Here is a 71,695-nt window from a genome sequence, read left to right on the forward strand (position 1 = left end):
AATAGCATTCATGGTGGAACCCGATCTGCAGTTCGAAATACCCAAAATATTGGAGAAGATGGGATCAGCCTGTGTATGATCTTCGAAATACTGCAAGCTCAACAGGTGGCGATAGCTCAGTTGCAGAGCCAAACCCAAGCACCGAGCAGGGCTGAGCACGGACCACCCCAAGAAGTCGCCCACAGAACGGGACCAACTGTGGTAAGATCAAATGAACAAGAATCGGGGACTAACCCTAAAATTATAAAAATGCTCGAGGAACTGACAAAGCGGGTAGAGTCCGGGGAAAATAAGATCGAAGCAAACGACAAGAAAGTGGAAACTTATAACTCCAGGGTTGATCAGATCTCGGGAGCACCGCCAATATTTAAGGGTTTGGATTCCAAAGAATTCGTACAAAAGCCTTTTCCCCAAGCACGACTCCCAAACCGATCCCCAAGAAGCTCCACATGCCCGAGATTCCTAAGTATAATGGAACAACCAACCCCAACGAGCATGTCACCTCTTACACATGTGCCATTAAAGAGAATGATCTAGAGGACGATGGAATCGAATCCGTGTTACTAAAGAAATTTGGGGAAACCCTGTCAAAGGGAGCAATGATATGGTATCATAATTTACCACCTAACTCTATCGATTCTTTAGTCATGCTTGCAGCTTCTTTTGTAAAGGCACACGCCGGAGCCATAAAGGTCGAGACTAGGAAGTTGGACCTTTTCAAGGTAAGGCAAAAAGATAACGAGATGCTCAGAGAGTTTGTATCTCGTTTCCAAATGGAACGAATGGATCTACCACCGGTCACCGACGATTGGGCCGTTCAAGCTTTCACCCAAGGACTAAATGAATGAAGCTCAGTGGCTTCACAATAATTGAAGCAGAACCTGATTGAGTACCCGGCTGTTACCTGGGCCGATATACATAATCGATATCAATCAAAGATTAGAATCGAAGACGACCAACTAGGGGCTCCATCTCGATCCATTATCAAAAAGGACGTCGATCGAGAACCAAGGTCGAACAAGGATCTATACCAGCCGTATAATAGAGATCATAGGGGCAACGGGCCTGGTCACAACTCCGTACGAGCTGAAAGGAGAAGTGATCGAGGCCAAGGCTCTCGAGGGCTGATGAGCAAGAATGGCTTTGACAAGCATATCGGACCTAAGGAAGCACCACGATTGTCAGAGTATAACTTCAATATTGATGTATCCGCCATCGTATCGGCTATCAGACGCATTAAAGAAACTAAATGGCCTCGACATCTACAGACCGACCCAGCCCAGAGAAATCCTAATCAAATATGTAAGTAATGGCCACAGAACGGAAGATTGCAGGCAGTTGAGAGAAAAAGTAGTCTGGTTATTCAATTAAGGGCATCTTCAGGAGTTCTTAAATGATCGGGCCAAGAATCACTTCAAAAATAGAGAGTTCAATAGGCAAAACGAACAAGAAAAACTGCAACACATTATTCACATGATCATGAGAGGAATCGATATTCCTTAGGGGCCAGTGTTAAAACGCACTAAGATGTCGATTATAAGGGAGAAGCGATCTCGGGCTCAGGATTACATACCGAAAAAAACCTTATCCTTCAATGACGAAGACGCATAAGGAATCATGCAACCATATAACGATGCACTCGAAATATCTGTACTCATGAATAAAACTCAAGTTAAGCGTGTGTTAATTGATCCGGGTAGTTCGGCCAATATCATTTGATCGAGGGTCATTGAGCAACTCGGTCTACAGGACCAAGTTGTGCCCGTGGCCCTGGTGCTAAACAGATTCAACATGGCATGTGAAACTACTAAGGGCGAGATAACTTTGCCAGTAAATGTGGCCGGGACTATCCAAGAGACGAAGTTCCATATGATCGAGAACGACATGAGGTATAACACCCTGTTCGGGAGACCATGGATCCACAACATGAGAGTAGTGCCCTCGACTCTTCACCACATCCTGAAATTCCCGACATCAAAGGGAATCAAAACGGTCTACGGGGAGCAACCTGCTACAAAATAAATGTTTGTCATTGATGAAGTAACTCTTATATCTACACCCTCCTTGATAAAGGGATCAAATTCGAAGGGAAAGCAGGATACCAAATAGCAATCACAAACGCTAGCCTCGACCCAACTAGAGAAGCAGGGGGCTGACGAAGATAATGATTATGGGGTCCCTCAAACCTTTATAGTCCCCAATGATTCTGACGCTACCAAATTAGCAGTCGAAGAGCTGGAGCAAATCATACTAGTCGAACATCTGCCCGAACGAAAGGTATACCTGGGCACGGGGTTAAATCCCGAGCTCAGGGAAAAGATTATTTAATTTCTTATAGTTAACATGGATTGTTTCGCTTGGTCCCATCTTAACATGATAGGGATCCCTTCGAAAATCACCACCCATAAACTAAGCTTGGACCCGAAGTTCCATCCGGTGAAGCAAAAAAGAAGACCCTAGTCCGAGGTTAAACATGCTTTCATCAAATACGAGGTAACCAAGCTTCTTAAAATAGGGTCCATCCGTGAGGTAAAATATCTTGAATGGTTAGCAAACGTGGTAGTAGTCCCTAAAAAGGGAAACAAACTTAGAATGTGTGTAGATTACAAGGATCTAAATAAAGCATGCCCCAAGGATTCTTTTCCTTTGCTTAATATCGATAGCATGATTAATGCCACGGCCGGCCATGAGATCCTAAATTTTCTCGATGCCTATTCCGGGTACAACCAAATACAAATGAACCCAGATGACCAGGAAAGACTTCGTTCATCACTAAATATGGTACCTACTACTACATTGTAATGCCATTTAGATTAATAAATGCTAGTGACACTTATCAACGCCTAGTAAATCGGATGTTCGAAGAACAAATAAGGAAATCTATGGACGTTTACATTGATGATATGCTAGTTAAGTCCCTGCGAACAGAGGACCATTTAAAACACTTGCAGGAAACTCTCAGTATATTGAAGAAATACAACATGAAGCTGAACTCGAAAAAATGCGCATTCGGGGTCGGGTTAGGTAAATTTCTCGGATTCATAGTATCCAACCGAGGAATCGAGATTAGTCCCGACAAGATCAAAACTATCGATGGCATCACGGTGGTAGACAGCGTAAAGGTCATGCAGAGGTTAACCGGGCACATGGCCGCCTTGGGGCGATTCATCTCGAGGTCCTCCAATAATTTCCATCGATTTTTCTCGTTGCTAAAAAAGAAAAATAATTTCACATGAACCTCAGAATGCCATCAAGCCTTGGAAGAGCTTAAATGGTACTTATCGAGCCCGCCGCTGCTTCACATGCCAAGGGAAAATGAACAACTTTACTTATATTTGGCAGTATCAGAGGTAGCGGTAAGTGAAGTCCTAGTCCGAGAAGAACGAGGTACGCAATTTTAATTTATTATGTCATCCGGACCTTAGGTGAGGCCGAAACTAGATATCCCCATCTAGAAAAATTGTTGTTCGCTTTAATAAGCGCCTCTAGGAAACTAAAACCATACTTTCAAGGTCACCCCATATGTGTTGTGACAACTTATCCACTTCGAAATATTTTACATAAACCCGAGCTTTCGGGACGGTTGGCCTAATGGGCCATAGAAATCAGCGGGTATGATATCGAATATCGACCCCGAACAATAATTAAGTCTCAAATTTTGGCAGACTTCATAGCTGACTTCACGCCGGCCCTAGTACCCGAGGTCGAAAGAGAACTGTTGATAAATTCGGGTACTTCCTCAGGAATCTGGACCCTCTTCACGGACGGTGCTTCGAACGCGAAAGTGTCCGGGCTCGGCATCGTACTAAAACCACCCAGCGGCAACGTGGTTAGACAATCTATTAAAAATATAAAATTGACTAACAATGAGGCCGAATATGAGGCCATGATTGCAGGTCTCGAACTAGCCGAAGTCTTGGGAGCGCAGGTGATCGAAGCCAAATGTGACTCCCTCCTCATAGTGAATCAGGTTAACGGAACCTTCGAAGTTAGGGAAGACCGAATGCAAAGATACCAAGATAAGTTACAAGTACCTTTGCACCGGGTTAAGGAGTGGACTCTGCAACATATACCTCGAGATTAGAATAACGAAGTTGATGCCCTCGCAAACTTAGGATCATCGATCGAAGACAACGAGCTCGATTCGGGGGCCGTCGTGCAACACATGAGATCAGTAGTCGGAGAAGGCCACGCCGAATTAAATTCCACAAGCTTGACCTGGATTGGAGAAATAAGTTCATAGAATATTTGAAAACCGAAAAGCTTCCATCAGATTCGAAAGAATCGAGGGCCCTGCGCACAAAAGCAGCACGATTCACCTTGTTCGAAGATGCGACCTTGTTCAGAAGAATGTTTGATGGTCCATTAGCAATATGTCTAGGACCAAGAGACACCGAGTATGTTCTGAGGGAAGTTCACGAGGGCACTTGCAAGAATCACTCCGGTGCCGAATCATTGATTCAGAAGGTAATCAGAGCCGGCTATTACTGGATCGACATGGAAAAAGATGCAGAAGAGTTTGTTCGAAAATGTGACAAATGCCAAAGGCATGCACCAATGATTCACCAACTCGGGGAACCTCTCCATTTGGTCTTATCACCATGGCCATTTATGAAGTGGGGAATGGACATCGTTGGCCCTCTTCCACGGGCACCAGGTAAAGCTCAATTTATTTTATTATGATTGACTATTTTTCCAAATGGGTTGAAGTACAGGCCTTCGAGAAAGTTAGGGAGAAGGAAGTCATCGACTTCATTTGGGATCATATCATATGTCGATTCGGGTTGTCTTTCAAAATTGTGTGTGATAACGGAAAACAGTTTATCAGCAGCAAAGTAACAGAATTTCTCAAAGATCACAAGATTAAAAGAATCCTATCAACACCTTATCATCCCAGCGGGAACGGGCAAGCCGAATTAACCAACAAAACCATTATCTGAAATCTTAAGAAGAGGCTAACCGACGCCAAAGTAAAGTGGAAGGAAATTCTACCCGAAATTCTCTGGGCATACCGCACAACCTCGAAGTCCAGTACTGGGGATACCCCGTTTTCATTAGTTTATGGCACCGAAGCTCTAATACTGGTTGAAGTCGGAGAGCCTAGTATCCGGTCTCGATACGCAACTAAGGAATCAAATGACAAGGCCATGAACACAAGCCTAGAACTATGGGATGAAAGGTGCGAAACAACCCCCATCCAACTAGCCGCCCAAAAGCAACGGATCAAGAGATACTATAATTGAAGAGCCAACCTTCGGTATTTCAATGTCGGCGACTTAGTACTGAGAAAAGTCACCCTCAACACCCGAAATCCCAATGAAGGGAAATTAAGTCCGAATTGGGAAGGACCATACCAAATTCTCGAGGTCACTAGGAAAGGTTCCTACAAGCTCGGCACGATGAATGGGGAGAAGCTTCCTAGAAATTAAAACATATCTCACCTAAAGCGGTACTATTGCTGAGGTACGCCTATTTTTCCTTTCCTTTTTTTCTTTTTTCAGATTAACGCTTGCACGTGGTCGACAAGAAACGAGGATGGATTTTTTAGCAAACCTCACGAAGCCTTTAGGTCTGAAAGCACATGTTGCACTCTTTTTCCCTCAGATCGAATTTTGTCCCAAATGGGTTTTCTCGGCAAGGTTTTAAATGAGGCAACGACGAATCGTGCTAACTTAGAATCAAGCCCGATTATGAATCGACATCTGAGATCCATTCGACATTATTCGAGGTTCCTTTGCAATCAACCTCGAATAATAGGGGGCTACCCTCGGATATGCGTTATCTTCGAATATCAACTCTATAAAAGAAACTACTTCATAAAGGGAGGATCTCAATAGATAGGAATTATTGTAAGGGTCAAACGGTTAAATCGAACCATGCCCATATAGATTGCTCGTACCCTGTTTCAATCGAGAATAATGAGAAGTATGTTCCTTACAAACATCTTATGCTTAAAAACTTTTTTGTCTTCTCTCTTTACAAAAGGCTTCGTACTTCCACAAGCCCAAGGGCAGTACTTAACCGGACCACGAACAATCCCGTCATCGGGCCTCAGGAGCAAAAGACCTAATAGGCAACACCAAGATTTCTAAAAGTCACGGCCACTTCACTCGAGAACTATTATCTCCGACAAACCCAGATAAAACGGGAAAACAAACCCAATGGGTAACTCTCGAACTAAAAGGCTACGGCCAATTGAACACGGCTCGGAGACGTCCGAAAACCGTAACAAAAGTAAGCCTTCAAAAAATAAAAAATTCTTTCACAACCAGTTCTAAGGGCTACCCTCGGCAAAATCTCAAACTTAAGATGTTTTCCAGGAAAAACTTTGGTAACATCGAACCACAATAATGCCTTAACCCAAAAAGGAAATAAAGGCAAGGTTTGTATGAACCCTCGAACACAACCTTATTGTTTCATTCTAAGGCATTTCCAACCTTTATAAATACAAATAAGGCAAAGAAAAAATATGAAAGCCGAAAGAGAAAGAAAAGCCTTATATTTATACACAATCATTTTTTACAAAGGCCAAATCGGCCTAAATTTACAACGGCCAAAACACGACATCGGGAAAAATACACAAGGAAAAACAAAAAGTCCTAAGAGGCTTGGTTTTCATCGGAGGTCGCACTCCCATCCTCAGGATCTTCTCCGTCTTCGGATTCACTCGAACTCTCGGAGTCTTCCTCAGGGAAGGTCAGCTTCCTCTGCTCTAGCCTTTTCGATCTTAGACATGATATCGAAGCCCCGAGCCTGAGCCCCCTCGAGGGCTTCCCTTTGAGCATGCCACTTTATATGTTCAACCATACCCTTGGCCTTGGCTTGGTTGATTTCGACATCAACCCTAAACTGGGCCACTTTAGCATCAGCTCTTTTGTTGGACACGGCCATCTCAGACCTGGCTACGACTGCCTCGGATCTGGCCACCTCGAGTTCGTCGGTCAAGCTTGCCTTAGCAGAAATGGCCAAATCCAACCGATATTGAAGCTCCTTGATCTACTCGACCTGCACCGAGGCCTTCTCTTTTGCAGCATGAAGTTGGGCCTTAGATGACACCAATTGAGCTTGGACGATCTTCTTTTTCGAGGCTAGAATGTCCATGTTCTTTTTGAATTCTTCTGCCTCAGCCACTATTGCATTCACCTGCATTTGGGGACGTCCGATTTGTTCGAGCCTCTGTCGGACCTGCAGAATCGGATCATTAGTAGTTATCTCCAATTCATCTTCACTATCGTAAAATACTCGAAATACCTACTCAACCATCTCGGTATGCTCATCCCGATCCATTACCAAATCTGCCTGAAGCTTCTCACTAAGAAGCTTGTAGGTATCACTCTTCTCGGTGAGGTTCCTAACCTCAGCCTTATGCTCCTCCCGGATTCGGAGGAAAGCCTCATGATGCAACACCGAAGCCTGCAAACCAGGAAGAAGATGTTAAAATTATCTACAACTCTAAATATAAAAGAAACAATAGAGGCACCCTCGAAATTACCCGGTTCAGAGCATGTTGGACCTCATTGAAAAGGCATGCGGCTCCTACCGCATTTATGACAGCTTGATCCTCTTCGGTCACCAAGTATCTCAGATAACTAGTAATCCCCATGGGGAAAGAGAAAACTCGGGCATCCTACGGGACGGGAAGCACTATTTTCTGCCTACGATCGGGATTAACGCTCGGGGCCGGGAATCGGTTCACTAGTTTCGGGCTCGATGAAGACCCAACAACGCCCGACCATGATACTTTCCTCGGTACCAGTAATCCACTGTAAAGACGCATAAGGTGATCGAGGGTAAAAGGACATCCCTCGATTTTGCTCGAGAAGAATCAGAGGAGAATAACTATTCTCCAAAAAGAAGGGTGGATCTAGCCAAGGGTCACATCGTATCTCTTGTAGAAGGTGACGATGACAGGGTCTAAGGGACCCAATGTGAAAGGGTAAGTGTAAACACTTAAGAATCTTTCCACGTAGGTAGTAATTGATTCTTCAGGCGCTAGGACTACCACATGCTTTTCGCCCCAGTTGCATCCCTTTTTCACTTGTCGAGGATTTTCTCGGTGATTGAACACATGTACCTCGAGATCGGCTCACATCGACCCGGTACTGAGGAGGCTTTTTCGACTTTAAAGTCGATGATGGTAGAGCACCTTACCGGAACGAATTCCTCAGGTGGGGCTCTGTCGTATCCTCACCGCCGGCAGGTCACGATGAAGAAGCGGTTTCATTTTGCGGCACTATTTTAGAGGTTTTCGCCATTGGTAAACAAGAAAAAAGAGAATTAGGATGATATACGGCTTAAATGGAGTTCTAGAAATTTGGGTCTAAAAATTATGAAGCAAAGGGATTCTTCTGAGGAAGATGCAAGAATAGAGAAGAAGCTTTGAAGGTAAAGTTTGAATGAAGATTGGGCTCTTATATGTGGCTGGCAACGGTTCAGAATCGATAATAGCCGACCAACAGCTGACAGGTAATTAATGCCTTGGTAACTGGGCCGACATGACATTTCGTCGCATACGTCATAATCGGGCTCGTCGCTGACGTCATTACCCATCAGGTCGGAGTTCGTAAGTTCATATTGTTTCTCGCCATCTTCTTTCCGAGAAACGAGGGGACTATCTGTATACAGTCAAAACTGAGCTTGCCCTTCATATGATGAATCGAGACTGGAACATGATAGATCAAGGTTCAACTTCGTGTAATATCGGGCTATGATGTGAAGTTAGGTTGCCGAGCTCGTGACCTAGAGACCGACCAAGATCAAGATCGACCAAGATTGAGACCGAGCAAAATAAAAACCGATCAAGTGCATGATTGGTCAAGATCGAAACTGAACCAGAAAACAATAAAGCTGATATATCCGTAATTTGGGCGAGAATCCCGACGCATATCAAGGAAAGGCCAATTAATTAATCTATCATGAAATTCCTTCTGTATTAAGAATTATAAACAAAGTAGGACTTTTTCACTATATAAAGGATTTCTTTTGATTATTTGTAGGACATTCTGGAAGCAATAAAAACAACACATTACTTTATTTGAAAGCTTGATTATCTGGTTACTCTGTTCTTACATTAGCTTAATCCTTACTTGTTTGGAAGGTGACCGAATTCAAGGGCAAAAGCTAATTGATTTATTTGGTTTGCATTTATCTCTTTTGTAGCTAATTATAGTGCTGATATATATATATATATATATATATATATATATATATATATATATATATATACATTTTTTCGGTTTGTATCAAGTTATATATTACGTATTCTTAGAGCCGCGTATAAATTCAATTGTTATCCATTTTTTTTTTGGGTTAAACAACTGCCCAATTCAGAATTGTGTATATGTCTATCTTTAGTGTAAAATCAAACTGAAACACTTTACTTGGAAAATATTAAATTTCCACTCTTTCAAAGAAAGAAACAAAGCTATTTATTCTTTCAAAACGTGGTAATCGATCAGAAACAATTATTCTACCTCTATGAATGTAGACAAGGTTTTAGTATGGTTTATTTTTCTAGAATAATTGTTTCGGATGATCACGTTTTGAAAGAATTAAAGAAGGATGTCTGTTATAGATCTGACTGTATAACTATATATAATCAATCTGCTATTTAATAAGCAGCATTGTAACTAGAAAAACGTTAAGGTTTTTATTTTTCAATTATTGTAATCATTGATCAACGACTAAACGATATATTCCTTATTTAAAGAATAACTCCAAGAAAGAGACCCCCACTAAACCCGTAATAATTAAGTTGGTACACATTTGATGATAACTTTCGTTGGTTTTAAGAAGACAAAACTATTCTTTGGCTTCTTTCACACTCTCTAGAGAATATCACAAAATAGCGTATAAAATTTTGTATACACGGTATAATTTTTCGATAAATGGCGTTTAACTGATTATCCTTTATTATATGTGGTTACGCTTCTAATGGCATATACTATTAATTTTCAGAGGCGGATCCAGGATTTTGACAGGATGAGTGCACTATTAATAAGAAGTGGATCCAGAATATAAATTTTACGGGTTTAACCTTTAGTTCTTACTATTGTGCACCCATTACACTTTTCTTACATCTATTTATATTTTCCATGTTAAAAATACTGGGATCAGTTGAACCTATTGACTATATGCTACATTATACACTGTTGCTAGTTTTAAAATACACATTTTATTTAATCATATAAGATTTTACAATGACAAAAGAAGAATATGAATTTTAATGTTTGAAAATTTTGAAAGAATAAACCAAAGAATTGAAGATATAAAAAGAAAAAGTATTTAATTACTATGCAAAAAGAGACACAAGACACGTCCATCCCCGTGGGTGTCTAATTCTAGAGAAAACAAAATAACAAAATTAACATAAGATTTGAAATCACAACCCCACCTAAAGATGTACGCCTAATAACTATCATATCATATAATACTTTGAGCATGAGTGCACATATATATATTTAAATATTTTTTTAAAAATATAATATTACTATACATGATTTAGGGAGGGGAACAGCGTTCACGTGCCCCATGGAACCCCAAGATACGCTTAAGATCATGGATTGTATATCTGGGTTACAGTGTACTCAGCTAAAATGAAAATCCTTAGGGACCGTTTGGTTACGGAATTAGCGTATTCATTATTTCAATATAAATTTTGGATTAAATTTATTTATTGCAGTTGTAGGTATTAGCCAAAATCAGAATAAAGTTTATACTAAAATCATAGAATTATCTATCTCATATAAAAAGTGAATTATCTATCGTTGATATTAACCTAGTTTTGAACCAAACAACCCATAATTGTTAAGTAGAAGGAAAAAATATCTTGTAATATATGCCATACAAAGGTGGTTCTGCTCATCAATACTTTGCAAAGGTGTTCGTTTGCAATTTGCATAATCTTCTTATATGTCATCACGTTTCAATTGGGTGGGACAATGTGAAATGAAAGGAAATCAATTATTTAAACCAAAAGATATGTGTACTTATTGATTTTAAATCAATGAAAAGGAGAAGTGATAGGTTTAAAAAATCTTGTAAAAATATGTACCGTCGAAGTTTCATAATTAATTTACAGTGGAAATGAGAATGATTCATATAACTGTATTTGTTTGGTCAAGTTTTGGGAAAAAAGGCAGTACATTTTTTATAAAAGCATATCAGACGATTTGAAGAGAAAAGTTACAAAGAGATATGATATAAAATTTCAGCAGGTGTCCTTTTATTAGTAAAATAATGGTACAATCATTTTCCTTTAAGAATGTACAATTGTACATCTTTTTCACTGATAAAATGATTAAGAAAAGACATGTGCTAGCTCCAATCACTATAAATTAAAGTTTAGTGACGACATTATGTGACGATCGTACTTCTATACGGTCGCCACCAAAAGTTAATGCCTATATATTGCTATATTGTGAATCAATTTACCAAAAAAAATATTTTGTGGCCCATTTATTTACTTTTGTGACACATTTGTTTACTTTTTGTGATGGACGTAGATGACACAAAAGCTAATAATAAAACAAGTCAGCTTTTATGTTGACTTATTAGCTCGAGACAAATAGTAAATAAATAAGTCATAAAATAAATTTAAAGTAGATCGCCTTTGAAAAGACAACTTATTGGCACTTACTTTTGGTGGCGACAAAAGAGGTCGTCACATAATATCGTCGCTGAAAACCTTATTTTTTCGTAGTGAATTCATCTAATTTTGTCTAGAATCTTTGATATTATGCTACATAATTAATTAAGCATTAAAAGGTTTGGCATCGTATCAATTATATGGTGCCTCTTTGTTCATTAATTTTTCATTAAGTAACGTTCCGTGTAATCCAAAAAAAAAGATTCCTTTTGGGGAAAAAATCATACAAGTGAACGTTGTATTTAATCATAATTTTACTCATGTTGACCTTTTTATAGGCAAGTGATAGAGCAATTGTGCAACATATATTTTAAAAACCGGCTTGTATAATTAACTCAAACAAATATTAGTCAAAGAAATAACTATAAGACAATTTTTACTTATAAGTTATATTTTTTATTCTAATCTATTTGTATCTAGTTAAAGTTGAAGAGCAATTTAACTAAAAATAATTCTATATTACCTTGAGCTTTTATCTCGATTATTATTAAGGAAGATGTTACCTAAAAGAAATTTTAAAAATTGGTCTATGACGTGAAGAAGGAAAAATGAAATTGCCGAGCACGCTATTGGGAAATAATTTAAATGCTATGAGAAATTCAAAGCTGGAATAATGTCTAAAATCAACCTATAATCAGTAATTAAGAATGTAATTAAGTCGCAAAACACAACTTAAATACAATATCTAATCGCAATTCTTAATACTATAAAAGGAAGTAAGCATAATTGGTTAGGACGTTTGCAAAAATCATTTGTACTCTCCAAAACCAGAATAAAGACAGATTAGATATTCCACCAGAACTAATCATATTATACAACTAATCTTAATTTCTTCTTGCATGTGTATTGCCGTCTTCGTACAAGCTGTCATTCATCATTTAATTATTCGCTTAATTTTAGCTTAATTAAGAAGAAGTTTGGCAGGTCAATGAGGACAAATTATCTTAATCTCTTTATATACCTGCGCCAACTTTAATCAGCGGTCCTCCTCTTTCAAATGAACAAATTATGTCACATTTAAATGGAATGAAGTGAGTAACATCCAATTTTTACAGCAAACTAAATTAATAGATAAATAATTTGTATTTTCACATAAATTTTTACTTAATCATATATACAACAATGTCTGGAAAGCGTAGAGAATACGCAGTCTTACCCCTACATAGTCTTCCTTTTTCTTTCCTTGAGCTCTATGCCGCATCGAATTATATTACATAAATTGAAACGGATAGTGAAGGTGAAAATATACATATTAAATTTTTGTTTAATCACATTTATTTAATATAATATATATTTTCAACTTCACTATCCGTTTTAATTTATTGTAGTTTGACTCGGCATAAAATTAAAGAAAAAAAGGAAGACTTTTGAAACTTATGGTCTTTAAAACTTAAAGAGTTTTTTTTTTTGGGACTATAAGTATGTGACTATAAAAACTTTCCATTAAGATAAAATAGATCAAATAAAAGATTTAAAGTTAAATTATTTTTTAATATAATTATTTTTATTCTTTTTAAAATAAATTAAAAAAGAGTGTCACATCAATTAAAACGAAAAAAGTAATATATTTTCTTATCGTAATAAATATTAAGTGTAGTAAGTATTTCAAATACAAAGTGTTGTACATTTGCAAAATATGTTAGTTAAACTTGTTCTCTTTTATTCAATTACTAGTGGGGTAGAAGTATGTTGTTTCACCCTACATTGTATAACCTAATTCTACCCGTAACATTAGTGAAGAGTGGTCTTATTGAAGTTTTGAGACCTATTTGGACCCTCCATTAACTCTCAAATGCAGCCTTTTAACAACCTTTTAACAGTAAATTGCTTTTACTATTTCTTCAAATTTGTAACTAGATTTGAATTTGATACAGACCTTTAAAACAGAAAATAAAGCAAGACAACATATATGTGAAAGATTGTTATTTTAGTACACTTCGTAATAAATAAAGTAATACTAATATAATTTCATCGACAAAAAACCTGCATGAACTCCTGCTTTAAATAAACTATCTTTTCAGAAAATTAGTAGGTAAAACTGCTAGTTAATATATACTGAAATTTCCATTAATGGATGCCATAATTCTCAATTTCGTGATTTTTCCTTCAGCTAAACTTCATGAGACATTGTCCTTTCCGCTAACGGTAAACTCATTGGTGAATTCATAAGCGCAAGATGTGCATTTCCTATCTTTTTGTCGTTTTACATTATTTATCTTGTTAAAATTTTTCGGATAAGAAACGATGTTAATTTTGAAATTCTACAATTAAGAAATAACAAGTTATATACGAACTTGGTCGGGTTAATATGGGGACTAAAATTTGATGTATTTCATATTTAGTTTCTCCTACTAATTAATTTAATTATATTGAACTTTCTATACCCAAATAAATTATCTAATACGTACTCATTTTGAAAGTATTATTTCACCAAAATATTAAGAATTTGTTGTCTTCATTCGGCGGCCGGTATCTATTGCATCTTTCTTTTTTCTTGTTCTGATTTGAGATAAACAAACCTGCCATGTATGGGTCTTAGTAGAGAAAGTGAGAAACCAAAATAAGTCACCATGAGATTTCATAGTCATAGTTTTATATCAACAACTCGCTGTAACAATACTTTTTAAATAAGAATTAAATATTAATACCGTGACTGAGGCTTTTAGAATTAGAATCAATTTTGATATAATACCCTCATATATATATATATATATATATATATATATATATATATATATATATATATATATATATATATATATATAAAGAATGCAACAATTCATATACATGTGTTCTCACTAAGAAAAAATTATTTAATGTCAAAATCAGTCGTCTAGCACATGGGTCAAATATATTATAAGATATTGAGATAAAGAATCCAACTTGTTGCGTTTTATTTAACTTTTAAACCTTTAACTATCATTTACAAATGAAGTACTTATGTGCATCTACATCACTTAAATGATAATTTTCGCTTGAGAAAAAAGTGATGCGAATCTTGAATTGTTTCTAACCTGAATATAATGTCTTTATCCTCTCTTTTTTTGACTATTTTTATATGCTATTTATTTTCTATTTTTGTTGAGATTATATAAACCAAAATACAAACATCTCTTGCGCAATTAAGTTTAAACAGTAATTAACAATTTTTTAACCGTTCATTTCAAAATTATCTAACTAAAAAAAAAGATTTTTTATGCTGAAGAAACCAAAAGAAAAAAGAGTTGAACAATCTCTAACCTTTTTATATACTTAAAGAGTAATGATGAAAGTATTAATAAGCTCTCCATCATTCTCCCTTATAAGAAAAACAAATAAAGATTTGAGCAATTTTTTTAAACAAAAAAAATTTAAAGCATATTAAATTTAAATCCATGAACAACCGTCAAATATATATATATATATATATATATATATATATATATATATATATATATTTGACGGTTGTTCATGGATTTAAATTTAATAAGGAATGGTTTTCTCTTTGTTAGTACAATTTAAAACTTCTATAAATAACTAAATAGAGCCATCTTAATAGAAAAAATACACTAGTGTAGAAGTACAAAGGCTACAACTTGCAAGGACGAAGGGACCGCAAGATCAGGAAAGCCAACTATCTCACCAAGGGCATGCGGGTAATTAGACAAACATAAGTTGGAGGAATAGTACAAAAGTCTGGTACAACAGGCTCAAAGCTAATAATTTGAGAAATTCCAGAACTATCCCTAGGTCGGCAAGCAGGCATATTGAACTGCTGCAATCTTATTCCCCTTCTAATAAGTAAACTAAAGTAAAATGATCATTTTCTCTAGTCATAATTGTACACTCCTAAAATAGCTGTTGAAAATTGAAAGAATTTGGTAAAAATGACAGATTAGATCCAGCCATATACCCCACTCAATACTAATCTCCCTATAAAACCAACATTCATCCCCTCTTCTTTCTTGCCCTGCCACTTACTAATCTTCCTCCTCCCTTTGCTCCGCCTCCACCCACCATCCGCCGCCTTAGGCATGGATGTAAAATACCCCCAACCACCACCTTCCACCGTCAAAATCAAAAGAACCACCAGCTCCGACGGTAGCGGAACCGGTACAATAATTCTCAACAAATACCAACTTGGTCGTCTTTTAGGCCGTGGTAGCTTTGCTAAAGTCTACCTCGGCCGTTGTTTAGACGACAACAATACAGAAGTCGCCATTAAAGTTATAAACAAAACCACTACAACGACAACTACTTTCGATGCTTCTATGGAACCGCGTATAATCCGAGAAGTCTCCGCCATGCGCCGCCTTAATCACCACCCAAACATTCTTAAACTCCACGAAGTCATGGCTACAAAAACCAAAATCTACCTCGTAATGGAACTCGCACACGGCGGAGAACTTTTCACGAAGCTCAACCGCCGTGGCGGCCGGTTTTCTGAATCAACCGCCCGGTTTTACTTCCACCAGCTTGCTTCCGCTTTACACTTCTGCCATCAAAACGGCGTCGCACACCGCGATATTAAACCTCAAAATCTCCTCCTAGATGAAGACGGTCACCTTAAAATCTCTGACTTCGGACTCTCCGCCTTGCCGGAGCAATTACGTAACGGTCTCCTTCACACCGCTTGCGGAACTCCGGCGTATACTGCACCTGAAGTAGTTTACAGAAAAGGGTACGACGGAGCTAAAGCGGATGCATGGTCATGTGGGGTTATTCTCTATGTATTTCTCGCCGGTAGTTTACCTTTTGATGATTCAAATTTACCTAACATGTATAAAGCTATACATCGCCGTGAATTTAAGTTTCCCGATTGGGTTTCAAAGCCGGCTCGGAGAGTAATAAACCGGTTGCTTGACCCGAACCCGGATACGAGATACAGTATTGAGGAGTTGATGAAAACTCCCTGGTTTAAAAGGTCGTCGTCGATGAAACAAGAAGAGATTAAGCAATTTGGTGAGGGGATTTTGGAGAAGGAAAGTAGTAAACATATGGGGAGAATGAATGCGTTTGATATTATATCGATGAATTCGGGGTTGGATTTGTCGGGGTTATTTGAAATGGGGTTGAATAAGAAGGAAATGAGGTTTACGACGAATGTGGGGGTGATTGAGGTTGAGGAGAAGGTGATGAAGATTGGGAAAGATGGAGGGTATAGAGTGGAAAGAAGGAAGAGTGGGGGAGTTGGGTTGGTGAAAAGGAGAGTGGTTTTGTTGGTGGAAATATTGGAAGTGGCAAAGGAGTTATGGTTGGTGGAGTTTAAGGTTGTGAATGGTGGAACAGAATTTGAGGATTGTCAATGGGAAGAGTTGAAATTTGGGTTGAAAGATATTGTTGTTTCATGGTATAATGATGGATCTTGAAGAGGATAGGTGGTGGTGGAATATGGCAGTGGCCAGCGGCCGGCGGCGGAGTTTGAGCCTTTGTGGTGGCGGACGGCGGGGGATGGAGGCGGCATTACATAGTGGTAGGTGTCTTTGATACTTGATCTTCCAGGGCGTATAGGCATTAGGCAGTAATTAGTGAGCTAAAATGTAGTTCTTGTTAGTCTTTTTTGGACTCTGTAAATTGAAATGGAAAACATTTTTTTTTTTGGTTTAGTTATGCATCTGTTTTTAATTGTTTATTTTTAATATTTCAATTTGATTTGAATCTAATGCTAGACCCATGGATCATGAAATAATCTCTATAATTTTTCAAAGGTTAGGATAGTTCGATGCACAAAATATTTAGTAATTTATGCAAGAGTTTGAGGAAATGCCACACCTCTTCCTCTTAGCTTATAGCTTATCCATGCTTGTAGCTGGTTCGGCGGTTTGATAATCAAGTTTGGTTTGTAAATCTTTCAGAAAATAGTTTTAAATGGGTGGGCGGCTATGGAAGCCCATTCTTTTAGAAGAAACTGAAAATGACAAATTAGATAATGTTTATCAATCTCGGTGGAAGGCTGAAGCTAAGCAAGTTCTATTAAACGGTTCATAGAATCAAAATTTTCAACGTCTTCATGAGTTTCTCAGTGTTTTCCCTGCTTCAGTTTCTTTCAATTAAGTCTGAAACATGACAGTGGCAAAAATAAGGCTAAAGTCAGCAGTTTGACAGCACAAATGACAGCAGACAAAAACGATACAAAATTTGAAGTTCATGAATTCTTACCACCTCAAATTAATATATATATATATATATATATATATATATATATATATATATATATATAATAATAATAATAATAATTACGTTCACATATTTAGAAAATTTCTTAACATGCATATAAAGATGGTACAAAATTTACTTAGATTCACGTGAACCCGTAATTATTACTATAGATCGGCTCATGGCTGCCATTACAAGTTGATTCCCCCCCAAAAAAAAAGTAGTCTCAATCAGTGTTTTAAAAGGCGTGGGCGTAAGGCGAGACGTTTTACATATGTCTCAACGGGGCGTAAGCCCCATAGGTATTTAGTTTTTAATATTTTATAAAATAATATAATGACAGTAAATATTTATAAATAGGTAAAATTGCATAAAAATTGAAGAAAACTATATATATGTGTGCTACATCCCCACAAAAAACTAATCAAAACAATCTATTATACGTTACTTACAAGCACAAGTAATTTGAGTCAAAGAATAAAGTTTTCTATATGGAGGAACAAAAAGGATGATTAACCTGCAATTTGAACTTTGAATTTGCTGCTAAGAAGAAGGAGGTAGGAGGTAGTTCTCTTTATATTTGTAAAAAAATTAAATATTCGTTGCTTTTGGGAAATATTAGCAGACTAGCGGACAAGATAAAAAATTGGAAAAACCATGAATTATGGCTTAAATCAATAAAAAAAGGTTTTTACTTTTAAATTTAATACTTTTGAGTTCCTTTTTAAACCTTTTGAGTAATTACCAAACTGACTTTTGAGAATTTGGGTATTATATGAAAGACTAATTCAACAAATTTTGTTTTAATTTGAAAAAATCTCTAGGGCTTATCCTTACTAAAAAAACGCGCCCCGAACGCCCGGGCGTACGCCTCTTGAGACTTTCGCCCCACGCCATCGCCCCGGGACGTTTTCGGTACACCTCGCCCCGGGGCTCGCCCCAAAAACGCCTTTTAAAGCAGAGGTCCCAATAAGGTAGACTCAATGAAAAACCAAGAACCAAATATCTGACATACATAAATATAATATAATAGTGGTAAGTTTTCGTCAACTAAAGTTTCAACCAAGCCTAATTTGCTGAAAACATAATAAACAAGTTCTCGGGATTATACTGAGTATAAAATCTTGTACAGTGCAGAAAAGCATAGATCTCCATTTCACCACACAACAAATACTAGCAGCTGTTGAGCTAGTTGTTGGATCCAGCAGCTTAATCAACAAGGTGCTATTTCAAAGACATTATACTACTGCAGTAAAGAACAATATAGAAAGATGCACTCAATAAATAAACGTATAGATCTGGCAAAGAAAATATCTACACATGCTAGACAGGCTAAAACCACTTACAAAATAGCATCTAAAAGTATCTCCACTAGCACATAATGTAATGTAGTTTTCCTGTTAGTGAAAAAAAGTAATGACCTGAAAAAGGGATTTGGATATACTCTGATATGCTCATCTTATGATGATAATCCTATCCCAATTTAATAATGCCATGTCAATATGTCAAAAGGAAATGCTTAACCTGTTGATCATTGTTTAGTGGATTTTTTGAAGGCCAGGCGACAACAAAGTTATAGTAAACACTCTGTTCCAAATTATGTGAACCTGCTTGACTGGGCACGGAGTTTAAGAAAAAAATGAGAACTTTTGGAATTTGTGGTCCTAAACAAGTCAAAAAAGGCCGAGAGTATTTGTGTGGTTATAAAAACTTTCTCAGTAAAGGTAGAATTGTAAGTTTAAGCTAAATTGTTTTCAAATTTAGAAAAGGATCATCCTTTTTGGAACGGACCAAAAAGGAAATAGGTTCACATAAACTGGAACGGAGGGAGTAGTAAATTTTAGAAGGACTAGGCAACAATAGAGTTATGGTAAATCTTTTGCTGAAAAAGAGTTAGACGTTGATTAACACTAGTCGTAATTTTGCACAATCTTTTGTTTCTCAGGCAGTAGCACTCCAAACCAGTCAAAGTTTTGGCACAAACTGCTGAAGAACTGAGTATTAATTACCTAACAGACTTCAGCAACTAACAATTCTCAACTAAAGTCCTGTAAGCTTCCATTAAGTTCACATCACTCAAAGGCAGCTCCCTATTCTCAAAGCAGGTTCAAATTAGTGTCAAGAATTGAACCACTAACATAACATCAGATAGTGTTTGTTAAGTTTTTGATGCATACCATTAGTATTAATAAGTTTGACAAGCAACAGTCTTTGACGCATCAGTGACATAGTTAATAACAATATTTGTCTTTACCACTTGTATTCACAGTTCTTCAAGCTAACTCTCTCTCGCGAACTGCTTCTTGCTTCCTGTAGACAATATGCAATAATATGCATACCATCAGACAATGTTTTGTTAAGCAGAAATATGAAAGGGGAGAAAACACTACAAATTGTACCTGCTTAATAAATGGGCTTCAAATGATAGTCCCTCTCCAAGAGAAGCAACCTGTAAAATTGCAAAAACTTCATATAACTGTTAAATCTAGAAAACTAAATGAAGACAGATGATGACCCCAAGAACTAGAATCCCATTCTATAAAGCCATATGTCTCATTGAGTAAAGACCAGTTAGAGTTATTATCATTAGTTGACTAACACTGCTTTCGCAGAGTAATCAGCTGCACCCCTTTTATTGGTGTTTATAATTAACATAACATTTTAAAAATGTTCCTGGGAACAGATTTTGTTGTAGTTATAGTAGGTAAAAATGGGATCACCCTCAAGAAATTACTACAATTGCTCCTTTATGTCACAGGAAGAAGGATTTCTTATGTAGTTCAAGGGGACATAGGGGATTGAGGTGCAGTCAACTGATAGTTGATTGATTGCTCTTGAAAAATACCAGGAAATAGTCCTTAGTTCTATGTAGTCTGACATGAATTCAATAAATAAATTATGTTTACTTCCAGTCTTTTACAAATTAAACATCAAAAGCAATGACAATCGAGAAAAGATGATTTAAAACGCCAAAGTTAAATAAGATGAGAACTAGACAGAAACTCAACCTCAGGTCACTGATTCACAATTTCAGTGTAAGTCGAACTGTAATCTGTTTCTAAGTTGAGTTTCAAAATGGACAAGACAGAAGTAGCAATCCATCTTTTCAATGCAACTATTAAATAAGCATTGAAAATTGAAGTTACATGGTATACTAGTATCTATAGGAAGAGCTAGGCATCTTCTCTATCAGGACTGTCAGTATCAAGCACACCGATAACAGAAGATAACGTTGAACTCCACTTTTGCATGCCACTCTGAGGATCCTTTTTCCTAATAAATTCCAGCTTTCCAACAGCCTCCTTTGGAACACCACATTTAAGAAGAATAATTCCAAGTGACTTGAATGTTGAATCATCAGGTTGGATGGCAGAAGAAAGCATATCGTTGTAAGTCGCCAAAGCTTCTTTAAACCTCCCATCAGTTGCATACAATCCAAGCACATTGTTGCAACTCAACAAGTCAGTCAGAAGTCCGAGTTCTCTCATTTTCCGGGCAATTTGAATGGCTTCCTTAAACATTCCGTTTCTCTTGTACATACACAGCATCATCGCATAAGAAAACTCATTTGCATTTCCCTTTCTCTTTAGGTGCTCAAAAATCTCTTCTGCTTGTCTAACCATAGAGCGCTCGCTGTACAAGTCAATCATGCAATTCGAAGAATATACATCAGCCCCTGCCTCAAACGACTGAAGCATTTTGTATGTTTCTTCGGCTTCTCTCAAATACCCGACTTTGGTGTATAGCTTAATCAAAGAAGTATATATAACAACATTTGTCTCTAAACCAGAGTTTCTCATTTCAATCAAGTATTTTGTAGCTTCTTTAACACCTCCTATGTCAGCAAAGGCATTTATCAGTACACCATAAACAACAACATCAGGCTTGACATCAAATGCAATCATTTCGTCGAATAATCTTACTGCCATTTCCAGCTGACCTACTTTAGTAAAACTAGATATCACAGCACAATAAGGGATGCAATCATCAACTAATCCCGCCTCCTGCATTTTCCTCACGTAAAATGCTGCTCTCAGTGGCAAATCTGCAGCAGCAAGCATTTGAATGAGCGAACTAAAGCTGCATCTATCAGGAAATAAGCCATGTTTCTCCATGCTATCAAACAAATAACACGCCTCATCGTATTTCTTGCTAATTCCATATGCTTTGATCATTACATTTAACTCAAGGACAGTAAGTCTTTTTCCCTCCTTACAGCAGTTAAAAACTCTCTCAGCTTCCAAAATATGGCCACGTTCGCCAAAGGCATCAATGTTGGCGGAGTAGCATTCAGAAGCCATTTTTCCAGCAAGATGAAACCTTTGGAACCAGGACCAAGACTTCTCTACCATCCCAGCTTCTAGATACATCCTAGTCAAAGCTGACTGAGTGAATTCGTCAATCTCTAGATCTTTCTTATCCATCTCCAAAATGAGCTTCTCTGCATCATTTACCATATTCCTTATAGAAAATGCATATAAAAGAGTGCGATAAGTCACGGAATCGGGCTCTAGAGAAGCACCATTCATAAGTTTAAAGTAGGTGGCAGCCATTCCTATGTTGTCGTGCTTGGCATGAAGGGAAATAAGAATATTATATGTTCTTGTATCAGGATGGCATTGAAGCTCCTCCATCTTCCTCATCAAGGAAGCAACTTCTTCCATTCGGCCATTATTACCACACATGTGTATCATTGTATTGAAAGTAACTGTCGTTGGCAGGATTCCTTCCCTCAACATCTCATGAAAAGTCTCATATGCTTCTTTCACTTGCCCTGCCTTCCCATAAGTGTCAATTAAATTGTTATAGGTATGCGAGCTCAAACAAACACTTGAACCAGAAGAACCATTGACCCTATTACCACTTCTTGTGGCACCATTTACGCGTTCCTCCACCAGACATTTGCATAAAGACCACTTTTTTAAAAATTCTTCTGCCATCTTAAACTCCCCCGCCATTTTATACATCTGAACGACAATTCCCATTGTCACCTCATCCGGTACCATACCTCGTTCATTCATCAACTTCAACCACTTCATTGCCTGCTCCCTACGCCCACCCTTGCTGTAGACATCGATCAGAGTCCCATAAGTTGAATTTATTGGCTCAACTCTCTTTGCCCTCATTTCACTCCACAACCTCTCGATCTCGCCCCACCTCCGTGCTTTCCCGAGAATCCTAAGCATAATATTGTAATGTATAACATTCAATTCATGGCATCCTCTTCTCTTAAACCACTCAAAAATCTCCATTGCTCGTTGCCACTCCACCTGTTCCTTCAATATAATAGTCCTTTCTTTTTTAGTCAAACTCTTTTCCCATGGCTTCAATGCCTCATCCAAATCACTAACTGTCTCCAAAGCTTCCAGCATAACAGGAATGCATCCTCCATATCTTGCCCATTTTGTCGAACACTTAATCTGCACTTTCTCCACCATATTCCCCGAGCTCAACTGACCACCCAATTTTTTCTCATTCTCAATGCTTTCAACTGGTTTCCTCAAAAAATCATTTTGGGTCTTCAAAACACTATCTTTCACAACATGGGTAGGTGAGTCTTGGCCACTTTTCACGTCATTGCCGCATTTCGTCGACCGCTCGGTCTGCACTTGACCCCCAATTTTCTCCTCACTCTCAGTTTTATCAACTGGTTTCCTCACGAAACCATTTTGGGTCTTCAAAACGCCATTTTTCCAAACATGAGTACGCGAGTTTTTGGCAATTTGATAGTCCAGCTTCTCTTTTACATCACTGTCATAGCCAACTCCAGGCCTGAATTTGACCCCAAGATTCTTGCTTTTCTCAAGTCTACCATTTGGGTCATGCAATTGGTTCTGCTCCTTGTATTTCTTGGTGGTTGGGATTGAAATTCCTATATTTGGAGTGGATTTAGTTGAGTTTAGTATGTGGAAGCAATTGCTGGTATCAACATACTGTAACTTCACGAACATTTCTTCAACCTGTCAGTTGATTACATGTAAAATTTCAGTAAAAGTTTTAAGATATGCAGCACATTAGGAACTTCAGAATGAATTGGTGTTAAGAAAGTGAACGAAAGAAGATGAACATAATGGCTAAGCAAGAAAAAAATTGAGACTGGAGAATTATTATTATATAGATTTAAAAATGTAAGTGTGTACTACCACAAAGCCGTCTTAGCTCAGTGGTAGAGCGCGTGGCTTTTAACCACGTGGTCGTGGGTTCGATCCCCACAGACGGCGGGTTTTAATTGGTTTTGGTAGTCAAACTTTGTCTTGGGTTTATGTGGATTTTCTTTGAATTTGACTTATATATTACTCAATTCTTTTGAAAAATACTAAAATGAATAAAATAGTCTGAAGAACGTTAAATTTTTAAGATAAAGAATGGGTATAAAGCACAAATTTTAAAATTCATTTTTTTTCTTGAAAATCGAGTCAAAGGAAAAATTTGTTAACCCTTCAAATTATAAAAGTGTCTAAAATAAAATAGAGAGAATGTATCTGTAGTTTTGAAAGAAAAAAATATCAGATATTTAAGGAATTAATTTGATAGAAATATATTACATTTATATGATGGTGCGTCACGCCACATTTTAGGGAAGATGTTGCGGTGCATGTTATTCACATATGACATTGTTGTAGTTGATGAAATGCGAGGTGGTGTTAACGCAAGACTAGAGGTTTGGAGGCAGACTCTAGAGTCTAAAGATTTCAAGTTGAGCAGGACCAAGACAAAATACTTTGAGTGCAAGTTCAGTGGTGTGGATCAGGAAGTGGACGGGGATGTGAGGTTGGATTCACAAGTTATTCCTAGGAGAGACAATTGCAAGTACCTTGGGTCAGTTATACAGGAGAATCGGGAGATTAACGAGGAATTCACACATCGTATCGCGGGGAGGATTGGATAAAATGGAGGCTCGCTTCTCGTGTTTTGTGTGATATGAATGTGCCACCAAAACTTAAAGGTAAGTTTTACAGAGCGGTGATCAGACCGATTATGTTGTATGGGGCTGAGTGATGGCCAATCAAGAACTCCCATGTCCAGAAGATGAAGGTGACAGAAATGAGAATGTTGAAATAGACGTGCGGACATACTAGGCTGGATAAGATTAGGAATGAAGTTATTTGAGACAAGATGGGAGTGACTTCGGTGGAGGACAAGATGCGAAAAACGATACTTAGATGGTTAAGACATATGAAGAGAAGAGGCGATGATGCCTCAGTAAGGATGTGTGGGAGGTTGATCGTGGAGGGCCTAAGGAGAGGTAGGGATAGACCGAAGAAGTACTGGGGAAAGGTGATTAGGCAAGACATGGCGATGCTCCAGCTCACCGAGGACATGACCCTTGATAGAAAGATGTTGAGGTCGAGAATTAGGGCAGGAGATTAGGTAGCCGATCGTCTTCTTTGTACCAGTAGTTGTAGTGCACTATTTAGTAATAGTCTCGTATTTCTTGTTCTCAAATTTTTGTTATTACAATTCTTATACTTTGGTTTTCCGATTGTTTTGCTGGTATTACTGCTTATTGTTATTTTTTGCTTTTACCTTTCCTGAGCTTTTTTATCCGCTTTACTTTTGTATCTTTTTTGAGCCTAAGTTCTACCGGAAACATGCCTCTCTGATTACACACTAGATTCTTTTTATTCCTTATAGGAAGTATATTCTTTTAGTAGTATTCGAAGAAAAAGAATCACAACAATGCTTAAATTTTGAATAGTTAAATGAATTTGAACTCTCAAAATAATTAAAAGTCGTGGAAAAATATTATCTGTAAAGTAGTTTCAACAATTTGATTACGTTCCAACATAGATACAACAACAAACCTAGCTTAATCCCATACGCGGGGTCTAGGAGGGTAGTGAGTACGCATCCTTAGATGTGTCGTACGAATTACAATAAAGGAAATATTTATTCAATCGCTCTTTTCTTTTTCCGAAGAAGACCCTTTCGATATCTATCTACTACTCCATCCGTCTCAAATTATTTGTCGTGTTTCTCTTTTACACGCCCCTTAAAAAAATATTAATTAGGAGTTTTGGACTATTTCACCCTTGTTTATGTCTTAAAATATAATTTCTCCTCGTTGAATATTTATTCTATTTATGTGCTATCTCCGTCTTCAAGAACAATTACTATTAAGGGTAATGAAAAAAAATAATTAAGACAACTATTTTTTAAAAATTATGACCGATAATTTGAGACGGAGGAAGGAGTATATAATTTCAGTCTCCAATTTTTGTTACTGCTGGAATTTCGGGAAAAATTTAATGGCCATAAGCAAAAAGGGGAAAAAAGGAATTTTAAATACTTCATGGTTTGTGCAAAAAGGAGCACTTATCCCTGAAAAAGTGCACTATGCATTTGATTAATAAGAGACATATTTTCAAGTGCTATATAGAGAATTACAAGCAATTTATTAGTATAGTAGTATGATCATGATGAATTTGAGTCAATTATGACCTTCATTTTCTTGGAAGAGCAGGCCGTGAATCTCTAAACATTTTTGTTGCAGAAAGGAAGGAGAGCGGGGAGCAACGGTAAAGTTATCTCCGCGTGACCTATAGGTCATGCGTTCGAGCCATATAAGCAACAATTAATGCTTGCATTAGGGTAGTCTGTCTACATTACGGTAAAGGGCATCTTGCGTTCACTAGGGTAGTCTGTCTACATTACGGTAAAGGGCATCCTGCGTGAACGCAATATGCCGTGTGCACTAGGCTGTCCTTTATTCTTGTTGCAGAAACACTGATTAATGTGGCAATCTATGAGCAGTACTTCTCAAACCACACTCCAATGTTAAGAAAACTTTCAAAGTCTGTTCTTGGTCTGCCAAAAAAGTAAACACATGGCATTAGATCTCACTACATAGCATAACATGAAATTTAATTACACTGATGGATAAGTGGAAAACGGTTATTGATCATCTCAGGTGAGGGAAGAAAACTAGTGCTCAAATTTAGGGGGAAGGAACACAATTACCTATCGAGCTCGTGTATGTCATCAGGAAACATCATCACCTTAACTTCTGCTCCGTTCTCCTTTAATGCTCGCGCATACTGCATCAGACACAGAAGAACAAAACATGTTTACTGAGACACAATGTTTTATCAAACACCAAACTTGCAGGCAAGACGGACTAAAGTTTCTCCATCAGAATGGAAGAGAGCGCGATAGCACTGTAGGAAGTGTTCATATTTGTACGAAAACTTAACTTCATTGTCACAAGATGGTCAAATGAGCTGAATGATTTTTTTATTCAGAGTCCCAATTAATAGGAGAATGGATTCTTTCTTGTTAGACTCGGATAAAATTGGAGAACTCAAGCGACAAAAAGGAGCCAAGGAAGCGATGATTTCCATTGTTATTACGATTTTATGTCCCAAAAAAAAAGAAATGTACATACTTGTAATCCATCAGTAATGGGGACGCGAAGGTCCTGAGCACCTAATAGCATGAGCGTGGGAGCTTTGACCTGCAAGATTACCTCCATGTTAGTATAGGAGCATCGATAAAACAATCTAGTGCCATGTAAATTCCAATATGCACCAGCAAATTGTATGTCTAAAAGGAATTAACTGTAATTTTTTCCCCACCCATTTCCAGTTTCTTTTTGTTTGGATGTCAATGAGAAGTAGAAAGAACAGATGTGAAATGATGACTATAATCTTTGCGTTTCAGTTGCCAAGTTCTACGCTCCTGTCCAATAAAACCTGGTAGCCTTTCTTCAATAAGAATTTAACTTCTTTATCTTGACGGTCACTATCAGATCACCTAAAATTGCCTAACAGATTAACTATAGTTAACCGTCCATCAAAAGAGAGATCATTAGTAACCTAAAAGCAACGCAGGTTACCCTACTACGACATGTTAAAATACATTGATAGTATGAGAAAAATTATACTAGGTTATAAAAGTTTTATTTCTTTTCAACAAAAAACAACCAGCTGATGAAGCATATATACCTTGGATACATGTGAAATGGGGGACTTGTCGTAGAATAGAGCAAGATGTTCAGCTGAAGGTGCTGCTGTAAAGGTTGATTTTGCTTCACTTCCAAATGCCTCAAAATAACACCAATCAGGTATATCAGTTGTACCAACCATTAGCCCAAGGTTGCACACTGGGTTCCTAGCAGCTGCAGCAGCAAACTTGTCCGGTGCCTGCATACGAATGCATGAGTAAGAATAGAATAGTTTTAACTTTTCATATCACCGTATAAACGAAGTATCAGAACGTTTGGTCTAATGGCCACGCGCAAACATTTAGTAGAAGTGGATTTAGGTGTAGTAAAAACAGGTAATTTGTGGAACTATTCAACCTGTCCTATCAAGTGTGTCGTCAAAAATCCTCCATGGGAAATGCCAACAGCAGCAATTTTGGATGGATCGGCAAGTCCCATATCAATGACATGGTCTACGGCTGCAAGTACATCATTAACATCCTGTGGATGTGAAACAATTGAAAGGAACTTAAAAGAATGATTATCATTATGGATAAAAATATGATTGGAGAGAACAGCAATGGGCTGTCGTAAAGAACTTTGGACGAAAAGCACCTGCGTACCCACTCTCCCTGGAAGAGATTGCAATGCTTCCTCACCAAATCCCAGAGAACCTCTGGAAATACCTCAATAAGAAATTGGTTTTGTAATGTAATCAAGATATTGCTTAATTTATAAGATGGCAGTTTGAGCATAAAATATATAGCAAATACTGTTTTGGTAACTCATTTTCCCACGTACAAATCTTATGGTGAATCATGAATGTCAAGATAAAAAAGATAAACTTATATGGAATCTGTCTTTACAAGTTTACAGTTTATCTTAATGTGAGATTTGGACCAAGTGATTTATAACGTAACACACATCTTCTGCTAGTTCAGCACAAGTTATAGTACACTCAAAAGTAAATCTCAATTGTCGACTACTCAAAGACGCCATTTCCTGGCAAGAATCACAGATGCCAAAAAGTAATTAGGCTACTCTTTAACTTACCTGTAACTTACAAGAAGCAAGCTAAATCCAAGCGAGCAAAGGAAAGCTGAAGATTTTGAGAAGCTTGACAACGAAACACAATGAGGACCCCCGTGAAGGACTACGATTAGCGGGTCACATGCATCATGCTTCTTTGATTTGGACGACGCAAAAATAGCTTCATAAGGTTTGCATGCACCTACCATGAATTAGATTCACGCGATAAATTAGAAGCAATGAAACATAAAATTGAGCTAAAAATTAATGTTACATCTGTTGGTTAAAAAAGAGAGATTACACCCACCAAACATTCTTGACATGCTATAATATCACATACCTTTTGTAAGGTTCTCAGAGAAATCTCTAACAGGTACCGGCATTATACAGAACTCCTTGGATGACAGCAAAGACCTCACCTTTGAAGAATCGCAAGAAAATAATTAGGACTGGGCTAGTCTTTATTCGTTGTAGCCTAGCCCAAAAGGGTTTAAACAATGTGGACATTATATTCACCTTTTCGGAACATTTGGTTATGGGGCTTGAGATATCTAGCCAATTCCATCTGGTGTAATCAGAGGCATTCGTGACAAGACAACCATACTTGATTTCAGGAACATCAACTGGACTGCTACATACTTCAAAGATATAAACAACATCAGAAGACTCTCTTGGTTTTTGATTAGGCAATACATTTTCAAGCATATCAAACAGAAGATTTCAGGTGTCAACCCCGACTCTTTTTTTGACAAGTTAAAATGTCAGCTTAAATGAGCAACATGGTTAGTAAAGAGAGTCATATAGCCGACCCACAACTTGCTTGGGATTGAGGCAAAGTTGTTTTTGTCAGTTAAAAAGTCTTTTTATTACATAGGGGGTAGGGGAAGGGGAAATGGGGGAGGGGATTACAAGGTGGGGAATCGAACTCTCACCAACAGAGGCGGACCTATGCTATACCAAGAGGGGTCACCACCACCCGTAAAGTTCGGCAAAAATTTCAGGTATATATATATATGTCTTTAGAAAATAGTGATATATTAGTAGTGGACACCTTCTATACAAAGCATATTTTGGTTGAATCCAAAAGTGCACCCCTAACCTTCAATCCTGGGTCCACCTCTGCTCTCTAGTAAGATAAAAATTCAGGTTTCCAACCAACTGAGCTACTAATTAGATTCCCCAGTCGACATTGACTCTTACCTGCAATTATATTGTCACCATCTAGAGTAAGGACATCCCATGAAAACTCTGATGTGCTAGGGCTGATTCGTGATACGTCTCCACTGAAAGTAATGAGCATGTGGTTGAACACAGAGGAAGATATACAACATTTGAGTACGATGGAGATAGAATGGTCTCCCCGCTTTACCTCAAGACATCCACGGTCAGTATAACTAGGGTGCTGCCCCAGGCAGATGATAAAACCATAGTGCGTCCATTAGAAATCCACGGGTTACTAAGAATATTTGAACAGTATAACCCAGGGAAGCTTCCATCTTCAGCACACATCACAACAGGAACCTATACATGTCATTGAACACCAATAAGCACATGGTTTATCTAATAAGCTTGATTAAGTGAAACAACAAATTTAAGAACTCAGAAAATGGAAAAGGTGAAATAATTATGCCGTCAGTGTGTTCAATTCAACAAGAGTAGTAAGTGACAAGGTTCAACCACATACAACATGTGCGCAAAGCAGAAAAACATACAACATCAACAATTTTGTTATGTGGACGTGGCTCTGCATCAATGGACCAATCAATTCTATGGAGTGAATCTGTTGCATTATGTGCTCCGGAATCTACAGCACTTCTTGAAGCTAAAAACACCAGGAACTTTCCATCTGGGCTGAGAATTTAGAAACCAAAAATGGGGTTGTCAGATTTTATGTTATAGTTCGAAAAAGTTATTTAATTAGACTTTACAATTGATGTTTTCCACTAGGCTATGCAACCATATCACCTTTTTATCTATTAAAGAAAAAGTAAGCCAGGGAAATAAAATGCATGGGCCTCTCAAAGTGAACTTCTGAATTGTTTTCTTTTTATTTCTCACCTATTTCTTATTTCCTTTATTTCTCGTTACTCCTCCATTTTTGCTTTCTTCTTTTGTTGGTAGGAGTTGTTGAGAGCCAACAATTCAAAAAGTAGACATACCTAAAACGAGGGAAGAATGTACTACTTATGCTTTCTGTCAGCAGAACTGCCGATAGGTTTGCATCCGTTCTGAAGACGGAAAAAAATGAAATTACAAGAACATCAAAGAAATTTTATCAATAAATACTTGGTCGGTTCAGTGGAAATAGAAATGAATGTTTTAGCGTAAGCAAGATGTCGAAATCTTTGAAAAAAGAAGGCTTCTTTAGAGCAAGCAACCTACCCAGATTGTTCTGGTTCTGATCTAAAAGAAGGAGCTCTAACAGCATACAAAGAACAAGGCCTATTAGTGCAGTATTTGATACCAAACTTTCTCGTCCCTGATCGCCACCCGACAAAAACTAGATATTGTAGTGAGTCCTTTGCTGATGGAGACCAAATAACTTGTCCAACACTCACTGACTTCTCTATTCCATCTACAGCGCGTACCTCGCCACTGCAGAATGTTGCATTAAAGGGTTCCCTCATCAAGTTTAAATGATAAAGTTTTCCAAAACTACTTTAACAGATATCAGCTATATTAACCTGTTAATGTTGATTACGAAAAGCTTAGGTAGTCTTTTCCCTGCATATGCTTCGCCCCAACCCTCTTCCCAATCCCCTTGACCTTTCCAGTTATTACAATCTTTATCTGGACAATTCCCTTTCTTGTCACCAACACATGTAAATGCCGGTTTTGCAGAAACAGGCTCCTCAGCAACATAAGCAATCAAAGTTTCGTCAGAATTCCAGGAAATCCCCTCGAACCTGAGACAGGCAACCGATAGAAATAACAACTAATGACTGCTAATGCTATTACCACAGGATACAGTACTTTTTTGGATAGCAAATAAAGTTACCATCCATCTGAATATACAGATCCGTGTATAGATGAAGGAACATGAAACTCCTTTTCCACCTGAGATGAACTCCAAATCTCGAAGCGAGTAGGAGAATCACTTTCAGCATTTCGAACAATAAGAAGTTTTGAACCTGATGGAGAGGGAACCATCAAAGATGCTGTCCACATCTCAATAGGGAAAGCAGCCCAATGAAATTGTACAGAATCATCTCTTTCTTTGGCAATGTGACTATATGATACATATCTCCTTTTCTTGTTTTCCAAGAGATTAGGTTGGCTAATTGAGAACATAACCTGTGAGCCTCCTGAACCGCGAAACAACAAAGAACATAACGAGTCATCTTTTGTACATATTTATTCCTTAGAAGAACTAGAGAGAACCAAAGTAGCAATACCAGTGTTAGATTTTAAAGTCCACGCCTTCTCAATTGTTGGGATTTCAGTAAACTCTTTGAGTAATGTAGACTGAGAATAGTATTCTTCTTCTGAAAATGCATCTAAACCAACAGGAATATCTTTGAGAGGGCTTGCTCCTGAATTTTCCATTTGCAAGCAAACTGACAAAATTCAATTATGGTTAGGCAGAACTAAAATAACAAGAACTACAATTATGTGATAATTTGCTTTAGAGAACTACAAGAGACGGATATCCATTATTGGTTTCAATGTCTATCGTTCACCAAGATATCAGCAACAACAACCCAGTATAATCTCAAGAGTGAGGTCTGGGGAAGGTAGTGTGTACGCAGACCTTACCCCTACCCTGCGGGGTAGAGAGAGGTTGTTTCCGATAAAACAATCTGATCACGCCTCACTTTCATTACTCTTGATACCTACTTTTAACAAAGAAAAAGAATCAATTCCTTCAACCTTCTTTCTTTTGCAGCATTCTAACTGTAATATTTTAGGACTGTTCAGCTCATTCTGAATATAAAAAGATAATTCTTGGCTAGCAGACACAAAGAAAGAGGAGAAAAACTTAATGACAAAATTATGCATATACAGACACACAGTATATATGATACTCATAGTCACACATGCAGATAAAGATAAACCAAGAAAGCTTACATGGAGAATGAAAAATGATCTAGCTGATAATAAGTTGAGGAGAATTGGAATGAAAATGGAGGAAAGGAGAAGAGTAGAGTAGCAGCAGAAGTGATCAGTTTGTCACTAAATTCCAATGTTTTTGTTTTGTCCATTTATTATGTCCCACTTGCCAAAGAGCATCTATAATTGACTTTCTTTATTCATTTCCTCTGAGTGTCTCATCATTCTTACTGTGTCAGTACTCGGGCAATAATTTTAACTCAAAATTGGAAATATATATTCCTTATATCTGGATAAGTCTTATTAATTTAAGCTGCATTTGATGTTTAAGGATAAAAATAATTGATCTCTATTCAATAAATTATGCATCGGAATATTATTTTGATACTTTAGTATAAAGTATCCCTCCACTCATTTGAATAATGTAATATGTTTCATTCTAAACTACTTCCTCTATCCTAATCTCTTTGATACCAATATCATGAATTTTTAGCTAAATCAGGTTAGATTAATTCTTTAGAGAACTTAAATGTCAGTATTTTGCTTCAACTAAGATTTAGCAAACAAGTACACCTATTTTGTGAGCAAAACTAGCAAGAAACTATACATGAATCAAATAGTATATTACAATTTTCATTTTTCACTTGATAAGACTAAAAACGAAATCATATTAAGCTAATAATACCTTTTATTATGTTGTTAAAAAGTTGAAAGATCATATCTTTCTTTAAATTGATGTTATTTAACTTTGTACATATACCAAATAGAAATTGGAGATAATATCATCAAATATTAGTATTTAAAAAATCTTACAACTCCTGTCTATCTGCAGTTCACAATACAGTTGGAAAATTTTACAATCTGTTCTTGCGTATGAGAAATACTATATAAGAAACTGTTAACAAATCTTGCTCCCATAAATGAAGAAAAAGTCCTTTTGATGATTTATTGAACTGTACAACGAAAGCAACTGTCAGTTTATTTTACATACATTTTGAGTTTGACAATGAGTGCTGAATGGCCAGTCACTGCAGAGGTCAAATATATATATATGACAACTTTCCTTAGGTAAAACATGTTATTAGAGTGTTCATATCTTCAACTCAGATGCGAGCTTGAACGTCAACGAGAGGAGTATAATCGTCGTTCTTCTTGAGTGGAAGATCTGAAATTTGACCTGCAAATCACTTCATCTTCTTCTTGCAAGTGAGAGTGGAGGAATGTATGAAATCTCTGCCAAGATATGAATAATATATGTCTATTTGCAATGCTTCTTAAACCACACTCCAATATTAAGAAAGCTTTCGAAGTCAGACTGTGGTCTGCAAAAAGACAGAAACAGGTTAAGTTTCGAAGGGAAAACAATATCAAACTCAGCACTACCAAGGATGCACATAAATTGGTTCAGGACTATCCTACCTATCAATTGCGTGATTGTCCTCGGGAAATACCAGCACTTTGACCTCAGTTCCTTTCTCCTTCAATGCACGTGCATACTGCGTGCAACGAAAGGAAAAGCATTTACTTTCTGAAATTATACATCTTATAACATGGACTAACCACAATTCACTTATTCATGTTTCTAAATTGATATTCATTACATAGTTGATTGAGACTGACTTGTTCAAGAAAAGTCCTTTCTAAAAAAGATTACTGATAAATAGAAAAAGAATAGCATTACTTGCCTTAATGTAGAGCCAGTCACTGGATATTCTTCTAAACAATATAATCATACTAGGAATTAATGGTGAAAAATGAAAAATATATCATCATTGTGGGAATCTATGTTACATGGACTCAACTATCTGGTATGGGTCTGTGTAAGTATCTAATATGGCGTGTTCAGGTTTTCGCTAATATTTTGTGTATCTTCAAGAATCTGCATAAAACCCACACTCATGACACACCCGCTCAATGCAGGTACATTAAAGCAAATGAATGATCCTTGCAATGTACAACAACAAACCCAGTATAATTCCACAAGTGGGGTCTGGGGAGGGTAGTGTGTACGTTGACCTTACCCCTACCTAGTGAAGGTAGAGAAGTTGTTTCCAATAGACCCTCGACAAGGGGCGAAGCCACCTTTTTCAAAGGGTTGTCAACTGACCACCCTTCACCGAAATATTACGAAAAATTACACTGTGTATATAAGTAAAATATTGCTTTTAGATGTATAAAATATATATTGAACGCCCTTTGTTGAGAATTTTTTTTAGTTCTTTCAAGTCTGAACACCCTTGGAAACATTTCTGGCTTCGCCATTGCCCTCGACTATACATGATAATACAAACCTGTCAATATCATGTTGAGAATGAAATGTAAACATGTATTAATATAAGAAGTAAGACGAAGACGATAATAAATCTTACTTGCAATCCTGTACATATTGGTACACGGAGGTCCTTGGCACCTAACAGGAAGAGTATAGGAGTTTTGACCTGCAACATTAGAATAACAAAGATGTAAGGAATGATTTCAGAAATATAGGATCCAGAAAATTGCATCCATAGGTACATGATTTACTTCTTATACAACTATTACCAGTTATCCCTGAAATCTAGAAAACATAATATTTCAAGTTTTACTCTATAATGGGAAACACGGTTGTGTAAAATGGAAAGCTTTTTCAAATCAACATTTTGTTGGTTACAGCAGACCTTGGAGATGTGTGATATCGGTGATTTGCTGTGAAAGACAGCAAGGTGTTCAGATGAAGGAGCTTCAGCATACATCAATTTTCCCTGTTTTCCAAACGTCTCCGCATAGCACCAATCAGGGATATCAGCTGTACCAACCATCAAAGGAAGGCTGCAAACAGGATTCCTTGTAGCTGCTGCAGCAAACTTGTCTGGCGCCTGAATAAACAGTAGCAAATGAATAGATTGTAGAAACCATAATTAAGCCAATATTTGTAGAACTAGTAGACCTGGCCGATCAAGTGTGTCGTCAAGAATCCACCATGGGAGCCGCCAAGCACGGCTATTTTAGCTGGATCTGCGAGTCCCATATTAACAGCATGATCTATAGCAGCTAGCACATCATTAACATCCTGCTCACATTTATATATCAAAAATTACAAATGAGGAAGAACATTTTTCAGTTTCAAATCCTTAATAAGAAAGAAACTTTTATGCGAAAGAAAAAGAAGAGGACCGCAGAAAAGTACCTGTGATCCAATTTTCCCTGGAAGAGATTGCAGTGCTTCCTCACCAAATCCCAAGGAGCCTCTAAGATAAGGTAATAAAAAGAAAGGGAACTTAATCGCGGTGATAACTGTCGCTTAGCCTAACACAAAGTACCTCAATTAAATGTTTCTAGAACAGTAGCAAATCTATATATGCACTTTGTCTGGCTTGGATTGCCTCAAACAAGAGAGTAGCAATTACTTTAGTATTTGTCTGGTCTGGATTGCCTACAAGGAAAAGGTCTCATTCTCGAAAGTCAAACCAAATAGGAATAGGTATTACAAGTTGATAATTAGATTGAACAGCAATTTCCCTCAATATCTTGAGGAAATTCTGAAACTTTAGGAGTTTTTATTTTTGATGAGCTTTGCTTTTCAATTTATGGGGTTGAACATTCATCAAGCTATTTCATATGCATTACTAGTATTTCATCATACTCAAATAAATTTCAGCATCCTTCAGAAGTCAGGAGGCATGAAAGTTTCTCACCTATAATTAACAATCAACAAGCTATAACCAATTGAGGAAAGGAAAGCTAAGGACTTAGAGAAGCTTGATAATGAAATGAAGTGAGGACCCCCATGAAGGACAACGATTAGCGGATCACACAGATTATGGCTCTTAGACTTGGAGGATACGAAGATAGCCTCATATGGGTTGCCGGCACCTGAAAAGAATTAAACTTGGTCGTGATTACAGTTATAGAAAATTATTATAGATCACTAATTTGGAAATTGACTTGGCAAATCGCACAAAAGCTCATAAGCATGCAGAGTTTCATATGATAAACCTCCCGCTCAAGCTCCAAGGGAATTACTAACCCTCATCAAACATTTGCAATGAGTGACCAAGAAAAATAGACAGAGCCATCAACAGTTCATTCGCTCATCCTAACACATAGTTAAATAACACTATTGACTAATATTCAATATTGCTGTAAAAACATTCTTTCTTTGTAGTTCTCTGACACTAATATGTCAGTTAATCAAGATGTATATGCTATATGTCAGTTAAAAGTGTAGGATAGTACAATGTCTTTTCATCTGGACATAAGTGCATAAGGTTAAAGCAAGAAGTTGATACAACAACAACAACAAACCCAGTATAATCCCACAGGTGGGGTCTGGGGAGGGTAGTGTGTACAAAGCAAGAAGTTGATCTCCCCAACATAAAAGGATCTCTCCTCAAAACTTAAAACGCCCATGTGCACATCTATAAGCAAGTTTTTAGTCGGATCATGACGAATTAGTACCTTTTGTAAGGTTCCCGGAGTCATCTCTGACTGGAATTTTAATAATACTAAATTGGCAGGATGACAGCAGAGAAATAACCTGTGAGCATCATAGATGGATATGGATATCAGAAATGTTATTCTCACAAGTAAACACCGAGCAGAACAATCAGCATGATACGTTAGTTAATGAACAAACAAAAAAAAGAACCTTTTCAGAGCATCTATATATGGGACTTGAAATATCTAGCCAACTCCATGAGGCCTCCGCAGATGATTTTACGACAAGGCTACCGTACTTGATTTCAGGAACATCAGCGGGACTGCTACAGACTTTGAAACAGATAAATATCAGCTTTATTCAAATTGGATTGATCAGAATAAACAAGTATATGAATAATACAAAGATAAACACTTTGTGCAAAATAGATGCGAGTCTTACCAGCAACAATGTTATTGCCATCTAGTGCAAGCAAGCTCCAAGAAAAGTTCGAATTTTCTGGGCTAATGCGTGACACCTTTCCACTATAGATTAACAAGAAATCATTAGTCCAGAGAAAATTCAAAGAAATCCGTGACACCATAATGTTAGTGAAAAATAGTCACATTAGCCTTAGTTACCTCAACACATTCACTGAAAGTATTACTTCAGTGCTTCCCCAGACAGAAGATAAAATCATGGTATATCCATCAGAAAGCCAAGGTTTTCTTAGCAAATTAAAACAGTAAAGGCCGGGGAAACAGCCATCTTCGGGGCACATCACAACAGGAACCTGCAGTTGCCACATAAGAACGAAAAAATGAAAAATAGTAACAATGAACTAATTAGTCTATGGGAGATTTTTCCAATATTAATAAGAGTATTAACTTTATAATGAAAGTAACAATGAACGATCATTGACTAGCCTCAAAGTGCTGATATAAGTTAGTAAAACAGAGACAGAGCATACCACATCAACAATATCAGCATCTGGACTTGGCTTCACATCTGGGGACCAATCAATTCTATGAAGTGATTGAGTTGCAGAATGTACCCAAGAGTCTACGGAACTTTTTGCAGACAGAAACACAAGGGCCTTTCCATCTGGGCTGGAAAATTCAGTAAAACTAATAGCTAGTTTAACTTTTTCAAACAAACTTAACTTTAGAAACTATACAAGATAGTGACAGATCCTTTATGAAGCTATTGTTGATTCCCGATAATAATCAAATAAGAGCGATATGAGACTAAGTAGCAACATGCTTTCACTAATTCCATAGTTACTTATTCATCTACATGTCTCGTCTTTCTAGCATCTGTATAAGCAGACATACCTGAAACGAGGAAAGAATGCACTACTTATTCTTTGTGTCAGCTTAACAGGAGATGCTTCTTCACTTGCATTAGTTCTGAAATTGTAAAAATTCCATCAAACATGTAGGAGAATAAATGAAAAATAAAGAAATTCTCCCTAGCTCGGCCGGCTGTGCACTATATTCACACAGGAAGAGTTGCAGCTGATCCAAAACATTTTCATCTGTAAAAAGTAGCAAGTTACATACCCAGATTGGTGATCTTCTGATTTTGAAAATGGAGCTCTAACAGCGTACAACGCACACGGCCTATTATAGCAATACTTAATGCCCAACTTTCTAGTATCTGATGGCCACCCAACAAAAACCAGATATTGTTGCAAGCTTCCCGAAGCTGGAGCCCACACAACTTGTCCAACACTAAGTTTCCTTGTTCCTTCAACAGGATGTACTTCTCCACTGCACAAATTTATATTTGTCCAGAGAAATCAAATATTTACCCTTTAGACTGATATAAGCACTTATTTTGGTAATAATGATGATATGAGTTGAGCTTAATGAAAGGAATGCGGATTCATATCGCCAACCCCAACTTATTTGGGACTGAAGTGTAGTTGTTGTTGTAGACTGATATAAGCAGACAATATAAGTTATGATACCTGTTAACATCGATAACAAAAATAGCAGGTTCTGTTTTTCCAGGGTAAGTTTCCCCCCAGTCCTCTTCCCAATCACCTTGACCTTTCCAGCTACCACATTCCTTATCTGTAGAATTCCCTTTCTTGTACCCTAAATGATTAAACACGGGCTTAGAGGGAGTCGGCCCCTCAGCGACGTACGCAATAAAGTTTTCATCATTATTCCAAGAAATTCCCTCAAACCTGCATTGACAAATTCTAACTAACACCATATGATGGTGAAGTGAAAAATCAGAGACCTCAAGCAGGTAAGATATTTTACCATCCATCCGAATATACAGAGCCATGGACAGAGAGCGGGACATGAAACTCCTTCTCGACTTGAGATGGACTCCAAATCTCGAATTTGGTTGGAGAATCATTTTCAGGATTTCTAACAACAAGAAGCTTTGAACCTGAAGGTGATGGAACCATTATCGACCCGCTAGGCATCTCAATAGGGAAGGCAGCCCATTGAAAGCTTACACCATTTGTACTTCCCTTCGAAATATGACTAGATAATATGTATCTCCTGTTTTTGTTGGCAAGGAGATTTGACTGGCTGATTGAGAACATACACTGAGAACCTTTTTATGCAGCAAAAAACAAAAAAGGGTCATTCAGCAGCTTTGAAGAACAACAATTCTTCTCTCTTAAAAGTAGAAAAACAATAATTCACGAATAGATATTCTTTATCCTCAGAGTCTATATTGTCATTTTTATCATCAAAAGTTAGTATATTAAAAATGATGGGAAAAACGGATTCATACCACTGGTAGATGTGAAAGTCCATGCCTTGTCAATGGTAGGGATACTAGCAAAATCTTGGAGCAAAGTAGACTGAGAAGAGTATTCTTCCTCTGAGGTTTCATCCAAACCTAGAGGGTATCTTTTGAGAGGGCTGGCTTCAGCACTTTCCATTTCTGAGCAAACTTACAAACGTCATCTAGAAATTGGCACACAACAAAGGACCAATCAATATAGAAAAAATAATAGCATCAAGTCGTTTTTTTAGCTTATAATCATGAAAAAAAAAGAGAAACACCACAATGTATAGGCATGCAATCAACGTGAAGACCAATAACTGAAACAATAATGGAAAAAATCCTGATAAGGAGCGTTTCCCCCTTTAATAGACCTCACGCAGCGCGAATTCAAATTAGCCGAGGCCCCAAAGGGGATATTGGACACCAGGGAAAACAAAAAAAAAACGCGAAAACAATACTTGAAACAAAGAAACTGTACTTAATTTTCCTGATTACAGCACCTTTTCATGACCCTCAATATCATAGGTGCTCATGACAACCCAAAAACACTCTTCTTGATCGTAATAGTAACAAATAAGCTTAATTGTAAATGTACACAGTAGAATTAACCATTTAAACATGATTCTTAATAACTTGTCAAGCATAAATCCTTGGTGCACCAAATGGATACTATGCAGAAACTCTCACCAAATGTGCACCAATTTGGTACGCAGACTAAATTATCCCGGGATTATAGATCCCTAGACTAATTTATCCCACATGGGATAAAATAATACCAAGTTTGATGGGATAAAGTGGGATTAGCTGGGATATTCACGATTAAGTCTGGGACTAAGTTTATACTATGGTTGACGGTATAAATTTATCCCGACTAAACATAGTCTAAATTTAGTACCGCACTTTATCGTACCTTATCCTTATCCCGCGTATCAAATGACCCCTAAACAAAACCTAAGAGAGAGACAGTACAGATAATTGAGCAAACAGTAAACTTGCAGACTTAATCAACATCATGAATACACAAAAACGAATGCAATCTACTGTCTAATATAACAATATACATGCATAAGGTAACATATTGAGAACCACAGAGATAAAGAGAGAGAATTTACAAGAAGGGCCAAAAGGGGTCTGAAGGATAGCTGCTTGAAATGGACAATTCCAGAGAGAGATGAACAGGGCAATGAGAACTGTCAACTGAGTAGGAAATGAATAGTCGGAATTAGTTGAGGAGCGCGCATATAACAAAAGGGTGGCAGAGTAATAGTGTTAGCAGCTCCAGTGGTGAATCTTGGTACTCTAAATTGGTGTACTAACATATTCCTCATGTTCCAAGATTCTTTATTTTTCAATCTGAATAAGACTCATGTCAAATAATTTGCCAATCATTTGCTTTGTGAATTTCTGTTAAAGATAAGAGGAAGATAATATATTCCTCATGGTCCAAGATTCTTTTTCTTCCCCATGATTTTCTCATTTTCCTTTTTTTTTTTTTTAAATATAAACTTGAAAATCACTTTTGTCCTTATATCGTCCTTATAGTATTATTTTTCAATTGTAATTGAAAAGATTAATGGATTATTACGGGCATGTATGGATATGGATTCCCATATATTTTTTGAAAAAAATATTTTGGTGAAGTTTGATTTGAAATTAAAAATTTGTTTGGACATGAATTTTGGCAAGTTTTGACATGTTAAAAAGTCTTTTTTTCCAGCTAATAAGTCCCAAATTGTCATGATTTGGCCCAAAAAGAGATCTTAAGCTATATTGGGGGATTTGCAGTCGTACCCTATATTTGTGTCACCTTTTAACATGTACCCTATTTTTTAAAATTATTGATTTGATAGTCATCTCACAAAAAATCCGTAATAATATGACAATTACACCCCTGACGAAAGATATAAAACGATTTCCTCCTCTCCTCTCAGTAACTTAATTAGAAACTCGTCCAGATTCATCTTCAGAATCACACTTGTATGAAGTTGTTTCACCTTGAAGCTAAAACTTCATGCTAATATAGCATGGGGTTGTTTCATATTGAAACTAAAACTTCATGCTAATATAGCATGAAGTTATTTCACATTAAAGCTAAAACTTCATGCTAATGCATGCTGAAGTTATTTATCCTGCAGTCTATAGTTTTGTCATGAATTTTATCCGAAACTTCAGTCTAAGCATGCTGAAGTTATTTAGTTCATTTGCTAAAACTTCAGACTAAACATGCTTAAGTTATTTAGTTCATTTGCTAAAATTCAGACTAAACATGCTTAAGTTATTTAGTTCATTTGCTAAAACTTCAGACTAAACATGCTTAAGTTTTTTAGTTCATTTGCTAAAACTTCAAACTAAACATGCTTAAGTTTTTATCTTGTAGTATGTAATTTTCTAATGAGTTTTTGCTAATGCATGCTGAAGTTATTTAGTTCATTTGCTAAAATTTCAGACAAAATATGCTGAAGTTATTTAGTTCATTTGCTAAAATTTCAGACTAAATATGCTGAAGATTTTTAGTTAATTTCTATAACTTTAAGCTAAACATGCTTAAGTTTTTGTCTTGCAACATGTAATTTTCTAAAGAGTTTTTGCTAATGCATGCTAAAGTTATTTAGTTCATTTGCTAAAACTTCATACCAAAACATGCTGGAGTTTTGCAACGCAGTCTACAATTTTGTCATGAATTTTATCCGAAATTTCAGTCTAAACAAACTGAATTTTTTTAGTTTATTTGCTAAAACTTTAGCCTAAACATGCTTAAATTTTTGTCCTGCAGTTTGTCAATAGTCTTTTATTAAAGAAGGGCAAAATCATCTTTTTAAAACGCTTTTAACATAAAAATGGGTATGGATGCAAACGAAAAAATAAAACGGGTATAAGTTACAAAGGAGAGACCAAATAGGGTGCCCCATGCAATTTTTACGCTATATTTGGTATTTGAAGTTTTGGTTTTCAAAATCTCCCAAAAACTAGATTAATTCTATAAATAAACACATATTTCAAAATTTCTTTAGAAAAAAGCTTCCAAAACTTATGGCCAAATGCAATAGTGTAACATTTTAATAATATAATATATGTATCATGCAATAGTGTAACATTTTAATAATATAATATATGTATCATATCAGAGACCTCCCGTCACGTTTCGCTCCATCACACTGACATCCCTCGTGGTTTATGGTATTACGACTACCTTCCTTATTTTGATTTCTTTATAACAATTTTTTTTAATTTATTTATTATAAATATAAAAATTAAGATATGACAAGTTTGCCATATTAAAAATAATTTCTTTTTTCTTTCAAAAATTTCGATCTTACTCAAACTTTCTCATCCATTTTTTGAGTAAATATATACTCATAATAAAAGGATGGGAATTGTTTTTCTTTTTTTCTTTTTTTTTTCCCTCGAAATTTTCCATTTCCCTCAAACTTTATCATCTATATAAATTGAGTGGTAAGGAAGAAAGTAGACATCTTAGTCAAGACAAGAGTATTGGAAGGCTGTTGCTCATAGCTAAAAAGATAGTAGTCTTGTACTCTTGTTCCATTTCTATGGTCCATTTTCTCATTAGTGGTTGTTGTAGCTACTCCCACAAACATGGCAACTGCTGCCTCAACTCTCTCCTATGCCTTCAGCAGCAGCAGCAGGTTCTTGATCAAGAATAATGGCTATTCTCGCCACCGTCCAAATGTCACATTATCCACTGAGGAACAACCATGTTCCTCTTCAGGTCATTCCCCTGAACCTCGTCTTCGATACACTTCTGTTATAGTATACATTGTTCTATTATGCTCGAGGTTGTAGACGAGGCCCAGGGGCGAAGCTATGTGTGGCTAAGGGTGGTCAACTGAATCCCCTTAGCTGACAAATTATACTGTGCGTAGGTTAAAGTATTACTTGTTAGTAATCAAAAAATAGACTTCGAACACCTTGCATAGCCTACTGGCAAAAGGTATTCAAATTTTGAACACAATTTTTTGGTTCGCTACTAGACGAGGGTTTATCGGAAATAACTTTTCTACTTCACACAAGTATGAGTAAGGTCTCTGTTAATTCCACCCTCCCCGGACCCCACTTGTAAGATCATATTGGGTATGTTGTTGTTGTTGTCCGCTCGTGATCGTAGACATAATCGGCCTAACAATGTAAATTTACAATGTCTAGTTATTGTTTTCATCAGCATTATTGTATTTTATTGTCCTGTCTCAATCAATAGACACACAGTCAACCCACAGACCACAGTTACAATGGAGTACCGGTTACCGTATTTTTTTTTTTTTTTATAATCGAGAAATTTCTAGCGCGTGTGGCTTATGGTTCGAAATTCAGTAGATAATGGGTCCGCCCCTCTATTCTTTTCCACTTAAATACTAGACTTTTTGTCTGCAGCAGGGTTCGTACTGGTGATGTGCACCTAAATTCTACACTTTTGTTTTCACCACTAGACCTACTGATGCCATTGCTTCAATTGTGGTTTAGTCTTTTTAACTCTTTAAACTTACCATGACTCACTTCCAAAAAAATTATGTAGGCAGGGAACAAGAGATGGTTGTAAATATACATGTCAATCATTTATTTATGACAAATAAACCAAAGCCTTATTTTTTACAAAGTCATAAGTAAATATGGTGGTTTTCATTATGGTGCCTTTGTTCTTCCCCCCTTGTACTATGAAAATTTGAACTAAAATGACATTTGCAGCCTGCTATCAAGGGGCACTACTGTCTTACGGTCTGCAAAAGCAACGAGTACAGATAAATTGCACGTCAAAGACTATGACAATGAGAAGACTGAGATCAGTGGGAAGACAAAAGAAAACAGTAGTTAGATGTAGCATTGAACTTGAGGACTTCATAGGTGGAGATCTCATTAAGTTGGATTTAGGCCAATGGTTATCAGATGTTGAAGAACACAAAGCCTTAGCAATTTATTCTCCACACGAAGGCGGTTATGAAGGGCGCTACCTTACACGTCTTAAATACCAAGGATATCATTTCTTGGATCTTTCTGCTCGTGGCCTCGGTGATCCTGAAACCACTCTTACTAAGTTTCACCCTGTCTGCCCTGTAAGTTATAGTAATTTGCGCGCAATATGCTTATTCTCAAATACAATCTGATTGACTTGCACTTGCAATAATGATGTTGCAGGCGCATGTTGGGAAGCAACCAATAGCTAGATGGTATTTTCCTCCAGAAGTTGATTATAGGCTTTCTTTACTTCCTCCAAATGCCAAAGGACTAGTGGTTTGGATAATAGAAGCCAAGGTTAAATCAACCTCTTAAAATGTGCATAGTCTTATTATTTTGTTAGCTGTATTTTGGCTAGATCTGTTAACTTCTTGACTTAAAACTGTTCAGGTATTATCCAAGGCAGAGCTGCAGTTTCTTGCTTTACTTCCAACGCTTCGTCCTAAAGTAAAGGTCATCGCAGAGTGTGGTAACTGGTAAGGCTTCCCTTTTCATATACTTCGTCGTTGAACAACATTATATGCAACAGCTACCTGGAATTAGGACAAGTATTTTACTATAGAAAGTTCATGTTTATATTTGAATATATAGGAGCCTTTTATATTTTGATTCATTACATGACAATTCTATTTATGGAATGTACAGGAGAAAGTTCATGTGGAAGCCACTCAAGGAAATTGCAGGTTTATCTCAATCATAGGAATAATAAGTCCACCATATTGGAACTTGACTATGCTTTTTCTGGGCCGAGGGTCTCTCAAAAACAGTCTCTATACCTTCATAAGGTAGGGGTAAGGTCTGCGTATATACTATCCTCCTCAGACCTCACTTGTGGGATTCAATGGGATCGTCGTTGTTGTTGTTGTTGTTGTATATTGGAACTTGAAACTATAACATAGACATTTGCTTAAGGTGTTGCAAATGTATACATCAATGTATATGAAGTTCAGCAAAAATTTCAGATGCTACCTTATATATAATCATGCATTTTCCCTCCCATTTTCTTTCTGATTAATTAACTAAACCACTATGTTATGGCACCCTTGCATCATCCCATAGTCAACTTTCCAACTGTGCTAACTACATATGTTTGAAAGATTCTATCAATGAACCAAATTTGCTAAGTAATCTAAATTCAAGTTCATTTGTAGTATATAAACTCATTTGTTGTTGAAATATGCAATCAGAAACCTCCTTTAGTAAGTATTAAACAATTTACTTGACTTATCCCTATGCCCATGTCTATCTGTAAAAAGAAGAATAATGTTCAGCCAACCAGATTAACAATTAAAACTTCTAACTAGTATTACAGCTCGAGCAATTGGCGATTAATATTAAAGAAAATTAATTATAAAAGATTGTTATCTTATTTGTTTGAGCACATTAAGTTGTTATTATTAGTACACAACTTCCTTTGTTCTAATATTAAAGACATTCTTCCTATTTTAGCTGCGACAACCTACAGCATTAGTTTTAAAAAAGAATTCTATTACAACTTTTATTAAAACAATTCTTATTTTCTTATTAATGTACATTGAACAAAAATCAAATAACAAATTATTATAAAATAAAAACTTGAACATGTAGAGCCCATCATGATTAATCTTTTTTCTTTTGGGACTTTTTCTTATATATACGAGATTTTACACTTATTTACCTGGTTTATCTAAGTTTTTATATTTACAGAAAGTAACTAAAGTTTTTTACAAAATATATACAAATCCGGTCATAATCTATAATTTATCTACAATTTCTCTACAACTTAAATACAAATATTTTGTACAGAATCCGGTCAAAAACTATAATTTAAATATAATTTATATACAACTTGTATACAATTATGTAAGTTGTAGATATTTTGTATACTGTTTGTACACCCGACATACAAAATATATATATACAATTTGTTTATGTCTTCTTTTTCGAGTTTCAATATGAAATTCCAATCAAAACCATCTCGAATGTTCACCAAATTCTCTGAAAATTGAGATATAAACTCGAAAGGATATTCTCAATCACTTGCAACAACACTCAATCCAAACAAACATAATTTTGCAAATTTTGATTTTCGAATTCAAAGTTTCTAAGCTTTCTAATTGCTATCAATGGAGTTTAAGCTCATGTATACACGACCAAATTCAGTTTAGTTTCAATTACACCATCAATTAGTTTCAGTTTTGTTCCAAACGCTACTTTTGTTGACAATTTCTTTTTTATTCATCTAAAAAAAGTTCTTGTAACCCATTTATATTGGTGCTTCATGTATGTTCTATGGCTTTTAACTTGTTGAATTATTTTTCTTCACCATTCTTCAAAGCTCTGAGCATATCATCTGCAAAAGCTGAATCGAATAGGAACAGAGAGAGAAATGTCTATAGGGAGAAGAAAAATAGAGAAGAATGTAGCCTAAAATGGATAAGATTGGAGTCTAATATATTATTTTGTATATAAATAGTAAATTGTACATGCTAATGTAATTAAGTAATAACCTCTCCTCTATGAAGGGTAAATAAGTTTACAATATAGTATAGATTGGTAAAGATCCCTTTTTTGTTTCCATCCCATCATGATTAATCTAAGCGTATACTATTAATCATTGTATAACGTTTATATCATTGATTCAATTATAGAACAATAAAAAAACAAATAAATATTAAAAGTTAAACTTTTTGATATTTGGTGAAAAGATATTTGATTCTTTCTCCCTACCTGAAGACTTAGATGGATAGTATTTGCTGTTACGAGCAACTGCTGTCGGGGCCATACACCGGAGCTCTCGGGGCGACTTGCCATATTGTTAGTTGAACTTAGTGAGTACGATATCATATATCAACCCCATGCTGCTAGGACATTCTCATAACTTGGACCCTCTATAGAGACGGGGACGGGTCATCTAATATTAAAGGTTCTGAACGCGATATAGTACTTTCCGTACCATCCGGAGAAGTGGAGAAATGTCACTCTATCACTAGTGATGAAGCTAGGAACTATTCCAAGAGTGTTCAAATTTGGAAGAAGTAAAAAAAATTCCCGACAAAAGGTGTTGAATATGTGTTATATACCTATAATGAAGCCGAGTATGAAACTCAGGTTTGAAGCTTGAAATAGACAAGGGACTCGGCATTGAACACATCGAGTTGAAAAGAGACGTTCAACTCGTGATTAATTAAATTCAAGGAATCTACGTGGTGCAGGAAACCCGAATGCAGCAATACTTAGAGAAAGTCAAAGCTATCCTTTTCGCTATTTGAATCATCCGTAATCATTCGATTAATTGAATCCTGTTTAATTTTAGAGGCAAGTGCACATATAGCCATTCTCATGGATGTTATTTCAAGATTAGCCTGTACTTATTTTGTCTTGAATTTTAATACTAAAAATCTTAACTTCAGGACAATTCAGAACATTTTTGTCCTCAAAATTTGAACCGAAAAACTGAAATTCAAGACGCACTGACTATTTCTTAAATAGTAACCCTTTAGAGTGGCTACCTGATGTCATTTCTACTTAATGTTGTCCTCAAATAGGAATCTTTAAAAATTAAGTTCCTTAAATCCCTTAAACAAAATTGGCTCGAAGAAATTTATAGATGGAAAAATGCATTATGCAAGTAATAAATTCAAATGGAAAATATCCTTTTCCAACATATATAAAGATGGATATAAGCTAGGGAATTTTATTGATCCTTATTACCAATGAAAAATTCAATCATAAATCACTTTTGGTCAGTCTTCTGAACTCTTTTTGCTCCATTATTAGCTGTCGGAGGTTTTGGACAGAAGCACGCTTTTGTAGTTAAGTCGCATTTGGGATCTGCGGCGTCTATGCATTTCATAATTCCAGCGCAATCGGCATCGTTAGAGCATAAAAATATCCCATTGCTTGAATGTCCTAGCAACAATGAGACATTGTTGAATATTAAGTTATTAAAAACAAAAAATTAACTAGACTTATCATATTTAAACATATAAAAAGACACAAATTGCTATACTTACAATTTGCTAGAAAAGAAAATATATAGTACAATATATAGAATAAATATGAAAATAAATTATTTGTAGAAGAAAGGATAATTTAATATCTATATATTTATAACATTTTGGCTAATATAATGCAAAAATAAAAGTAGACACTCGATCTTTGAAGTATGAGCGATATCTTTTAGATACTAATAGCATGTTGCGTAAATTTTTTGGGAAGTTAAAAGTGCTTATTTTTCAGAAAAATTGTTTATATTAGAAAGTCTGACAACATATACTTTTCAAAATAAGCAGATTTTGGAAGTTTGATCAAAATAAGTACTTGTTAGAAAGAGCTTCTGACAAAAAAATGCATTGCCTCAAATTTATAAACAAAGTGTGACTATAACCTGGTTGAATATGAACTTCTACTTAATATATAATATAGGTAAGTTGATCTAAATTGTTTACCTAATAAAATAAGCAAAAAAGAGACTAAAAATATCTTAAGGAATGTTGCCTTCTCCATTCTCTTCCAAGTATTTTGGTAGCACTGCAGTAACTATATGATTGTTATGGTTGATGTCTTAACTGTTGCTTTAACAATATATTTATAGCCTATAGGAAAGAAAAAGACATGCACCAAACTTTCAATTAATGGAGATATAGTAACAAAATAAATTCTAATATGAAAAGGTCAAACAACTTAACTTCCTATAATACTGTAGCAGATTAAAGAAATTAAATCTAAGAGACTAAGGTAACAGCATATTTTCCTGCAAGAACTACTTTGGAAAGTGAGTCACTAAAATTTCCTTGATATTTGACAAGTAATCTAAATTCAAATTTATTTCTAATAAACTCATTAAGATGGTCAAATATATCGTGGTTATTTTTCAATTACGTAGATGAAAAGTGGCTATTTTTTAATTTTAACCAGGGAAGTGCACAAATAGCCATTTCTCCATTCCTATTTAAATGATAGCCAACTTCGTAAAGTTTGTAAAATTTAGCTCCATAGAATGAAACTCATATCTGTGGAACTGGAATTGAAAATCCCGGTTATGAAGTTTCAAACTTCAGCCCATCAGGTCTGAAGTTGGAATTGCCAAAGGATCTAATGTAGGTTCTCAATTAGAATAAAACTTCAGACCTTTAGGCTGAAGTTTTCAGGGATTAAAGTTAAAAATCCCGAGTATGAAGTTTGAAAGTTGGAATTGTTAAAGTCTAGTTTCTGTTAGTTTACAACTCCGTACCTTTGGGCTGAAATTTGAAAACTTCACCTCAAAGGTCTGAAGTTGGGAACTAGCTAAGCCTAAATTCACACTTTCGAGTTTGAAGTTAGCATGAGCTACAAAAGCTTCCTCCATTCATATTTCACGTACCAAATTATGAGGAGCTTACGGAATATACAAAAATATATAGTAGCTAATTTCTCAAAATTTTCAAGTGATTGTGATGGTTCTGTTCTGTCATATATTAGGTATTTCCTCGTATTAAAAGCATCAACGGATTTATGATGGTACGACAAACATGCGAAATTGAGGGTTTATTTATTTATTCCCTTCCGGTTTGATTCCTCTTTGTTGGAACTATTGCTCTTTGGTGACTCGAACCCACAATCCTGGGGTTGTAGATGGGGTGCTGACCATCCGAGTAACCCTCTTGTCCGTAAATTGAGGATTAATTTTTTGCATAAAAGCATGGTTTCTTAACTCATAATGGTAGGTGGGAGGGACATCCTTTCTGATTGAAGCAATATTGTCACGATCCCAAATCTCTTCCGTAGGATGTCGTGACGGAACCTAATCTCTAAGACTAGGTAAGCCTAACAAACATGCGGTATAACTGAATAATAATTTAAATTTCAAAAAATATCAACAACTATATGAATAAAATGTACAACTCAACATGTACATCTCCTAAAATCCGGTGTAAATACAAGTCACAATCTAGTACTAAACATTCCTATACATCTTTGTCTATAAAAATGTACAGAAATAAGAAAAGAACAGGATAGAAGGGGACTCTGAGGCCTGCAGACGCAGGCAGGTGTACCTTGAAGTCTCAAAAGAAAACCACTCACGTGCTAATACTGAGGCTGATAGGATGTACCTGGATTTGCACAAAACATGTACAGAACCGTAGTATGAGTACACTACAACGGTACCCAGTAAGTACCAAGCCTAACCTCGATAGATTAGTGACGAAGTCAGGTCAAGGCCCTACTAGAGATAATAAGAAAAAAGACAAAAGATACAATGATATATGAAAATGACAGGGAAGTAAAATAATAAAGGATTCGTGAAAAGTAACAATCATGGAATCAAGGAAGCTAATACAACACGAAAGGAAATCAAGAATTTTACATGTTAAGGAAACAATAACCAAACAATACAGCAAATAGAGAAGGTCAACAGGGGTACTCCCGAGGTACCGCCTCGTAGTCTCAAATCATAAAAATAACTTACTTTTCTTATATCACCGCTGGAGCCTTTACATTTAGTTTTGAAAATTATTTTTCCGAAATAGCACCCCGCGTTTTAGCCCACCTTATCACACCACATGGCTTCTAGTAGTTCCCCTACTAGCCACGCGTATCAAGCCCACCTTATCTTACTGCATGCGTATCAACACCCATGTCTTATACTACCGCATGCGTATCAATAATCACAACGGCACGACATAAACCTCGTGCAAATAGTAACAACCACACAACAGAAAACTCATGCAAACAATAACAACAGCACGACAGAAATCTCGTGTAACAACAAAACAATAACCTCAACAATAACACGAAACCAAAACATAACAACTAATTTCACAACTTACACCTTGCCTCAAAAGAAACCACGACCTTTGCAACTCAACACCAAACTCAACAACAAGATATTTCAAGGATAGCAATTTTAAGTAGAGAATCCCACAGTTAAGTAATGAATACGGAATTAAGAAAGCAAGTAATTCAATTAAATATATAGTACAAGATGCAATTAAGAGATAAGACAGGTAGACATGTGAAATTAGGCTAAACATGATGACTATAGCACGCTAAAGTAACTCAATTAAGGCATAAAAAGGAAACTACATAGCTAAATCCAGAATTTTAACATTTAGCCCGTGTACGCACTCGTCACCTTACGTACACGGCCTTCACATATCACAAATTATCACCACAATACCAAATCCTAAGGAGAATTTTTCCCACACAAGGTTAGACAAGTCACTTACCTCAAACCACGCTAAATCGATCAACTAGAAGGCCTTTTCCTCAATATTTCAACTCCGAACGTCTCGAATCTAGCCAAAATAATTTCATACTATAAATATAACTATAAGAAACTAATTTAAATAATAAAATTAGGACTTTAACAAAGAATTAAAAAATCGCTCCAAAACGTCGACCCGGGCCCACGTCTCGGAACCCGACAAAAACTGTAAAATCCTAACACTCATTCGATATCGAGTCCAACCATACAAAAATTACACAAATCCGATACCAAAATCTCGCTCAAATCCCCAAAATTCGGCCTAAGAAGTCTCCTCCATTTTTCCCTACTTTCCAACTCAAATCCCTAATTAAATGATGAAATCAAAGATAGATTAAGGGAATTTAATCAAAAACGAGTTAAGAACTCTTACCCCAACAATCCCCTAAAAATTCCTCGAAAATTTGCCTTAAATCCCTCCTAAGACCAAAAGTACCATACGAAGATATTGGAACTGTCAAAACTCCATTCCGGAGTCATTTTCAAACAAGTCAAACTACGCTCAGCTCCTCTGACGTAAACTTCCAATTTAGTAACTATGTGTCCCATTTCACTCCGAAACCAAAACCAAACATACCGGCGAGTTACATAACCACAGTATAATATAGAGAAAGGAATAATTAGGGGATCGGGGCTAATACACTCAAAATGACCGGCCGAGTCATTACATCCTCCCCCTCTTAAGACAAACGTTCGTCCTCGAACGAGTATAGAGACATACCTGAAGTGGTGAAAAGATGAGGATAACAGCTATGCATATCATGCTCGATCTCCCAAGTCGCTTCCTCGACTGGCTGACCCCTCCACTGAAGCAATGTTCTTCGACCTCAACTTTTAAACCTGCCTGTCCAAAATGGCTATCGGCTCCTCAACATAAGACAAATCCTTGTCCAACTGGACTGAGCTGAAGTCTAACACATGAGACGGATCGCCGTGATACTTATGGAGCATAAAAACATAGAATACTGGATGAACTACAGCTAGACTAGGTGGTAGCGCAAGTTTGTAGGCCACCTATCCAACCCTCTCAAGAATCTCAAAAGGTCTGATATACCTAAGGCTCAGTTTGCCCTTCTTCCCTAACCTCATATCATCCTTCATGGGCGAAACCCGTAGCAAAACCCGCTCCCCAACCATGAATGCAATGTCGTGAACCTTACTATCTACATAACTCTTATGTATTAATTGGGATGTACGAATTCAATCCTGAATCAATTTAACCTTTTCCAATGCATCCTGAACCAAGTCTGTACCCAATAGCGTAGCCTCGCCCGGCTCAAACCAACCCACCAGAAACCGACACCGTATACCATACAAAGCCTAATATGGGGCCATCTGAATGCTCGATTGGTAGTTGCTGTTGTAGGCAAACTCCACAAGTGGAAAGAACTGATCTTAAGAACCCCTAAACTTTATCACACATGCACGGAGAATATTCTCCAATATCTGAATAGTGCTCTCGGACTGTCTGTCCGTCTGAGGGTGAAATGATATACTTAACTCCATCCGCGTGCCCAACTCATGATGTACGACCCTCCAAAACCGCGATGTAAATTGCGTACCTCGGTCAGAGATGATAGATACCAGCACGCCATGAAGCCTAACAATCTCGCGAATATACACCTGAGCCAGCTGCTCTGAAGAGTAAATAGTCACTACTGGAATGAAATGAGCTGACTTGGTCAATCTATCCATAATCACCCAAAATTCATTGAACTTCCCCTGAGTCCGTGGGAGCCCAACAACAAAATCCATAGTGATCCGCTCCCATTTCTACTCTGGGATCTCTAACCTCTGAAAACTTCCACCTGGCCGCTGATTCTCATACTTCATCTGCTGACAGTTTAGGCACCGAGCTACATATTCCACTATGTCATTCTTCATTCTTCTCTACCAGTAATGTTGCCTCAAGTCCTGATACATCTTCACGGCATCTGGATGAATGGAGTACCGCAAACTGTGAGCCTTCTGGAGAATCAACTCACGCAAACCATCTATATTGGGCACACATAGCCTGCCCTGCATCCGCAATACACTGTCATCTCCGATAGTGACCTCCTTAGCATCGCCGTGCTAAACTGTGTCCTTGAGGACAAGCAGATGGGGGTCGTCATACTGACGCTCTCTAATACGATCATAAAGAGAAGACCGAGAAATCACACAAGCCAAAACTCGGCTCAGAAACATCCAATCTAACAAACTGGTTGGCCAAGGCCTGAACATCCAAGGTTAATGGCCTCTCTGCTACCGGTAGATATGCTAAGCTGCCCAAACTCTCCGCCTTGCGACTCAAGGCATCGACACCACATTGGCCTTCCTAGGATGATATAGATTGGTGATATCATAGTCCTTAAGCAACTCTAACCACTTCCGCTACCGCAAGTTAAGATCCTTTTGTTTGAACAGATGCTGTAGAGTCCGGTGATTGGTATAGACTTCACAAGGGACACCGTACAAATAGTGCGGCCAGATCTTCAAGGCATGAACAATAGCTGCTAACTCGAGGTCGTGGACATAATAGTTCTTCTCATGCACCTTCAGTTGTCTAGCCGCGTAGGCAATCACCCTATTGTCCTACATTAACACTGTACCGAGACCAATACGCGATGCATCACAATATATAGTATAAGACCCCGAACCCGAAGGCAACACTAACACTGGGGCTGTAATCAAAGTTGTCTTGAGCGTTTGAAAGCTCTCCTTACACTCCTCAGTCCACCTGAACGGATCACCCTTCTGGGTCAATCTGGTCATAGGTGCTGCAACAAACGAGAAACCCTCTACAAATCGAACAAAGAAAACTCTGGATCTCCATAGCTGAAGACGGTTTGGGCTAACTCTATACTGCTTCAATCTTCTTCAGATCTACCTTGATCCCCTCACTCGATACTACATGACCCAAAAATGCCGCTGAATCTAGCTAGAACTCACATTTTGAAAATTTTGCATATAACTTCTTTTCTCTCAAGGTCTGGAGCACGGTCCTCAAGTGCTACTCATGATCCTCCCAGCTCCGGGAGTATACCAGAATGAACATGGCGACTCACATAGCCCCTACTATGACGAGTTACAATGGGGTACGGGTACCACTATACGTGCCAGACTCTCGAGACCTCTTGGCCTCTCTCTCCTCTCTCTCCCAAGTCAACATACTCTCCAATCTCCTAGCGATCCCCACTACATGCTAGTATGCGATGTCCATATCCAACTCTCAGACCATGCTAAATATGATACTAGGGTTGAGCCCCTCGATAAATCGACGGACTCGCTCTCTAACAGTAGCAACCAAGGTTGGTGCATGCGTAGCCAAATCACTTAACTAGACCGCATACTCCGACTGTCACGACCCAAAATCTCACCTGTCGTGATGGCGCCTATTTGAATACTAGGCAAGCCGACAACCTCAATAAACCACAAATTCCTTTAAGTTTGAAAACATAATAAGTAAATATAAGAGTAAAGTCCCACAATTTCTGATATAAAATACTGTCTTTATACAATACACTCCCAAAACTCGGTGTCACTAAGTACATGAGCATCTAAATAACAACACAGTCTGGCTGATAAAAATACTATCTGAAAATATTGAATAATACAAATAACTGAAAGGGAAAGAGAGTCAAGGTCTGCGGATGCGAAGCAGCTACCTCGATAGTCTCCAACAAATAAATCTCCAAATCTAGCAACCATTGTATCCGGAAGTACCTAGATCTGCACACGAAGTGCAAAGTGTAGTATGAGTGCAACCGACCCAATGTACTCAATAAGTAACAAGACTAACCTTTGGGTTGAAAGTAGTGACGAGCTCAATAATTACAGTCCAGTCATAGAAAATAATAGTACAGAAATATAGGCATGCTTTCAAGTTCCATAATTAAACTCAATACAAGAAAATAGATTAAATCCGAATGATATGAGAAATATGACATCTCTACATGCCAATGTACATGTCATTTGTGATGCAACATAATGAAAACCTCTCGTACTTAACATAATATCAACTGCGCTCACTGTAGGGGGTGCAGATTCCGGAGGGGCTCCTTCATCCCAAGCGCTATAATAAGCCATTTAGTCCTGCTGCGGCGTGTAGCTAGATCCCATAACAATAAATCTTATAAGGCATGCTACGGCGTGCAACCCCGATCCATATAATAATAAAGTCTATAAGGCCTGTTGCGGCGTGCAACCCGATCCATATAATAATAAATATATATAACGTCAATATGGCCTACTGCGACGTGTAACTCGATCCCATAAATATCCTCATAACTGGATGAACATGACAGAGTATGAAATTCACATATTTAAAACAACAAATTCAATAGCAAGACGACCCATGTGGGTCCCAAAAGATCGGCATGTAGCCTAAACATGATCTTTAACATGAGTCTCAGTTCAATTTCTCTAACACGTAGAGGATATAGGGATAATAAGATCATTATTTGATTATGCAACTCCACATAAACAATTAAGTCGTAATTTCTATGGTGCACGCCCACACGCCCGTCACCTAGTATGTGCGTCACCTCCAAATAATTCATATAACATGTAATTCAGGGATTCATACCCTCATAACCAAGTTTAGAATTGTTACTTACCTCAAACCGTGCAGTTTCTCTATTCCAATATGCCCTTGCCTCGCGAATCGACCTCTGAACGCCTCGAATCTAATCACAATTAATTCGATATAGTCAACACAAATTATAGGAATCAATTTCATATGGAAATACTAAATTTCCCAATTAAATCTGAATATCTACCCAAAAATCAATAGTGGGACCCACATCTCGGAACCTGACCAAAGTTACAAAATATGAACGTCCATTCAACCACGAGTCCAACTATACCAAATTTATCAAATTCCAACATCAACTCGACCCTCGAATCCTCAATTTAACCTTAAGGGTTTTTCACAATATTTTCAACTTAAAACACCAATTAAATGCTAAAAATAACAATAGATTCGGGTAATTTGACTAAAATTGAGTTAAGAACTCTTACCTCAATGTTTTCCTTGAAAATCTCTCGAAAAGTGCCTCTCCCCGAGCTTCAAATCATCAAAAATGGAAATTCGTCTCATTTTCAGAACTGAAGTTCTGCTGCCCAGTCATTTACTCTATGCGATCGTGGACCAATTCCTACGATCGCGAAGCACAATTTCCACTGCTTAAAATTAACCTTATGCGATCGCGGATAACTTCACGTAATCGTAAAGAAAAAAAATGAACTGCCCAAAAATAGCTGGCCTTCGCGATCGCAAAAAGGCCCAACCGAACGCGAAGCATTGGTTCCACAGATCTACGCTATCGTGACCTTCTTCACGCGATCACGATGAACAAAGCGCGTGACCCCAGCTTCTACCTCCTATACTTTACGCGGACATGACCTTAGCCACGCGTTCGTGAATTACAGCATCCCACAACTACGCGATCGCAACCCCCTTCTCGTGAATGCGTAGAAGAAAGTCCTCCCCCACCCAGCTAAGCCTACGCAATTGCGGACCTTCTCACGCGATCGCGTAGAAGGAAACCAGACAGTGCACCGAAAAATCTGCAACTATAACACCAAGTCCAAAATTAATCCGTTAACCTTCCGAAACTAACCCCGAGCCCTCCGGAACCTCAACCAAATACACCAACAAGTCTTAAAATATCATACAAACTTATTCGAGGCCTCAAATCACATCAAACAATGCCTAAACCAGGAATCATACCCCAATTCAAGCCTAATGAAAACTAACTTCTACATTTAATGCCGAAACCTATCAAATCAAGTCCGATTGAGTTCAAATTATGCACACAAGTAATAAATGATATTACGGACCTATGAAAATTTCCAGAACTGAATTCCGACCCCGATAGCAATAAAGTCAACTCCAGGTCAAACTTCCAAACCTTCAATTTCCTAATTTCGCCATTTCAAGCCAAAATCAACTACAGACATCCAAATAATTATCCTGACACACTCCAAAAGTCTAAAATCACCATATAGAGCTATTGAAATCATTAAAATTCTATTATGGAGTCGTTTACATATAAGTCAACATCCGGTCAACTTTTCAACTTAAGTTTTCATCCTTGAGACTAAGTATCTCAATTCATTCTGAAACCTCACCGGAATCAAACCAACTACTCCGGCAAGTCACATAACAATTGTAAATCAAAATGAGTAGTGAATGGGGTAACGAGGTTGTAATACTCAAAACGACTGGCCGGGTCGTTACACCGACATAGTCATAGAACCCTGGCGCAACTGCTTAAACTCTGTACGCCATGCATCTCTGAGACTCTTGGAAACATACTCCCTCAAGAACATATCTGAGAACTGAGTCCAAGTGAGTAAAGCTGCCTCGACCAGATTAGCCAACTCATATGCTCGCCACCACTGATAGGTCTAGTGAAAGCAACCCCACTAGACTACGCAATACCCATAGTACGGAGGATATGGTGTAACTTCTCAAGAAAACCCTCGACATCCTCTGACACCAAGGCACTAAAAGTAGGAGGGTGGTACTTCATGTACCTCTCGAGCCTGAGTTGTTGTAATGACCCGACATGTCATTTTGAATATTTATGCTCCTTTCAACTATTTGAAGTCTTAAATAGATTTATACGATGTGCTATGACTTGTGTGAATTGTCGGTTTGCATTTTCAGGTGTTTCAGAATTAGTTCGGAAGAATGAATTTTCATGTTTGAAGCTTTGAGTTGGAAAAGTTGACCAAGTTTGAGTTTTAGTATTTGACCTCGGATTAGAGTTTTGATGATTTCAATAGCTCTGTATGGTGATTTTGGACTTAGGAGCATATCCGAAAAAGTATTTGGAAGTATGTAGTTGAATTTGGCTTGAAATGACTAAAATAGAAAGTTAAAATTGGAACTTTGACCGGAGAGTTGACTTTTTGATATTGTGGTCGGAATCCAATATTGGAAATTGGAATAGGTCCGTTATGTCATTTATGACTTGTGTACAAAATTTGAGGTCAATCGGACTTGATTTGATAAGTTTTGGCATTGAATGTAGAAGATGGAAATTGTTAGTTTTCATTAGGCTTGAATTGGAGTACGATTTGTGTTTTTGATGTTGTTTAATGCGATTTGAGGGCTAGACTAAGTTTGTATGATGTTTTAGGACTTGTTGGTATATTCGGACGGGGTCTTGAGTGGCTCGGGTGTGTTTCGGGGTGAGTTTAGAACTAGACTGGCCATTTCGACACTCTGATGTTGTTCTGGAAGTTTGGAAGTGCCGGGGGCACATTTTGGAGTGTTGAGGCTTAGGAAAAGTGCGGACCGCAAAGAAAAAGTGCGGACCACATAGGAAAAGTGCGGACAGCAGAGGAAAAGTGCGAACCGCAAAGGAATTGTGCGGACCGCAGAATTTCTCTCGCAGCCGCAGAATTGAGAATTCTGCAGATTCGGTGGTCCGACTTCGGAAGCTTATATCTTTTAATATACAAGGAATTTGGAGATGATTCAAAAACTAAAGTTGTATCCCTTTGAGTCTAGTTTTCAGAAAAGTATACCATGAATCATTTATACATTTGTAGAGAAAGTTATGGTCAATTTACTGAAATCTGGTAGTGTAGAGCTACTGAAGTGCGGCCGCACAATTTGGATTGCGGCCGCAGAACCTGAGATGTGGGGCCGCACAAACGAATGTGCGGTCAATACAATGAGGATCAGATTTTGTACTATATGAATGAGGGTTTCATCTCATTTTTTATTTTTGGACTTTGGGAGCTCAGTTTATGGCAATTTTTCATGGGATTTTCAAGAAATTCATCGGGGTAAGTGATTCTAACTCGGATTTGGTTAATATACATGAATATATCATTGTTTTCATAATTTAATAAGTATTTTGAGATGAATATTTGGGAGGAATTGTATAAATTTCATAAAATGAATTTTTGAGATTTGAAACCGATTCGGAGTCGGATTTGAGTAAAATTAGTATGGTTGAACTCGTAATTGAATGGGTTATCATATTTTGTGAGTTTTGCCAGATTCCGTGACGTGGGCCCCACTGTCAATTTTTCGAGCGGAGTTAGAAATTTTTATAAATTGTTAATTTGTAAGCATTGGAGTAAATTGTGATTTATTTGTACGTTATTTGAATAGATACAGATCGTTTGGCTTGAATTAAGGAGACAGGAAGGTGTATGGAGGTTGATACGCGCGAAATGAAATTTTTGGAGTATTGTTTATCTTGCTCGGCATTGGATTCGGCTTGTTTGAGGCAAGTAACACTTCTAAGCTTGGTTCTGATGGTATGAATCCCTGAATTACGTGTTGTATGAATTGTTTGGAGATGACGCACATGCTAGGTGAAGGGCGTGTGGGCGTGCATCATAGGAATTGTGACATAATTGATTCTGTGGAGTTGCATAATTAAATAAATGTCATTATCCGCTTATCCTCCACGTGTTAGAGAAATTGAGCTGAGACTCATATTAAAGATCATGTTTAGGCTACACGCCGATATATTTTGGGACCCACATGGGTCGTATTGCTGTTGAACTATTTGTTTAAAATATAATTTTGTACTTAGTCACATCTGTCACTTGCATATTATATCTCAGTCTCTGTTGTCATTTATTGATACATTATATCATCATCTCGGGTTGATTTTTATGTCATTCAGAACCTGAGAGACTAAAGATTTTGAGTGATATTTAGGTTTATTTATTTATACCTGGATCTGGCTATTATAGCACTTGGGCTGAAGGAGCCCCTCCGGAGTCTGCACCCCCCACAGTGAGCGCAGTTGATATATATATATATATATCTGGGATGGATCTTCCCTGGGCATGGATCTTGCCCGAAAAATTTATATTGAGGGATGTATTTTTCCTGGACATGGATCTTGTCCGAATCATTGATATTCGGCGATGGATCTTCCCCTGGGCTAGATTCGCCTTATACAGTACTGAGTGACTGACTATCAGTTGATGTATATACATATATATTTGGGATGGTTCTTCCCTGGGCTGGATTGACCATATACAGTGCAGAGTGATTGAGTATTTTTAGATTATGAGTACACGAAGTTTTCACTAAGGTGCATCACATATAGTATGTGCATGGGCATGTAGATACAGAGATGTCATATTACTCAAATTGTTCAGAATTTATCTATTTTACTTGTACTGAGTTTAACTGTTGAACTTGAAAGTATGCCTACATTTCTGTACTGTTATCTCTATACTGGAATGTACCTGTTGAGCTCGTCACTACTTTCAGCCCAAAGGTTAGTCTTGTTACTTATTGAGTTGGTTGTACTCATACTACACTCTATACCTCATGTACAGATCTAGGTATATCCGGATAAGACGGTGGTCAGAGTTGAGGATTTATCTGTTGAAGACTATCAAGGTAGCTGCTTGGCATCCACAGACCTTAACTCTCTTTCCTTTCAGTTATTGGACTGTTCTATATTTTTAGACAGTGTTCTTATCAGTCAGACATTGTTATTTTTAGATGCTCATGTACTCAGTTACACCGAGTTTTGGGAATGTATTTTTATGTCAGTAATTGTGACATTTTCTATGAAATTCAATATTATGTTTTCAAACTTAATGTAAATTGCGGTTTATTGAGGTTGTCGGCTTGCCTAATATTGAGATAGGCGTCATCACGACATGTTAGGATTTTGGGTCGTGACAAGTTGGTATCAGAGCCTAGGTTACATAGGTCTCACGAGTCATGAGCAGGTTTAGTAGAGTCTTGAGGATTGGTACGGTGACGTCTGTACTTATCTTCGAGATGTTGCCGACCCCTTAGGAAAATTTCACTTTCTTGTTTTCTATCATGCGGAATTGATTCAGCTTGAAACATAACTTTTTAAATTCCTTCCACACATTCGTGTGCGCATGTGAGCGCTCAGTATCAGCTGTGTATTGCTGGCTTGTGATTCCATGAATGAGGTTCGAGATATATATTCTATTTTTTGGTGATGGACCAGTCTAGAGGACTTGAGGCCAGGTTTAGACCGCAGCTTAGACTCGGTAGTTTCGGTTGTAAGAACTTGTACATTTAGACTCATATGTCCGGTAATGTCCCTACGAGAAGAATTTGTGGCTCGATGAGCGGTTAAATAGCTATATAATAAGTATGATGTGATTGCGGGATGTGTTAAGATGATTTGTATGTGACGAGAAGTGTTTTCCTTTTGATGAAAAAAGGGTGCTTGGTGTCTGTCTTGATTTGACGTATAGTCTCGAGTATGAATGTGTTGAAGGATCTTTCAAGTTGTTAAATTGTGGGACAAATTAAATACTCATGTCTTATTAATGAGTTTGGACTTTGAAAGATTAAGTGATTACGTAGTAATTGTAGCTGCGAAAGGGTATAACAAGATGCCAATTTGAGGCTAAGCAGGTGGGTTATCTCCTGCGGAGTAATCTACGTAGGTGTGTTCCTTATAATATTGAGGGGGGAGGTCGGTTCTTTTCTACATAGCGGAGTGCATTTTTTGAGATTTGAATTTGAATCTGGTTGAGAAAGTTGACTTGACTATCACGAGAATGAAGGCGAGCTTAGCAGATATATTGAGGTATTTTATGGTTTGTGTTACCTGAGCTTGTGAAGAATTTTCGTTGAACTGACTGCAGTATTATGGCAGTAATAGAGTATGGATATTGTGAGTTATGGAATGTTTTATTCTATGGCTTTGAGCCAAGTAGGGGAGCATGCTATTGACGATTTGATTTCATGATTATGTGTTGTACTGGTTTTGGTTTGAGGCATACATGTGAATCAGTTATGACTTGTAGAGCTTGAGATCGAGGATGACTCGAGTAAAAAAATTTCTGGATATAGGTTATATTGCACTTTATGAGTATATGAAAATCATGGGATGATCGAGTTGTTATTGTTGGATGTAGTACGTACGTAGTATGAATTGATTGGTAGTGTTAAGAAAGGGTTACCTCTTTGAGTGTTGTTAAGCTATGGGAGCACGTGTCTTTCGGCCCGTTTGGGTGGTATAATTTAGATTTGAGCAGAGTGGATGACTCTCTAGAAGGTTCTAATGGGTTCGAGATTTATATATAACAATCAAGAATTTTTTCGAATTTGTGTATGGATAGAATTTGAGATTTACATTTGATGGTGCCGGGACTTGCGGTAATTTCGTATGACTATGGATTCTACATTCCAGTATAAAAAAGGTAAACGAACAATTTTAAATTCACATAAGGTATTTTCAGAGTGGGCGTTTCAGTTGTGGTACTTATGGGGGTGCTTAAGAAGAATACAATGGCTTATGCGCCTTAGGGCGGTGTGGTTTTATGTTAGGATGTCTTGTAGTGAGCTTTGGGTAAGGATAGTAGTGTTTTGACAAGGAGAAGTGTCAACTTGAGGGTAATTCAAAAGAAACTCGGAGAAAATATGACAAATGGGTAACATGCTGGATCAGTATGGTAACAGTATGCTCGGTTCTTTTGGTTCTTATGATGAAGTGGGGCTTTATGGGTGTTTTGTGGCAATACTCTCGGATTTGGCAACCTGTGTGGCTTGGTCGAGTTAGAGGAATTCAGTTATGATATCTTAGTTATGTGCAAATGGATTTCAAAGTGTTCTTGATGGTTTCTACCATGGTTTGAGCCAGATATTTTCTACCAGTGTAGGGAATATGTTGTATATTGTAATTTCCTCCTAGAAAGAATCAAGAGAAAGGTTTCTAACTAATAGGGTATGTAATTTGCTGGTGACTCAGAGTTTATAATGAGATTCTCATGCTTTTCACATGATAGATGTGGTTTGTTGTATGTAATTTAGATTTACATGTACAAGGTGGCAATTCATTCTTGAAAGGAAGATCACAAATTTTGGACAGAATGGTCAGTTTCAGATATATAGATGAATATTATAACTGCTCAGTAATCCCTGAGAGGGGTGCGCATTTCAAAAAGCGTATTATGTTTTGACTTAGAAAAGTTCATTAGTATTGTGGTACTCACTTGGTTGATATTGCTATGTGGCCCAGAAGAATTATGAAAGTATTCCTCGTGGGATGATCGTGCATGAAAGATGTGTTAGTCATTTGAATGTTGGATTTGGGATCAATTACGATGGTTTATGTGTTCTATGAATTTGGAGACTGAGAGTTCTCCGAAGCATATTGTTTCAGGGTTGCGGCCTGTTTGAGGTGAGTGTTTTATTTAAACTCAGTGGAGGCACAAGTTGCGCTAATTATTTGTGATAGCTACGCACTATGAGTGCGCATATATGTGAGGTTTGAGCCCATGTGCGTGCATCAGAGCAAGTATTCATACTCGGAAGAATGCTTAGGCTATGATATGCCTAGAGTTGACTGTTAAGCATAAAGTTATAACATTTCTCGTATTCGTACCGTTGTTGAGAACTATCTGGGCTATACTTGAGGTTACAAAGAGGCTGATTCATTGAATAAATCGGGTAGTTACTAATTCTGCATTAACTTACCGATTTGAGTTGTGATAGCACACTTTGCACATGCCTACCCTATGACGTGTTATTTATACCAGTCCAGGAGCATGTGAATCTTATTTCATTTATCATATACATGTGTAATTATTTGATTTCTCCTGTATGATATGCTTGGACTGGAGGCCTGTGACCATGCCATGCGGATTATGTTATTGGCATGTGAGTTGTCCGTGCGGATCCATATACTGATATTATTGACACGTGAGTTTTCTATGCGGGTCGAGATATTGATATTATTGGCACATGAGTTGTCCATACGGGTACAAATATTTATATTATTGGCACGTGAATTGTCCGTGCGGGTCCAAATATTGATATTATAGCACTGAGTTATCCATGCGGATGATGTTAGTGTGAGCTCTAGGAGAGATGGTTACCGTTATTAGATTCGTGTGTCATGGTTCTACTATATATGATGAGTTCATAGCATTGCGGTTGTGGTGGTGCTGGTTGAACCTGCAAAAAGAAACGATTCTCTTCTTTGAGACATTTTCCATTTTTGGGTACACGGATTGTGCCGTTGTGACTTGAGTTATATTGGTGACCATTTCAGGGCCCTCTTAAATGACAATAAAGGGGGTCATTGATGAATGTGTAATGGTAGGCCATGGATGCAAAAGTCTCTGCAACGGCTACCCATTTAATACTAGAGAATATTCTTCATTAAATGATATTTGGTGGTAAACATTCGTCCTGCTCCCGAGAATTATGCTCCCTTCGGGGTCTATCCAATGACATCTGTAGTTGTTGTCCCCGGTCTTAATTCTTACTTGATTTATCTTCCATCTGTCTTCGATTCCACGTGACACGCTATTATTCGATCATTTAATATGAACCGATTTTACCCTATGTAGTTGAGAAACTAGTTTTGATGGGAAAGAAAACAAAGTTGGCAAAGTGCTTTGAATCTCTAGATCTATATCCTAATAATGTTACTATTTGCACAAGATCACAATTGGAATAGATGTTAGTTTTTTCATGCTTTACATATGTTTTCTCATTCTCCCAAGACACATCTCTCACCTGTTAATTGTTATACACTATGTACATTCGAAATACTTGAAATAGCACTAAATATTTATCAAATATGGGATAACGAGTTTAAGTTCTATGCACAATAGCACAGACATATCACTTATAAAGTAATTATATGAAGTATTTTTATGATAAGTATTAACTGATAATATGATAAAAATAGTAATTGGCCTGCTATAGTAGGGTAAAAGTTCTTTACACTATCAGTATATATAACTTAAATTCATTAATAAGATTATTTTTTAAAATTTTAAAATTTTCAAAACCTTGTCTATGTTACTGAGGCAAAAAAATTTGTGCAGCTTGAAGTGAACTATGCCAACTAAACTGCTAGTCTGAACCCACCTCATAAATTTCTTCCATGGGTGCTAGTGAACAACGATCCTCTTGGAGTTGTTAGTTTTTAATCTATCATTTTTTGTTTTTTAACAATCCCTTATTATTGCTTTTTAATTAAATCCAATATTTTATTCTAACTGCAGGATTATCTAAACTATGAAAAATATGTTTGCAAGGCTTATACAGGACCTACACCCAGAGGCGGATCCAGGATGTGGAGGTTCCTAGTGCCAAGCTAATCAATTTGATCAACTTTGGCTTTGGTTCGGGTTATTAATCTTTTTTATCTATATAGACAAATCGATCAAACAAAAAGAAAAAATAACTATAACTAATTGACGCAAAGCATAAAACTTCTAACAAAAATATACATCATCCATTTACAATTGTCCTCGACGAGTTTTCATATTCTGAAATGGTCAATAATGACATCATTACTTACATTTGTAAATACGTCATGTAGAAATTTCAGTGAAGAATTTGTTGGAAATAATCATGAGAAATCAACCAAGAGAGACTATGAGTGAGAGGGACTTACAATTGTTTACTGGAGGATGACGGAAGATGTCGAGATGGACAGACGAAGCAGCGATGCCAGCGGAAGGGAAGTGAAGACTGACAATGGTGCTAGCGAAGGGGTAGAAGTTGGGACGATGGTAATTTTTTTTAACGAATAGATAGAGCCATGACACATTCCGAAATATTGTAAAGGTAAATAGACTCTTTTCCCTTTTCGATGTCTGCCTGAGGACCTATTCGTAGGTAAATCATAGAACACCAAAATCTGTGGTATCTTGGACCTAACATAGGTCACATAATAATTAAATAAAGGTCCAACTAATCACCACACCTGTATTGTAAATATGCAGTTAGGAATAATCCAGCCAAAGTAATGGGAATTAGACCTAACACGATTCCAAATAGAAAAACTTCAATCATTTTTCTTTGTTTGAAAAGAGAAAAAAAAAGCGCCCAGGAGTTGAGAAGAGTTGAGAGCAAAGTGGCGAACGGGTGCGTAACGCGTGGAAAATCTGCCGAACAGTTCGAGCCAAATGGGGTTTTATTTGGGATTCTAATAAGAGTGAGAATTTTGAAAAGGAGATGCTTTTTTAAGTTGGGGTGAAAAAAATAAAATACTACTGACTAAGAGGAAAAAAAAGTCAAGATTTCCTAACAAAGAAAGATATAGTCAACAATAATTAAATAACGAAAAATAAGGAGCTAAAAAGGTTTTAAAAAGTATAGGCTTAGTGGTTCGATCCCTCACTGCCAAGGAGGATTTATCAGCCATTTGCCACTGACACCTTAACAACTATTGTTACTCCGTGTGGCACTAGGGATATTTATCACATTTCACAGATATTGCATACACATATAGTTAAGGTTTTGGCCAAAGCTTTCGGGTGGCGTACCACCCCCATGAGCCTTAGTAGATCTGCCCCTGCCTACACCACCTGTAATTTGCCAATCACTAGCTCCTGAAGTCGAGTTTCCGATGTGGATAACCACTTCTTTTCACAGGGATTAAACGATATTAAACCTGGATTATAATCCAAGAAGATATTACCATAGTCATAATAATATAGTGGGATAAATTTCACAAATGGTCATATAACTATGACTTTTTTACACCAAAGTCATTATTTATTATAGACAAGCGAATCGATTTGATCCGAAAATGATAAATAAACAAGAATGAAAATAAGATTAACGAATGGAATTAAAGAAGATAACAAGCCTGACTAAGGGCTTAACCGTTCCGATGACAATAGCAAAAATATTTCAAGTATTTGGGTTCCGTGTAATGAGAGAATAGATTACAGCTTTTTGAGTGCAAAATGTTTCATGTCCTTCAATGGTTGTTAATCTTGTTATTTATAGCTCTTTTTAGGGAGACACGATCCTAAAATCAAGCTCCACTTGAATGAGAATAAAAATGTCATTGAAGGTTGCATAACGGCTGGTTTTGAATGCAGATATTCTCTGTTACGACTGCTCATTAAATAATATCTGATGTCAAACCTTTGATCTCTATTATAGGCTATGCTTCCTTCGAAATCCATCTGGTACCAGTTACATACTCCGCATCCAGTGCCAGTTATTTGCTGACTCTCCTTCTGTCTGTTTTCGGTTTCACCTGTCACCTCACCGGTTTATCTGTGGGATAGTTGTGTTTAATAATATAAGGTCATTGGACCTAAAATGGGTATTATCAGGTTTGATTACGGTAAATTCGGAAGGATAATGTTGAAAGTCGGCTTAGAAATTGATTATGGTTTGGTTGGGGCGAGAGAGCTCCATGACTTTTTGATATGATAAGGGGTCATGAGATTTCGCGTGTTTCCTTCATTATCAGCAGTGTACGAAGGTTTTGTTTGTTATGGGGCTTAATACTAGTACCAGGTTGGTTTTGAGTAGTTACTATGATCGGGAATGGTGTTGCGACTATACGAGTTGTGTAGTATATTATGTGATTATATCCAGGGTTATGGTTATGGCTTGATACAACTTGTTCAAACTTATAAAGTGTGTAGATGTGAGACTCGGGTCTTGTAAGAAATTCTGGATGTTGGAAGTTGGGTTCTAAGTTTTACGGACTAAGGTTAACGTAATGATCTTCAATTGTGTTGTGTTGCCAGGTCTATAGAATAGGGTAGCATGGGATCACCCTCGGATATGTGCGTGGTAAGGTGGGATAGTAAACTAATGGCTTGAAAACAACTCTTGGCACGTTCGAGGACGAACGTATGTTTAAGTGGGGGAGAATGTAACGATCCGACCGACTATTTTGAGTATTTACGCTCCTTTCAACTATTTGAAGTATTGAATAGCTTCATACGATGTATTATGACTTGTGTGAATTGTCGGTTTGCGTTGTCAGGGGTTTCAAAATTAGTTCAGAAGAATAAATTTTCTTGTTTGAAGCTTTGAGTTGGAAGAGTTGACCAAGTTTGAGTTTTAGTATTCGACCTTGGATTGGAGTTTTGATAATTCCAATATCTCTGTATGGTGATTTTAGACTTAAGAGCGTGTCCGAAAAATTATTTGGAAGTCCGTAGTTGAATTTGGCTTGAAATGGCTAAAATAGAAAGTTAAGTTTAGAAGTCTAACCGGGGAGTTGACTTTTTGATATCGGGGTCGGAATCCGATGTTGGAAATTGGAATAGGTCCGTTATGTCATTTATGACTTGTATGAATAATTTGAGGTCAATCGGATTTGATTTGATAGGTTTCAACATAAAATGTATAAGTTGGAAATTGTTAGTTTTCATTAGGCTTAAATTGGAGTACGATTTGTGTTTTGATGTTGTTTGTTTGAGGGCTCGACTAAGTTCGTATGACATTTTAGGAATTGTTGGTACATTCGGACGGGGTCCCAAGTGCCTCGGGTGTGTTTCAGGTTAAGTTTTGAGCGAGACTGGCCATTTCGTCACTCAGATGTTGTTTTGGAAGTTTGGAAGTGCGGGGGGAACATTATGGAGTGCTGAGGCAGAGGAAAAGTGCGAACCGCAAAGGAAAGTGCGAACCGCAGAGGAAAAGTGCAGACCGCAGAGGAATTGTGCGGACTGCAGAATTTATCTCGCGGCCGGAGAATTGAGATTTTTGCAGATTCGATGGTCTGATTGCGAAAGCTTATATCCTTTAATTTACAAGGAATTTGTAGATGATTCAAAACAAAAGTTATAGCCCTTTGAGTCTAGTTTTCAGAAAGGTATATCATGAATCATTTGGATATTTGTAGAGAAAGTTATGGTCAATATACTGAAACCTAGTAGTGCAGAGCTACTGAAGTGCGGCCGCACAATTTGGATTGCGGCCATAGAACCTGGGATGCCGCACAAACAAATGTGTGGTAAGCACAATGGGGATCAGATTTTGTACTATATGAACGAGGTTTTTATCTCATTTTTCATTTTTGGACTTTGGGGAGCTCGGTTTGTGGCGATTATTCGTGGAATTTTCAAACAATTCATCGGGGTAAGTGATTCTAACTCGGATATGGTTAATATACATGAATATATCATTGTTTTCATCATTTAATCAGTATTTTGAGATGAAAATTTGGAAAAAATTGTACAAATTTCATAAAACGAATTTTTGGGATTTGAATACCGATTCAGAGTCCTATTTGAGTGAAATTAGTATGGTTGAACTAGTAATTGAATGGATTATCGTATTTTATGAGTTTAGTCAGATTCCGAGATGTGGGCCCCACTGTCGATTTTTTGAGCGAAGTTGGAAATTTTCATAAATTATTAATTTGTAAGCATTGGAGTAAATTGTGATTTATTTACACGTTATTTGAATATATACAGATTGTTTGGCTTAAATTGGGGAGACATGAAGGCGTATGGAGGTTGATACGCACGGAATGGAATTTTCGGAGTATTGTTTATATTGAGAGATGGATTTTCCCTGGACATGGATCTCGTAAGAATCATTGATATTCGGGGATGGATCTTCCTCTCGGCTGGATTGGCCTTATACAGTACCGAGTGACTGACTATCAGTTGATGGATATACATATATATATTTGGGATGGATCTTCCCTGGGCTGGATTGGCTATATATAATACTTAGTGATTGAGTATTTTTAGATTGTGAGTACACGAAGTTTTCACTAAGGTGCATCACATACAGTTTTTGCATGGGCATGTAGATATAGAGATGTCATATTCCTCAAGTTGTTTAGAATTTATCTATTTTACTTGTACTGAGTTTAACTGTTGAACTTGAAAGCATGCCTACATTTCTGTACTGTTATCTCTATACTGGACTGTACCTGCTGAGCTCGTCACTTCTTTCACCCCAAAGATTAGTCTTGTTACTTATTGAGTTGGTTGTACTCATACTACACTCTGCACCTTGTGTGCAGATCCAGGTACATTCAGATACAACGAAGATCAGAGTTGAGGATTTATTTGTTGGACACTATTAAGATAGCCGCTTGGCGTCCGCAGACCTTGACTCTCTTTCCTTTCAGTTATTGGACTGTTCTATATTTTTAGACAATGTTCTTATCAATCAGACTTTGTTATTATTTAGATGCTCATGTACTCAGTGACACCAGGTTTTGGAAATATATTTTTATGTCAGTAATTGTGAGATTTTCTATGAAATTCAATATTATGTTTTCAAACTTAATGAAAATTGCGGTTTATTGAGGTTGTCGGCTTGACTAGTATTGAGATATGTGCCATCACGGCAGGTTAGGATTTTGAGTCGTGACAGTTGTTCCCCCTCAGAAACTGCTGCCCTAACCTCGGGCTGAACTGGGGCGACCAGCTGTGCTGGTATGACCTCTGAAACTTGGTCAACCTGGACCCGCTGCTCTAGGGTACGAGCGGGTGGAGTCTATGCTCCTCCCCCGACCTGAAATATGGCAGGAGAAAGTGGTATCAACCCTGCCTTAGCCAAAGTGCTGAACATGCTCAGAAACCAGGCGAGAGTCTCCTAACCATTCCATAGTCTCCCGAAGATAAGTACACACGTCTCCATACTGATCCGTGATACTCTACTAGTATGTGCTTGTGACTCATAACACCTATGAACCTAGAGCTCTGATACCAACTTGTCACGATCCCAAATCTCTTCCGTAGGATGTCGTGATGACACCTAGTCTCGAAGACTTGGTAAGACTAACAAACATGGGGTATAACTGAATAATAATTTAAATCTCAAAAAACATCAACAACTATATTAATAAAATCTGCAACTCAACA

General features: G+C 37.2%; 5 protein-coding genes and 1 non-coding gene across 13 annotated transcripts; 3 read left to right on the top strand and 3 right to left on the bottom strand.

Annotated features, from left to right (window-relative positions):
* Positions 1 to 15,571: 15,571 nt before the first annotated feature.
* On the top strand, positions 15,572 to 17,232 carry LOC104096280 (CBL-interacting serine/threonine-protein kinase 7-like). Its single transcript, XM_009602635.3, has one exon. The coding sequence runs from the start codon at positions 15,661 to 15,663 to the stop codon at positions 16,993 to 16,995; it is 1,335 nt and encodes a 444-aa protein (XP_009600930.1). The 5' UTR covers positions 15,572 to 15,660; the 3' UTR covers positions 16,996 to 17,232.
* Positions 17,233 to 18,746: 1,514 nt separating this feature from the next.
* Positions 18,747 to 23,842, bottom strand: LOC104096281 (pentatricopeptide repeat-containing protein At3g23020). Of its 4 annotated transcripts, none has more exons than XM_070185805.1 (4): positions 20,929 to 23,842; positions 20,182 to 20,231; positions 20,037 to 20,092; positions 18,747 to 19,028 (listed from the first exon to the last, which is right to left on the bottom strand). In XM_070185805.1, exon 1 carries the CDS (start codon positions 23,731 to 23,733, stop codon positions 20,956 to 20,958), a length of 2,778 nt encoding a protein of 925 aa, XP_070041906.1. In that variant the 5' UTR covers positions 23,734 to 23,842; the 3' UTR covers positions 18,747 to 19,028; positions 20,037 to 20,092; positions 20,182 to 20,231; positions 20,929 to 20,955. The 4 variants fall into 4 exon arrangements, with proteins under 4 accessions (XP_070041906.1, XP_033512037.1, XP_018626381.1 ...); XM_033656146.2 differs by having other exon boundaries at positions 20,791 to 23,842; XM_018770865.3 differs by having other exon boundaries at positions 18,747 to 20,092.
* Positions 23,843 to 23,931: 89 nt separating this feature from the next.
* Positions 23,932 to 24,003, top strand: TRNAK-UUU (transfer RNA lysine (anticodon UUU)). Its single transcript has one exon. It is a non-coding gene; the product is annotated as a tRNA-Lys (tRNA).
* Positions 24,004 to 26,098: 2,095 nt separating this feature from the next.
* LOC104096282 (acylamino-acid-releasing enzyme-like) lies at positions 26,099 to 32,953 on the bottom strand. Of its 4 annotated transcripts, none has more exons than XM_070185987.1 (18): positions 32,802 to 32,953; positions 32,129 to 32,290; positions 31,732 to 32,038; positions 31,418 to 31,639; positions 31,116 to 31,328; positions 30,893 to 30,961; positions 30,446 to 30,584; positions 30,103 to 30,254; positions 29,934 to 30,016; positions 29,250 to 29,371; positions 29,074 to 29,152; positions 28,758 to 28,935; positions 28,320 to 28,380; positions 28,083 to 28,205; positions 27,727 to 27,924; positions 27,168 to 27,236; positions 26,744 to 26,820; positions 26,099 to 26,590 (listed from the first exon to the last, which is right to left on the bottom strand). In XM_070185987.1, the coding sequence occupies exons 2-18, from the start codon at positions 32,277 to 32,279 to the stop codon at positions 26,527 to 26,529; spliced, it is 2,307 nt and encodes a 768-aa protein (XP_070042088.1). In that variant the 5' UTR covers positions 32,280 to 32,290; positions 32,802 to 32,953; the 3' UTR covers positions 26,099 to 26,526. The 4 variants fall into 4 exon arrangements, with proteins under 4 accessions (XP_070042088.1, XP_070042089.1, XP_018626385.1 ...); XM_070185988.1 differs by having other exon boundaries at positions 28,083 to 28,177; positions 28,328 to 28,380; positions 32,769 to 32,931; XM_018770869.3 differs by lacking the exon at positions 32,802 to 32,953 and adding an exon at positions 32,769 to 32,787.
* A 600-nt stretch (positions 32,954 to 33,553) lies between these two features.
* On the bottom strand, positions 33,554 to 41,363 carry LOC104096283 (acylamino-acid-releasing enzyme-like). 2 transcript variants are annotated; one of them, XM_009602638.4, is made up of 18 exons: positions 41,049 to 41,359; positions 39,940 to 40,115; positions 39,453 to 39,756; positions 39,152 to 39,373; positions 38,742 to 38,951; positions 38,514 to 38,588; positions 38,150 to 38,288; positions 37,821 to 37,972; positions 37,642 to 37,724; positions 37,411 to 37,532; positions 37,221 to 37,299; positions 36,458 to 36,635; positions 35,950 to 36,010; positions 35,710 to 35,832; positions 35,441 to 35,638; positions 35,153 to 35,221; positions 34,203 to 34,279; positions 33,554 to 34,105 (listed from the first exon to the last, which is right to left on the bottom strand). In XM_009602638.4, exons 2-18 carry the CDS (start codon positions 40,088 to 40,090, stop codon positions 34,042 to 34,044), a joined length of 2,307 nt encoding a protein of 768 aa, XP_009600933.1. In that variant the 5' UTR covers positions 40,091 to 40,115; positions 41,049 to 41,359; the 3' UTR covers positions 33,554 to 34,041. The 2 variants fall into 2 exon arrangements, with proteins under 2 accessions (XP_009600933.1, XP_033512038.1); XM_033656147.2 differs by lacking the exons at positions 33,554 to 34,105; positions 34,203 to 34,279 and adding an exon at positions 34,306 to 35,074 and having other exon boundaries at positions 41,049 to 41,363.
* A 2,049-nt stretch (positions 41,364 to 43,412) lies between these two features.
* On the top strand, positions 43,413 to 45,903 carry LOC104096284 (NAD(P)H-quinone oxidoreductase subunit N, chloroplastic). Its single transcript, XM_009602639.4, has 5 exons — positions 43,413 to 43,666; positions 44,638 to 45,002; positions 45,085 to 45,201; positions 45,295 to 45,380; positions 45,550 to 45,903. Exons 1-5 carry the CDS (start codon positions 43,534 to 43,536, stop codon positions 45,602 to 45,604), a joined length of 756 nt encoding a protein of 251 aa, XP_009600934.1. The 5' UTR covers positions 43,413 to 43,533; the 3' UTR covers positions 45,605 to 45,903.
* The last annotated feature ends 25,792 nt before the right edge of the window (positions 45,904 to 71,695 follow it).

This window comes from Nicotiana tomentosiformis, chromosome 9 (genome assembly GCF_000390325.3).
Source record: "Nicotiana tomentosiformis chromosome 9, ASM39032v3, whole genome shotgun sequence".
NCBI classification, from domain to species: Eukaryota; Viridiplantae; Streptophyta; class Magnoliopsida; order Solanales; family Solanaceae; genus Nicotiana; species Nicotiana tomentosiformis.

What these genes read in the sequence shown, in the direction of transcription:
- LOC104096280 (XM_009602635.3), top strand. Translation starts at nt 15,661, where the DNA reads ATGGATGTAAAATACCCCCAACCACCACCTTCCACCGTCAAAATCAAA.
- LOC104096284 (XM_009602639.4), top strand. Translation starts at nt 43,534, where the DNA reads ATGGCAACTGCTGCCTCAACTCTCTCCTATGCCTTCAGCAGCAGCAGC. An exon ending in ACAACCATGTTCCTCTTCAG is followed by an intron (nt 43,667 to 44,637) that starts GTCATTCCCCTG and finishes TGACATTTGCAG; the next exon opens with CCTGCTATCAAGGGGCACTA. An exon ending in TTTGGATAATAGAAGCCAAG is followed by an intron (nt 45,202 to 45,294) that starts GTTAAATCAACC and finishes AAAACTGTTCAG; the next exon opens with GTATTATCCAAGGCAGAGCT.
- LOC104096282 (XM_018770869.3), bottom strand. An exon ending in CTCTGAGAACCTTACAAAAG is followed by an intron (nt 28,936 to 29,073) that starts GTATGTGATATT and finishes AATTCATGGTAG; the next exon opens with GTGCATGCAAACCTTATGAA. An exon ending in CCATTTCACATGTATCCAAG is followed by an intron (nt 27,237 to 27,726) that starts GTATATATGCTT and finishes GTAATCTTGCAG; the next exon opens with GTCAAAGCTCCCACGCTCAT.
- LOC104096281 (XM_070185805.1), bottom strand. Translation starts at nt 23,733, where the DNA reads ATGTTCGTGAAGTTACAGTATGTTGATACCAGCAATTGCTTCCACATA.
- LOC104096283 (XM_009602638.4), bottom strand. Translation starts at nt 40,090, where the DNA reads ATGGAAAGTGCTGAAGCCAGCCCTCTCAAAAGATACCCTCTAGGTTTG. An exon ending in TCAGAAGATCACCAATCTGG is followed by an intron (nt 38,589 to 38,741) that starts GTATGTAACTTG and finishes TTACAATTTCAG; the next exon opens with AACTAATGCAAGTGAAGAAG. An exon ending in TATATAGATGCTCTGAAAAG is followed by an intron (nt 37,300 to 37,410) that starts GTTCTTTTTTTT and finishes TGATGCTCACAG; the next exon opens with GTTATTTCTCTGCTGTCATC.